The 72,089-nt window shown below is 41.1% G+C and overlaps 1 protein-coding gene across 1 annotated transcript; it reads right to left on the reverse strand.

Annotated features, from left to right (window-relative positions):
* Positions 1-19,070: 19,070 nt before the first annotated feature.
* Positions 19,071-55,568, reverse strand: zbtb33 (zinc finger and BTB domain containing 33). The gene is given in 4 exon segments (XM_072595500.1): positions 19,071-23,176; positions 25,469-25,478; positions 25,480-25,511; positions 55,336-55,568. Coding segments are annotated over 4 exon segments (1,902 nt in total). The 5' UTR covers positions 55,343-55,568; the 3' UTR covers positions 19,071-21,323.
* Between the last annotated feature and the right edge of the window lie 16,521 nt (positions 55,569-72,089).

The raw sequence follows: 72,089 nt of genomic DNA on the forward strand, positions 1-72,089 counted from the left end.
AATGGTTTTAAAGGCAGAGGAATTGCAAGTGGTTCTTTAACACTGCATAACATGGGCTAGTTCCCAGCATGCTACAGCAAGACACAGACGCAATGGGAAGAAATTTGGTTCCGTTCTGTTGATAATTATTTATTTTGCATTGGGCTAATTGGATATAACCAATTAGAAAGAGTTAGAGGTCAGGAATTCCAGGTGTTAAGTGAAATGGGAGGGAAGACCAAAATCTTTTTGAGGGGGAAGTAAGAATACCCCTTATTTCTCCATTCCCACCCATGATTCCATCTATGGAGCAGTACCTTAGTACCAATTAAGAGTGATGAGCCAATTATACCCAAGTGGGACGAACAGAATTGGTTATTTAGTACCGGCGACTGCTGTTTTCCTTCTGATTCTCTTTTCTAGTTAATTCTCATGATGGAATCATGTTCAGACAATGGGTGCCTGGCACTTGGCATATTGGTTAAGATTAATATTGGCACAGCAGCCTCAACTGGTTGCATTACCTACCTGTATCTCTAGTTCTTATGTTCTTTAAACCCAAGAACCTTTCTGCATTTAGCCAAATGATTAAAATGACAGAATTGGCTTCATCTATGTTCCAGCATCTATCATCAAATAGCTTGTCAGCACAAATTATCATGGCTAACGATAAGACTAATGATTCCATTGGAGAGATACTAGTGTACTCTGTACATGAGTACAATAAAAAGTATCCAATGCCACCATTCCAGGTGCCAGCTTAGGCACAAAGGTATCTAGATATAAAATCTTTGCCACAAAGTAGAAAAATAAAGAGAGTTAAACATTACAATCCTTCTTAATATTAGGTAGAAAAATAAAGAAATAAAAGTGCAATGTTCTTTCTTAAATGCTTAGCCATGGTGGGCTTGCACACCCCTAGGATAGAAACCATTGGGACTGGAAGCATTCTTTTCTGCTGCAAGTTAGAATTAACAGACTTTTTTTAAAAAGGAAAAGACCATTGATAAGATGGTGAACAACTATTGAAGTCCATAGTGAACTATAGCAGAGAACATTCAGGAGGTTCAAATGAGGTTCATTCCTATCACGATTATTACATGCAGAGAAGAACCTCCAAACATTCTATAGGAGAATAGGTGAGAGCGAGAGAGGAAGGTATGAATGAACAGTATTAACAAGGCTTTTGAAAGCAGAGAGGGATTTGACAAGTTGTCAGTAGTTGGGTAACAGGAATCAAAAGTACAGAGCTGAACTTTACCAGGGGAACAGATGGGCTTTTGTCGCAACACATTCCCAAAATTCACAAAAATTTCTTGCCCATGCTGGGGTTTGAAAGCAATGGTGAGAGGTGTAAAAGCGACTCACTACAGCATGAACAGCAAGAGGAAATGGTCAGGATGCACTACGAGGCGTAGCTGAAATTTTGACAGAGGTGGTTTGTCACCTCCAGAGTTTTGGGATTGTTGTACTTTGAGGAGGTCAGAAGCTTCACTGGAATAATGATCTCAGTGAGGATTTCAAGGATGGGGTGGGGGCATGCATAGGTCAGAGAGGCAGGTGATGTTAAAGGGACGAAAACATGTTGGCATGGGCACATTTAATCTGACTTGGAAATACTTTTTGTGCCTGACTCCAGATTGGTGAACTCAAGTGGTATGCTGGGTTACTGAAAGAAGAATAAAGTCCTTATTTGAGCTATTTTCAGCTCTTTACAAAGCTTTGAATTAATGTCAGTGGAACTACAGTTAAAATTGTTAAAAGAAATCCCAAAATGGGAATGATATAGATGTATCTCTAAAATAACATTTATTTATTGCAAAATTGTCTGAAATAACTAATCATTTTGTTGATCAAGGTTTAAAAAAACTGAATTATGCTATGTTCTACTTGTGTACAAAACCACATTTCTAGAAAACTAAAAAATAATAAATAAACAATTTTTAAAAAGTATTGTTCTATTTGTCAAGATTCAAGTTTCACATTTTGCTGACCAAGAGAAAGATGGTTTACAAATGTTTGAAGTCATCTGCCTTATTACTTTTCAGTGAAAATGCAACATGTTTCAATTATCATATAACGTTATGGGGTAGGCTTGCCAACTGTCCAGGATTATCCTGGAGCCTTCAGGAATTAAACATGAATCTCTGGACACCGCTGCAATCAATCAATCGATCAATCCAGAAGAAAAACACAGACGTCATTAAAAGTGTTGTTACTTGACATTGTCTTTGAGCATAACCTCCCTCTACTTGTAAATTGTGGATGTGGGAGGAAGAAACAGGCAGAATATTAAAAACATGATGATCATTTGATGAAACTGCTGGAATACATTCATCCAAAGTTCACAATTAGAGGGCCAGCATTTTTGATGTAGCAATGGACAGGCTTAATACTGGTACCATGGGCCTATCAGGACAGAAACAATCCATCAGGGTTAGGAAGAGTCATCTTATCAAACTTGCAAAGTGAACTTTGTCTTCCCACAGATTAAGTAGAATTAAAATGTGGCTGAAGGTAAGGTTATTAGGTTATTCTGACTCAAGGAGCATTGAGACCTGTTATGGACAGGAACGAGCTTTATTGATGAGACAGTCCACCTTTAAAGAGAACTGGGACTAAAATACTCGACACAGGTGGCTGCGGAGGGACACCACCCCCTCCGATTGTCAAGGAAGAGTTTAAGCTAATTTAGAAAGGGAAAGCATAAAATAAAACAGAAGAGCAGAAAAAAATAATTTGAAATTAATCTGGAGAAGTTAGTAAAAAGACAGAAGCAAGGGAGTTAAAATAAAAGGGAACACTGTAATACAAGAGCAGGAGTATGCGAATTAACTCGTTGAGGCTTCTGTTTAATCATGGCTGATCCACCCCTCAATTCCAATGACCCACATTAGCTCTTGATATTCTTACCCAACAAAAATCTATTAATCTCAATTTCAAACATTCTAATTGATGTTACATTGACTATTACCTGCAATAACCAACATTAAAACAAATGACATGCAAATTGATGTCAGAGAAGTGATTATAAACGTAAAGAGTTGAAGCTCCAGGACAAAAATATTTTACAAAGTGAAAAAACAAAAGATAATAGAACAAACAACATGATTACATATAGTAATATATTAAAGATTTATAAGTTTTTCTTGACGGGTCGTGTAAAAGTGTGCAAGTATTATGAGATAACAATAACAAAGCACAGCATTAAGATGCATTAACAAAGGAACCGACTGCTTGTTGGTGACACCGCACTTAGAATATTGCATCCAGTTGTGATGAATGTACCTTACAATGAACTCTACAGAGGACAGGAACAAGGATGACAGCTATGTCTGAATCAACATTCTCTGAAAACACAGTTGGAAACTTGGATGGAGTACATTATAGAAAAAAAACTGACTGAGAAAGCAACATGATTCCAGTCTTTAAAAACAATGAATAATTTTCATAAAATGAAAATCTCAAACTATTTGCAGTTAAACCCAGAAATCAGCATTTGAAGTTACAAAAATGTACAAAATAAATCACAATTGCAAAGGAACAGAATTATACACTGCCAGGCAGCACAATTATATTGGGATGAAATGCATTCTTCAGGTGCAATGCAATAGATTATAAGACCATAAGACCATAAGACATAGGAGTGGAAGTAAGGCCATTCGGCCCATCGAGTCCACTCCGCCATTCAATCATGGCTGATGCGCATTTCAGCTCCACTTGCCAGCGTTCTCCCCGTAGCCCTTAATTCCTCTAGACAACAAGAACCTATCAATCTCGGCCTTGAAGACATTTAGCGTCCCGGCTTCCACTGCACTCCGTGGCAATGAATTCCACAGGCCCACCACTCTCTGGCTGAAGAAATGTCTCCGCATTTCCGTTCTGAAATGACCCCCTCTAATTCTAAGGCTGTGTCCACGGGTCCTAGTCTCCTCGCCTAACAGAAACAATTTTCTAGCATCCACCTTTTCAAAGCCATGTATTATTTTGTACGTCTCTATTAGATCTCCCCTTAATCTTCTAAACTCCAACGAATACAATCCCAGTATCCTCAGCCGTTCCTCATATGCTAGACCTGTCATTCCAGGGATCATCCGTGTGAATCTCCGCTGGACACGTTCCAGTGCCAGTATGTCCTTCCTGAGGTGTGGGGACCAAAACTGGACACAGTACTCCAAATGGGGCCTAACCAGAGCTTTATAAAGTCTTAGTAGTACATCTCTGCTTTTATATTCCAACCCTCTTGAGATAAGAGACAACATTGCATTCGCTTTCTTAATCACAGACTCAACCTGCATGTTTACCTTTAGAGAATCCTCGACTAGCACTCCCAGATCCCTTTGTGCTTTGGCTTTATTAAGTTTCTCACCATTTAGAAAGTAGTCCATTCCTATATTCTTTTTGCCAAAGTGCAAGACCTCGCACTTGCTCACGTTAAATTCCATCAGCCATTTCCTGGACCACTCTCCCAACCTGTCTAGATCCTTCTGTAGCCTCCCCACTTCCTCAGTACTACCTGCCTGTCTACCTAACTTTGTATCATCGGCAAACTTCGCTAGAATGCCCCCGGTTCCCTCATCCAAATCATTAATATATAATGCGAACAGCTGTGGCCCCAGCACCGAACCCTGCGGGACACCGCTCGTCACCGGCTGCCATTCTGAAAAAGAACCTTTTATCCCAACTCTCTGCCTTCTGTTAGATAGCCAATCCTCAATCCATCCCAGCAGCTCACCTCGAACACCATGGGCCCTCACCTTGCTCAGCAGTCTCCCGTGTGGCACCTTATCAAAGGCCTTTTGAAAGTCCAGATAGACCACATCCACTGGGTTCCCCTGGTCTAACCTACTTGTTACCTCTTCAAAAAATTCCAACAGGTTTGTCAGGCATGACCTCCCTTTACTAAATCCATGTTGACTTGTTCTAATCAGACTCTGCTCTTCCAAGAATTTAGAAACCTCATCCTTAATGATGGATTCTAGAATTTTACCAACAACCGAGGTTAAGCTGATTGGCCTATAATTTTCCATCTTTTGCCTTGATCCTTTCTTGAACAAGGGGGTTACTACAGCCATCTTCCAATCGTCCGGGACTGTATGGGATAATAAAGTGATGGAACTTTAAGATATAAAAGTTTCAGAAAGAATTAATTTTTGATGAATGAAAGCTAGTATTCTCTGTGATGTAACCTGTATAAGCCAAATGATCTTGCGCATTGATAAACAATAGCCAAGGATCCCCCTGCTCTCCAAACCAAGTTGAATTGTTCATTTAATTTGGAAGCACATAATTTCTTCAAATTATCTTTCTTCAGATGCCAAATAATTGCTATGTAGTTTTTTTAAAATACTCAATAGCCTCAGTTTAGAAAATGTTATTTGTTATCTCTTGGACTGTATTTTAATTAGTTATGTACCACAGCTGGTGATCCAAAATTCTCTTTCAAAACATCACACTGTCCATTAAAGTGAATGAATAATTATATTCAGTTCGGATGGTTCGAGGATTACATAGTTCACACATGATTTTTGAACAATTTTGATACATTAAAAAATTGTGTTTTTAAATATAGGATCAAAGTTTAGTAATTTGGCCCCCTGCATAGTGGGGCTGGGAAGCGGGTAATAATGTTAGCTATTACATCTGGTCGTGGTACACTAATTCAGAGTTGGGTTGACTGTCATAACTTGACAAATCTTAAACAAGAGTAGGACTGATGATAATGATACAATTGTCAGATAATATGACTCAGTGCTTAAATCTATTACAGTAAGCAAGTAGTAAAGTTACAACGGTTCACCATTTTATGAGGACCAAATGGTAATGGAAACACTTGTTAAATACAGCATACTTAGCAGTTTTCTCTCTTTTCCCAAAGATGCCAACTCCACTGGGCAATGATTCATGGGCAGCAACAATCTCAGGAACTTAACCCCAGAGACCATATTTCATCAGTGAGCTTGAACAGTAAGGGATGACGGATTACTTGATTGCAACAGAAATCATACCTAATCTCAGGCCTATTCTTGACTGACAACCATTTCTGCATACCGTGCTCCACGAAATCACTATAGTGTTAATGCAACCTAAAATCGGTACATTGACAGGATAATTTGGGAGGGTTGTGAACCTAAAGCACCTTGACTAGAAATGACAGCTGCACCACACATAGCAATGTTGCAATGTAAATGGGTGAACTGATTGGATTCACAATGCACTGGCTGTAGCAAATATCCATGATATAACAGTGAGTAAATGATTGAGTGACCCCTACCTTACTTATTAAGTAAAAAATATATAAAAGTAACACCCACTGCAAGTAGACTGCTATAATCCCTGTAAAGTAATGGTTAATCAATAGGTTTGATTGATGGATCATTATAACATGACAGGAACATTGGTAATTTTATTAATGGCCACTATCAGTGATAAGGTAGGAGAACAGTGTAACTGACCTTCATTGATGGCAATTAAAAAGAAATGACGATGATATATTGTGACTGACGTAGTGAGGTTTAATGAGAATACCAAAACAGAAATTAGGTGGATTGTGGCACAATGTAAAACTAACTACAGAGATTGCAGAACACAGAACAAGCCATTTGGTCCAACCAGTTTACGGTCAGTACAAGCCAACTCTCACCCACTCTTCATCTAATCCTATCAGCATGTTCTTTTATTCCTTTCTTCCTCAAGGTACTTATCTAGTTTCTCCTGAAATGCATTTATGCTACTTACCTCAATTACTCCTTGAGGTAGTGAGTGCCGCACTCTAACCAGCGTCTGGATGCAAAATTTTAATCTGAATTAGATGTATTAGTTCACATATCTATGGACCCTAGTTTTGGTCTCTGCCATAGGTATCTTCTACATCTATTGTAATCAAAAAAAATAAAAATAGTGACTGACTTGTAGAATATTGATGGGGAAAGAGAGAGACTTTCTGTGATCAATTAAGTACCATGAAGAGGGCACCTGAATTGCAAGGCTTACCAGGGAGTGCAGCTTATTGTACCAAGCTTCCATAATAAACTGCATGCACCCTTGGTTGGTGAATTAAATATAAAATTAATGCTAAATACTGATTTAAGTTATTTGTTTAAAAATTCAGAAGTTACAGTGATAATTTTCTCTTGAAAATACCAACGCCTCTGTGTTGATAGCAGTGCCAACATATGGTAACTCACCACATAGAATATCTTTTGCCATTGATCTCAGACAGTGAGCAATCATAGGCTATTTGACCATGATGAGTACCATAAACAAGCCCACTTATGTTCTCTTCTGACATTCACACCTTACATTTATCAGCCGAGGAATTAGTGGATAATGTACGAGTGATGAATATGGGTCAGTTAATAAAGTGAGCATAACATGGTGGGTGGTTAAGATGCTAATGAAAACAACTGCCATAATATAGCAAGATAGCTATACAAAGAAAGGTCACTGGACCTAAAATGCTGTCTCTCAACAGATGCAGCCAGACCATTTAGGTTCTCCAGCAATTTCTGTTTTTGTTTCAGATTTCAAATATCCACAGTTTTTTGTTTAGCAATACAAGTCAGATGTGTGAACAGTGACTGATTCCTATTACCTAGTAAAGGCACTGCCTACAACAAACACAATTTGATTGGGTAAGTAATGAAACATTAAGAAATGACCTCGTTAGGTCAGTCAAAGTCTTTTATCAGATGCAAATATTGCTAGCAAGGCCAATGTTAGTTGCCCATCTCCAGTTGTCCTTGAGAAAGTGGTAGTGAGCCAACTTTTAACTAAAGTCCATTAGACATCAGTATATCCACGGTGCTGTCAGGAAAGGAATTCCAAGTTTGTGACTAAACAACGGTGAAGGAATGATTTTAAAATGTGCTGGGAACGGACATGCAGATTGTGGTATTCCCATGTTTCTGCTGCTCTGACCAGACCAAACCTCCTCAAAATATATCATGGAGATAGCCTAGACCCTAACTTTTTCTTATTTAAAGGCAAATCTAAGGTGTTCCATTCCAGATGCTATTTGATCGATCAAACTACTAGGCTTTAAGCAAAACATACTTTATTCTTGCACTACAGTTAAAATACAGACAACATAAAACTAAAAAAAAATTGGCTTAACTGTAACACATTCAAAATACTTTATATATATTATACTGATTAGCTGTTCCAATAGAGCAGCCTTCCATAAGCACTCTTGACAAAGGCCATTAGGAAAGCTCAAGCACAAACCCAGCAGTACAGAGAGAGCACAAGCTTTTGCAGTGAGAGAGCGCTGTGACTTCTTCCCAAATCCCAGCCTCACCACCTGAAAGCAAAACCTGCAAGCCCTTGTGAGGGCTTGACTCCACCCACTCATGCTTCGTTTGTCTACTTTAAAAAAAGACTAAAGCTAGTTACACTGCTGTACTCAGAGCAGAAAGCTCAGCTCCAGGTTTACAACATTTGCTTTCAAGAGATGCAGAACAGAACATATCCCTCTTAAAGGCACATCCAATGAATAAATCTCTGGGACCTGAGAAAGTGTATCCTAAGACATTGTGGGAAGTTAAGAGAATAAATTGTTGGACTCCTAGCAGAAGTAATTGTATCATCTATAAACACAGGTAAGGTGCTGCAAGACTGGAGAGTGGTTAATGTTGTGCCTTTATTTAAGAAAGACTGTAAGGAGAAGCCTGGCAACTGTAGGCCTGACATTGGTGGTGGTCATGTGTTGGAGGTGATTCTGAAAGATAGGATTTACATGCTTTTGGAGAGGCGAAAAATGATTAGGGTCGAGAGGGTGGTGATGGAAAAGCACAGCCAGTCAGGCAGTATCTGAGGAGCAGAAGAGTCGACATTTCGAGCATAAGCTTTTCATCAGGAAACCTTATGCTCGAAACATTGATTCTCCTGCTCCTTGGATGCTGCCTGACTGGCTGTGCTTTTCCAGAACCACACTCTTGACTCTGATCTCCAGCATCTGTAGTCCTTAGTTTAGGGATTAGGGACAGTCAACATGGTTTTGTGTGAGGGAAATTGTGTAACCCAAACTTGATTGAGCTTTTTGAGGAATTAATCAAAAAGATTGATGAGGGCAGAGTGATAGACATTGTTTACATGGATCTTATTAAAGCTTTTGACAAGGTTATACATGATAGACTAATTAATAAAGTCAGATCACATGCGATTCAGGATGATCTTGCCAATTTGTTACAAAATTGGCCTGATGGTAGGAGACAGAGGGTGGTAGTGGAGGGCTTTTTTTTTGTACTGGAGGCCTGTGCCCAGTGCAGTCCACAGGGATCATACTGGGTCCTGTTTTGTTTGTCATTTACATAAACAATATTTTAGATTAGATTAGACTCCCTACAGTGTGGAAACAGGGCCTTCAGCCCAACAAGTCCACACTGACCCTCTGAACAGAAACCCACCCAGACTCAGAGTCATAGAGATGTACAGTATGGAAACAGACCCTTCAGTCCAACCCGTCCATGCCAACCAGATATCCCAACCTAATCTAGTCCCACCTGCCAGCACCCAGCCCATATCCCTCCAAACCCTTCCTATTCATATACCCATCCAAATGCCTCTTAAATGTTGCAATTGTACCAGCCTCCACCACTTCCTCTGGCAGCTCATTCCATACACGTATCACTCACTGCATGAAAAAGTTGCCCCTTAGGTCTCTTTTATATCTTTCCCCTCTCAGCCTAAACCTATACCCTCTAGTTCTGGACTCCCTGACCCCAGGGAAAAGACTTTGCCTATTTAGCCTATCCATGCCCCTCATAATTTTGTAAACCTCTACAAGGTCACCCCTCAGCCTCCGACACTCCAGGGAAAACAGCCCCAGCCTGTACAGCCTCTCCCTGTAGCTCAGATCCTCCAACCCTGGCAACATCCTTGTAAATCTTTTCTGAACCCTTTCAAGTTTCACAACATCTTTTCGATAGGAAGGAGACCAGAATTGCACGCAATATTCCAACAGTTCATTGGGTGCTCATTGTTGTGGTTCTGTTCGCCGAGCTGGAAATTTGTGTTGCAGACGTTTCGTCCCCTGTCTAGGTGACATCCTCAGTGCATGGGAGCCTCCTGTGAAGCGCTTCTGTGATGTTTCCTCCAGCATTTATAGTGATTATAAATACCATATATACCGACCACTGCAACAGACAGCTGGAACTGACAACTAGAAGCAGCAGATTCAAACCACTATAAATGCCGGAGGAAACATCACAGAAGCGTTTCACAGGAGGCTCCCAACCACTGAGGGTGTCACCTAGACAGGAGACGAAGCGTCTGCAACACAAATTCCCAGCTCGGCGAATAGAACCACAACATTCGAACAGTTGCCTAACCAATGTCCTGTACAGCCGCAACATGACCTCCCAACTCCTGTACTCAATACTCTGACCAATAAGGGAAAGCATACCAAACGCCTTCTTCACTATCCTATCTACCTGAAATTCCACTTTCAAGGAGCTATGAACCTGCACTCCAAGGTCTCTTTGTTCAGCAACACTCCCTAGGACCTTACCATTAAGTGTATAAGTCCTGCTAAGATTGGCTTTCCCAAAATGCAGCACCTTGCATTTATCTGAATTAAACTCCATCTGCCACTTCTCACCCATTGGTCCATCTGGTCCAGATCCTGTTGTAATCTGAGGTAACCCTCTTCGCTGTCCACTACACCTCCAGTTTTGGTGTCATCTGCAAACTTACTAACTGTACCTCTTATTCTCGCATCCAAATCATTTATGTAAATGACAAAACGTAGAGGGTCCAGCACCGATCCTTGTGGCATTCCACTGGTCACAGGCCTCAAATCTGAAAAACAACCCTCCACCACCACCCTCTGTCTTCTACCTTTGAGCCAGTTCTGTATCCAAATGGCTAGTTCTCCCTGTATTCCAGGAGATCTAACCTTATTAATCAGTCTCCCATGGGGAACCTTGTCACCCTGATTAAAGCACCTAACACAATGGTCAATTCACCTAACCCGCACACCTTTGGAATGTGGGAGGAAACCAGAGCACCCGGAGGAAACCCATACAGACACAGGTGGACAAAGACGGTCACCCAAGGTAAGAATCGAACCTGGGTCCCTAGTGCTGTCAGGCAGCAGTGCTAGCCACTGTGCCACCCTTAATTTGGATAAGAATATAGGAATCATGTTTAATAATTTTGTAGATAACACCAGAATTGGTGGTACAGTGTACAGTGAATAAAATTATCTAAGATTATAAAGAGTTCCTGATCAATTGAATCAATAGGCTAAGGAATAGCAGATGGAGTTTAATTTGGTTAAATGCATTTTAATAAAACAAAGGACAGGACTTGTACAGTTAATGGTAAGGGCCCTGGGTTATGTTATAGTATACAAAAACCTAGGGGTTGAGGTACATAATTCTTTGAAATTTGCATCACAGGTAAATAGGATGGTTAAGAAGGTGTTTAGCATGCTTGCCTTCATTGCTCAGAAGTTAAGTATAAGAGTTGGGACATCACCTTGAGGGTTGTGCAGGACATTGGTGAGGCCTCTTCTGGAGTATTGTGACCAGTTCTGGTCACTCTGCTATAGGAAGGAAATTCTAAAATTGGAGAGGGTTCTGTAAAGAGTTACCATGATGTTGCCAAAAATGGCAGGTTTGAGTTATAAAAATATGCTGTACAGGCTGGGACCTTTACACTGCAGTGCAGGATTTTTCAGGGATAAGCTGAACAGCAAGGGTCTTTTCCCTAAGGTGGAGAGGTCAAAACTAGGGTGCGAGGAGAAAGTTTTAACAAAGACATGGGGTACATGTTTTTAACACAAACTGTAGTTCAAGTGTGGAATGAACTGCCAGAGAAAGTGGTGGATATAGGTACAGTTATGACATTTAAGGGACATTTTGGAGAAATAAGTGAAAAGGAAAAGTTTGGAGGTATATGGAGTAAACACAGGCAAATGGGACCAGTTAGGTTTGGAAACGTGATCAGCATGGATTAATTGGCCCAAAGAGTGTGTTTCCATACAGTATTAATATATGCTTCTGCTGTTCTGGTCCTTCTAGGTGGCAGCAGTTGTGGGTTTAAAATGTGCTATCAAAGGTTCCTTGGTGAACTGTTGCAGTGTATCTTGTGGATAGTATAGAATGCGCTGATTGCTTGATGGAGCAAAATTTTTAAGGAGCGGGGTGTCGGGGAATGGGGATACAATTAAACGGTTTTGTCCTAGATTGTCAAGCTACTTGAGCATTGTTGGAGATGCACTCATCCAGGCCAGTGGAGAACATTCCATCAGACTCCAAACTTGTGGCATGTCGATGGTGGACCAATTTGGGGATGACTCAGGACATGAGTTATGTGCTGCAGAATTTCCAGTGTCTAATGTGCCTTTCTAGACACAGTGTTTATAGTACGGGTTCAGTTGAGTTTCTAGTTAATGACAATCATTCCTCCCACATTTCACATTTATGATGAGGGGTTCAGCTTTGTTATTGCTATTGAAGGGGAGATGGTCCGGAGATTGTTACCATGAGACATTTGTGCAAGGTGAATGTTACATAATCTACTAACGCTATGGTCAGCTAACTCAACACAGACAACAAATCCAGGGATCATTTAAGTGGGGTACAATTGTACATAAGTTATCCCTAATTATTCAGTAGATAAATTTAACCGTTTATCAATGACACTGCTACAAAAAGAAATTTAAGTACCAGTACGAACACTGCTTCCTGGTAGCAAAATTAACTCTATAGACTTGCAGTCTGACCGACAAGATTCATGATCCCAGTAATGGGGAACAGGAGAATGACTGCAACCTTGAGACCACAACTTGAAACTGACTCCAAATTTTCAATCTTCATTAATTATGTTCCCAGACTGAAACGCACTCCGGTGACAAAAGTAAAACATTTTTATCTTATGTTTTCATACTGTCTCCTTTAACTCAATCACAGCCCTTAAGGGGTTAATAACAGCAGTGTAAAGTCCTGTCCATGTCAATTCAATACTATGTCAGGAAAATTCTTTATTGCTTCAGCTGCTTGATACAAACCTGCATTAACAATTATTTGCATCCAGGATGCCCCAAAACCAAAGCAAAACACACAAAGGTTTCATTTCTGAGATTAATGAGAGACTCAGAACCAAAAGCACATCCAGAGTAAAAACAACCAAAGACAAACTACGTATGGATGTCAAGCTAGTACTGTATAAGTTTAACACGTCTTGTACAGGCTAAGAACAGTTGGATAGAAAATGAAAAATCCATATTGAGGATATAAGTCCCAAAGTATATATTTCAGTAATTAAGGCACATTTCAGGTTAGTCTAAACTTGTACTTAGGAAACTGACTTATATACCCATTTAACAGAGTCATTGGGGACATTTAAGCGACTGCTGGGCATGCACATGGATAGCAGTGCGTAGATTAAGTTACTATATTTTATATTAGGATTAAATCTCAGCACAACATTGTGGGCCAAAGTGCCTGTTCTGTGCTGTACTTTTCTACGTTCTATCACTGCTACAGCACCAATTGCAATTCCTGCACTAAATAACTACGAAGGCTATGCCACAGATAGGCTTGTCTTTATGTTTCAGCATGCAAACTGGAAGATAAACTATGTTAATAAACAAATTCAAGGCACAAAAAACTGTGCTTTTGAGGTAGCCAAAATAATATCACAAAAAGGAATCACAGGATTACTAGAAATTATAAAATGGTAAACATATGTTCTGTGACACTGATCGGTACTGGGGCAGCTGGCCTGGGGTGTGGGGACTGGCAATATAATTGCCCTCAGTATCTCCAGGCTGTTGTGGGAGTAGGGAAATCATCCAGGATTCCTGTTCCAGTTCATCCCTGCAGAAAGCATGCGCATGTGCATTGGATGAGGGTAGAATGAATCCTCAGTCATGACGTGACCCACAAATGGCTTGTTGGCGCTGCCTAGACTCACACATAAAGAATGTAGACTTGGCGAGGCTGCTAGTCTGTCATTATCTTCAGGGAGGGAGAGGAGACAACCAGCGGAGAAAAAAAAATTAATTATTTTCTAATCAATACATCACATTATTAATTGTAATGCATTGCTTATACAGATCAGAAAATAGATCAGTCTAAATTTCACACCAAGCTAGGTTTTAGAGTGTAAAAAACGCAATTAATCCACAAACAACTGCATTTAGCTTTGTTATGTTTAAAATTACCACACTACAATCTATAGCTGTTAAATAGTTTTCCATTAAAAATAAAGAAAAGAGCTTATGATGGAACATCTTTTAGACATCTTCATTTTTGTTTTAAATCGGAGGTGTGGGGAAGAAAGGAAACAAATGTTTGGCAGTCGGCAGGAGCTAGCAACCCAAGTGTGCTGTCATACACCCTCCAGCAGCCACAGTGATATGTCTCTCAATTGCTCGCTTCAGTCATGTAGAAGTGCACTTTACATGAGGACATCAGAAGGGGATAAAGTCTAGTCAGTTTAAAGATGAGGCTGAATAATGAAATATACTCAACTGCTTGGAAACCTTTGGCAGTATGTCTTTCTACAATACAACCAAATGTCTATATCTATTTGAAGACCATCTAAACAAATTGGTTCCAGAATGCACAACTGCTGTAATTAACTTAGTTTTTACTCCGGAGACGGGAAAAAAATATTTGCACAGTCTGCACTGCAAAACTGAGGGTTTCTCTTTGCCAAAAATGCAGTTTGGGAAATCAGTTTTCTGTTATTCTATCCTTCTGGACTATCCATATGCTCTCTTGCCATTCCCAATCGTCTCTTCCTGTTCAAAGGCCAATTTTCTTTCCTGCTAGCCATCTTTTTCACACTTCCAACCCCATTCTCTCTCCTCCCTTCTGGTCAATTGCTTACTCCTTTCACTGGCTAGTTGCAAGGAGGAGAGAAAAGTACAAGTCAGAAGTGGTAAGCAAAATTAAATGAAGGGGAACAAGAAAAACAGTTGATTTTTTAAAAAAATATAAAACCTAACTAAAATACAAGTCCTTCCCACCTGGCCCTAACAAACAATTAGAAATCCAAAAAGGCAAGATGATTTCAATCCTCATCCTGGAACACATTTCCAATGATTAACTTATTGGAACTTAACTAATCCCTTCAGAAGAATGAGAAAAGATTTCAGCTAAATGCACAAAACATGTTTTCAAAAGAAGTGCAATGTTTGATGAGAAATATCACTTAGTTAAAAGTTCAGTAAAGTATTCTTTTCGGCACCAATGCATCTGTTTTTAAATCTTTTGGCATGACTTCAGTCCTTTGTGAGCAATGTGGCCTACATCAAATTCTCCTACATTCTTGGGTGAGGAGCATCTCAGAAAAAATAATTTCAAGACAAATAGACTGAACCAAAGAAAGGCCTTTTATGACATAACTAATGAAGTATTTTTGAAGTGATGCCACTACGTTGCAATGCAATTTGGCAGTTATTATGTACAATAACATGGTCCCACAATCTGTAATTAGATGACTGATCAAACAATAAGCTTTACTTGGTCCATGAACTAAATTTTAGTTAGAACACTGGGAGAACTCTCCTTTGAAAAGTGCCTTTGAATCTTCTATCTCCATCTGAGACAGAACAGAGATGTGGAATAACATCTCATTAGAAAAAAAAAGACCCCTCCAACAATGCATTTACCCTGTATTGTATGTTAGTTTCAATCTAGACTTTATGCTCAACATCTTTTTTATGCAAAGAGTAGCTTGCTTCCAGCATCTGGTGGAGACAGAATCATTGGAGCTTTTAAAAGAGAATTGGAAGAGAAAACATTTATAGGTCTATAGGGAAAGGCAATGGAGTGGGACAAGCTGAGTTGATTTTGCGGAGAGCTGGTATGGACTTGAAGGGCTAAATGGTCTCCTTCTCCACTGTAACCATTGATAACAGTTTCTGCAATTGGCTTGAGATCTAAATCACTCAGAGACAAGGTGGATGGCACAGTTAGCACTGCTGCCTCAGCACCAGAGACCCAGGTTCAATTCCTGCCTCAGGTGACTGACTGTGTGGAGTTTGCACATTCTCCCCGTGTCTGCGTGGGTTTGCTCCAGTTTCCTCCCACAGTCTAAAAATGTGCAGGTTAGGTGAATTGGCCATGCTAAATTGCCCATAGTGTTAGGTGAAGGGGTAAATGTAGGGGAATGGGTCTGGGTGGGTTGCGCTTCGGCGGGTCGGTGTGGACTTGTTGGGCTGAAGGGCCTGTTTTGACACTGTAAGTAATCTAATCTAATCTAAGTGTTCTACCATGTTTTACAAATAACTTTGAGAACTTCAAGAAGATGCAAACATCAGTTTAACAATAGGATTCACATGTGCACCAAACAGCATTTGCATGTTTTGACTGACATGGTTCAATAATTTGCATTTTAATTCCTATGATATTTCAGCATGTAAAGAACGTGCTGTAAAAATTTACAGTTTGTGGGACAAATGCTGCAAAAATTTTTTGAGGTTTCAACTTTTTTTAGTAGGTTTTATACAGTGGGGAACAACGAGGATTATGTCTAAGTAAGCGAAGAGGCATTTTAGAGGCCCTAGGATAGTGTTCATCATCCATTCAAGGACTCCCAGACCCAATGACCAGTGACACAGAATTTCCTAGTTTGACAATCATGCTCGTTATCGAGTGATTGCCAACAACAACATATACAGCTGTAATTGTCAGAGGGAAATGAGTCTAGGTGGGTTGCTCTTCGGAGGGTCGGCGTGAACTTATTGGGCCGGAGGGCCTGTTTCCACACTGTAGGGAATCTAATCTAATCTAAAATTGTTTGATGGAAAGTACTTGTGAAATTTAATCTTTAACTATAAATGAACATTAGTAGAGAGCTAATTTTTAAAAAGTTCACTTGCACCTATCCTAGATATTTCCACCTCACGTGATTTTGAAATTAATGAAACCCTAAGCACTCCAGTACTGATGGTCTGACTTGAAATATTGGGACATCTCTCCCTTATTTCATGTGAGTAGTTATTCAGTTCTACACAATATTCAACATCATAATAGGATAGAAAACACAAGAACTGACAAAGTAAGGTTTGAAAACTGTCAATGATCTTCAATGGTATGCTGTGGTTGTAATGCAAGATCACCAATTACCTTCAACATGAGTTAAAGTGGGTGCATTCTGTTTAGACATACAGCCATAGCCTCTAAAATGGGAGTGGAGGTACTGCAGGTGAGAAAGTACAATCAATTTATTTTGAAGCACTTCTTTGCCCTCACCTTGAATATAATAATTCAATTCTCAAGAATGAAAAGCTGCAAGGATTCATGATCAAATGTAAAATTGCCATTTTTGAAAGGAATACATAACTAATGAAACTCATTTTATGAATCCCAGAAAAACCTAATTAAGTACATTCAAATCTGTGTACACAACAAGCAATCATTTGCAGACAGATGAACAAAAAACTGTTTGACAAGAAATCCCTCTGTACACAATTAATACTTTTGTAGGCTCCACTGCGGAGTCAGTGGGTAAATTAGTATGTAGTGCACAAGTGAGCCATGCAAAACAGAAAGGTCTGTTTGTTTGATCCTTGTTCTGCACTCAAGTTGGCCAATCTTATCCAGGGAATTAGGCAATGTGTTCCTTTGGCCGGGAGTCAGGGAGGTCCTATTTATTAGCACTTTCCAGTAACCTTTGCTGAAACATTACACAGAATCAATTCTTCCTGATGTGCTTATTCATGTATGCTGTTTGCCTGAACTGCATTTTGCGATAGCAAATTCTACATTATAACCACTCTGAATAGAGACATTTTTCTCAAATTTCTTGTTGGAACCATTAAAATAAGATAGTCAAATTAATCCAAGTTTTGGACTCCATTAAGGAGTTAAATATTTTTCGACATCTACCAATGAATCCTTTTCATAATTCATCGAACCCCTAGTGTGGAAGCAGGCCAGTTAGCTCATCGAGTCCACACCAACCCTCCAAAGATCATCCCACCCAGACATAACCCTCTACCCTATCCCTGTAACCCTGCATTTGCTACAGATAATCCACCCCTAGTCTGCACATCCCTAGACACTATGGGCAACTTACTATGTACTGTGAGAGGAAACCGGAGCACCCGGAGGAAACTCATGCAGACACGGGAAGAGTGTGCAAACTCCACACAGACAGTCACTTGAAGGTGAAATCAAACCAGGTATCTGGTGCTGTGAAGCAGCAGTGCCAACTACTGAGCCACTGTGCCACCCCCCCAAATAATAATCTTAAATAACTCAGCATTAGTCTCATCTTTTCTTAAATGCCTCAAGATGTTCATCTTTCTGATAAGTATATTCTTTCAGTTCTGGTTGAGCTTTGTGAATCCTTTTTCTGCTTTGAAAGTATGTGGTTTTGATTAAGTTTGAAATGCATGAACAAACAGCCTGTTGACATTCATTGGGCTTGCTGAATCTTCTGACTCCCTAAAGTCTTTGCATTATCTGAAAGGAACAAGTAGAAAGTGTGATGGAATATTCTCCATTTTCCTGGCATCCCATTCACCACATTGAACATTTACCCTTCCATCAATGGGGTAGCAGGCTTGAATTGTGTACCATCTACAAGGTGTCAAGGGTTCTTCCACAGCACCTTTCAAGCCCTTACAGCTACTGCCTAGAGGAACAAGTGGCTGCAAAAGAACATTACTAATTGCAAGTTTCCTTCCAAATTGCACAGCATTTTGACTTGGAACTATATCTATACCACATAGATTACAGAGGATAAAGAAGATGCTCACCATCACCTTCTCAAGGACAATTAGGGATGAGAAATGAATTCTGACCTTGCCAGAAACTCTCACAATCCATTAATGATTTTTTTAAAAAAGGCATGCTAACTCTTGGCAATACCATTTAACTAAGAGGCAGAGTTTTAGCAAATATCCATGGAATCTTGTCCCAACAGTTGCATAGCCCTTCAGAAAAGGGGAGAACATTTTAGACACAAAGCCTGTAAACTAACTTTTTTTAAGCAAAAGAACATTTTACCGCATTTTCAGAGAAATTTCAAGTCCATTTTGGAGAATGCCAAGGGATTCCATATTTTGTTGGTAATTAGTAACCTGATCAAACAAAACATATACAGTATGGACAGATACAATTGAACACATTCTGTAAGTTTTATTTTTATCATTAAAAGAGAGCAAATACAATAAATAAACTTACATTCTAAGGCTCAAACTTAAAGAAACTAGAAAAGTGACAATAATAACCTATACTAAGGAAGAAGCTTTGTTACAACTCTATGTACATTTTAGTAGTTTTATTATTTTCACTGGTACAAAAGCATTAATCTTGCTTGCACAATAGGACGTAACAGTATTAAACTGACCAACATAATTTTTCCAATCTGCAGATAATTAGAAAAAATTACTGTAATGCAATTGTAAAAAGATTTGCTATTCTGCAGTTTTGTTCTAATCTATGCATGCAAAACTGTTACAAACAAAATGATAGGCTATTCCTTTTTTATTACTTTTCTACAATTTTGAAGACTTACTTGAAGGACCAATTTTCTTCCCCAAAGTGAAGCATATGTACAATGTTGATCCATACAGTGGTGCATTTACAAAAAAATCATTTTGCTAAGAGTTTACACCTGCATAGGTACTAAACAGGAGTTTGCTACGAAACACATTTCCAATATTGTAAGCATACGGTACTTGACATGATAGCATAATCATTTTGTTTTTAACAATGTATACCACGGTAATGATAGACCGGGTTAATGATGTAAACCACAGCTGTGGTACTTAAGCAAACAAAACATTTTCCGTTTTTTCTCAGTTGGGAAGATTTCAATTTAAAAATCTTAAAATCATTTTGGGTGAAAAGGCATCTTAAACTGCATCAACCACCTGATTAATAAAGCCTTCTGAATGGCTATGAGCCCAAAAATGACTTTAGCAGTACAATCATTGGAGCTATAAAATGATAAATTAAGTCCCTAAGCATTTATTAAAAATACAATTATGGAGCTATTCCACTATGAAGATGGAAAGCTAGATATTGCTCTTTAAAATCATACCGGCTACCAATTTCACAGTAGAAAAACAAATGAGAAAAATATTTGAGAAATTGAAAACTGGCAAGAAAATATTACTTAACATGCATATCTCAGGTAAGCCAGGCATTGTAAATATTGTAAATAACCGTTCATTTTTCGAACTGCTAGATTTAAAAGCTTTCATCCCAAAGTACTGCATTAGCATCTAGCTTGATAGATATAATCAATATAACAAATAACAAGACAATGGCCAGTGAGGAGTCAGCTTGGTATTGGGTCATCCAAAATAAGTCACCTTGCATTATGGACTAAGCACCACTCTCGCACATTAGATTAGTTTTTTTCCTAACACATCTCGTCCCATCATTGATTCTATATTTATTTAATCTAGTTTAGTTAGGCACATTTTTTAAAAATCAAATGTATACATTATTACGATAAAGTTGTAAAAGAGTGATTAAAACTGCAAGATGAATGATTATGGAATCAAATGAAAATAGTCTTTCGGGGTTGAACTATGGTTGTTTAATGAGGATGTGAACCTCCTATCGTTACTCTTCCATTTTGTGGTGTTCGTGACAGAGCTACTTACAGCAGCATTTACACCTGTCCATCACTATATCGATAAAGGCTAGAACTAAGCTTTCTACCATTGTGAAGCTTTGTTTAATGGCATTGCTACCAAAATTAAGCATGACACTCTCCAGTACTTTTGATTGGTCTTCAGTGACCCTCTAGGTTTCATGTCTTAAAGACAGTGAGGTGTCACTTTAGGAAGGAGGACATAGTGATTAATTAAAGATTGATAAATATTGGAGGGTAAAGTGATTTGCTACTTTAGGAAGATGATTTTTTGTGGATTCACCAGAAAAAGAAATCAACAGCAGCCTTTTATTCCAGCCCTATAATGTAAAATGAAAAGTGCTAATACACAAAATTTCACAAATTCAGTTTCTGACCAGAAGTATGTAAAACATAAACATCTGGGTAAAGGCTGTTTGATCAGCAAAAGAAATTGAAAATTCTTTCAATACTATACATCAGATATAAATGTCCACTGGCTTCTGGCCACTTCCAATGAAGCTCCTTTAGAAACTGGATTTTAGTTCAAAACCATGACTAGATTCTGTTTAATAATCATGATGTATACTACACTGACATCATTACATTTAACAGTAAAAAAAGACTGCAAGTTACCTATACAATGGTCCAGCCACTGAATCTTTTGTTTGCCTGAAACACAACCTGGTCTGTTAGTACATTAATATCACCAATGGCTGTCTGTCAACTGTTTAGCAGGTATCACAGTCCACTTTCTTACTATGTTCAGTTCCATCATAGTTTGAATTAATTTATGCCAGTTCTCTGAAGGACTCTGGTATGACAAACTCTAATTCGGAATTGCCATCTAAGGAATTGTACCTATAAACAGGAGTGCCTTCCTGAGGAAAAATATCATCCCAACTTGTTGACTTGTTGCTTCCTATGGTCTGGGGAGTCTGCTGTGGAGTTACTGTAACATCATCATCATCATCAACATGATATACAATTCCATCTTCATTAATCTCAGCCATGGGACCTGATTCACTTGCAGTCAAGAATCCATACTGCCTAATCTGTAAGGTTTTGCACGGCAGTAAGCGGTAAAGTTTGGAATCGGAGACAGTCTCATCCTCAGCTGCACTCTTGCCGGTCTTTTTGCTATGGACTGACCTTATGTGTGATGCCATCACCTGGTAGTTGATGAAGGTTTCGCCACAGGTTAAGCACTGGTATCGCCGTTCACCAGTGTGGAGAATTTCATGCTTAGTACGATATTCTGCCAGAGGGAACACTTTCTCACAGTAATGGCAAGGGTATTTCTTCTCCCAGGAATGAACATTGAAGTGCCTTCTCAGGCTAGTCAGGCAGGCATACGATCGCTTACAAACAATACAAACATAAAAGACTCGTCCATCCACAATTAACTCGTAATGATCTTGTTCCCTTTTCATTCGTTTTGCATCTGGAAAGTGCTGATCATTAATGAATACAGGTCTTGAGTTATTTATATGATTAGCAGAATTTTCAGGCATGATTTGAATACTTGACTGGCCTTCATCGCCAGATACCTTGTCTCCAATTAGCAGTAACTTTTTTTCAGGGGATCTAGGTTCCTTGTTTTGTTTGGGTTCACGGCTGGTTAAGTCATCTTTGTTTGGTACCACAATGTGATAAGTGTTGGGGTTTGTGTCAATATTTGCATAGACTCTGCAACCTTTGGACAAAGTATCAATGGCAGCTGTTTTAACTATGGTTACAGGCTGTTTACCATCTTGAATATACTTTGTATCTAGAATCTTCGTGCTTTGCTGGCTAATTACAGTGTTCGGCCCATTTCCTGTGCCAGTGTCTGAGCTTTTGACCTTAAAATCACCAACTTTCAAGGATGCCTCTGGCAACAGAGTAACTTGTTTTGTTTGAACTAATTTGTCAGAACTCACTGATATATTGGGAATAATATTTGTTTGCAATAAATTGTTAGTAGCTACTTTGGAAGATTGTTTAGGTGGTGCAATTTCACTGCAGAAAATGACATCATCGTTATCTTCTGAGTCTTCACCGCTGGCCAAGTCTTTACCGTTACCTTTAGAATCCCTAAACTCTTCACTAGACAAAGAGAAAGCATCAGTTATTCGTGGTCCCATTCCTCCTTCTTCTACATGCACAATCAAGCATTCAGGTTCTGCTGCGGGATCAGCAGCACTTTTCTGTGAAGTGTCACTCTTGGAATCTGTCATAGAAGCTGCACTGTCTGTAGCAGGTGCTACTGGTTTTAACTTTGAAAGAGATTCCCCTAAGTCAGCAAGGAACTTTAGCCCCAGGGCCTGCCCAGACTGAATTAACTCACTCACAAGTTCAGCATTTACACGCACCAATTTGGAGCTGTAGATAAAATTCAGGACTTCTGCAAATACTTCTGCTCTGACAAAGTTCAATTCAAGGACTTGTCCATATCTGTTGCTAGTCACATCGAGAGTGAAAAGTTGACGGAAGTAGCTACTGGCAGATGACAAGACATTCTTATGTGCACGAAATTTGCGATCTTCCACGATTATAGTAATATCACAGAATAGTCCTTGGGCACGCTGCTCATTTAGAGACTGCAACAATGTTCCTGAATGATGAATGTCCGTTGCACTAATAAGTTTTTTGCTCTCCATAACTAGATCAAAAATAAAAGATAACATTTCCAATGAGAGAAAGTCAGCTGGCTAGATGATCAAATTTTAAGTAAAAAGAAAAATTACTCCAAACATCTTACAATTACACCAACAGCAATGACTTATCAGATTCCCTAAGAACACTGATCATTGCTACAGTTTTAGATAAAAACAGTAGTATTTATTTTATTTTATTCTATGAAACAGTAAAGACTTGATGCACCTCTCTACTATACTGAATGTGACTGAATCCAATTTATAACACATCACATATAATTTTGAGTACAGTGTATAATCCCACAGAAACACTGCAGAATAAAGATTTACAACAAGTCCATGCAGTAATATTTTTCCACAATTAAATCTAAATGATTTTGAAGTTAAGAAATTAATTTAAAATAATTCACCTGAAGAGAGCTCTTACAGCATACATTTTGTTTTGTTAAAACTTGGGCAATGAAATTTGACAAGGACTCTTCCAATCTCCCACTTTAACTTGAGCTAAAACAGCTTTTAAGTTGTTTCTCCGGTGATATTCTCAATGCTTGGTGGCCACCTCAGTATTTGAAATGGATAGGTAGACCAAGTTGTACTTTCAAAGTAACATTAATATAGGACACAGGAAATTCTTGGTTTGAGGGTTACGCAGTTCATGCTTTAGAGAAGGTAATAGGAAAAGACAAGAAATGCTAACCCAGACACTGACTCCCAAATCCCATGTGCAAACAAAATAAAAGTAGGCCAGGCCTGTTTCAGTTCATTTATATAGCAGCTAGACCCCTTCTTCTGGTCCCTGAGCTCCATCAAGTAGCTTTTGCCAACTTGTTGTTCATCTTCTCTTCAGCACTGAATCAGTCACTAAAGGAAAAGTTGTTTGGTTCAAGGGTACACAGGAATCTACATAAGCAGTGGAGCCAAAAAGAAGATTGGATGGATCCTAACTGTCGCAAGTTAACAGAAACAAAACACCAGCCACAGAGCCAAGTTCAATAATTCCAATTCTAGATAACTGCTGAGAGCTCTGAATTAAAGAGTAACCTTGTACCAGAAAATATTTTCTAGTGATGTACAAGAAGAACAAGATTCTTTTTCACATTTAGTTTAATTGTTCATGGGCTTCTTGTGTTACTTATATTAACATATTTCAATTAAATGAAAAATCAAGGGAACAGCTCAAACTAAGGTGATAGGACCACAAGACACAGGAGCAGAAAGAAGTAGGTTGGTCTACCCATCCAGTCTGCTCTGCCATTCAACAAGATCATGGCTGATCTGATAACTCTCAAATCCACTTTCCTGCTTTCTCCTCGGAACCCTCAATTCTCTTACTGATTAAAAGTCTGTATATCTCAGCCCTGAATATACTTAAAGATCCAGCCTCAACAGCCTTCGCAGTAAAGAATTCCACAGATTTGTTACCCAGAGAGAAGAACGTCCTCCTCATTTCAGTTTTGAATGTCTGACCCCTAGGTCATAAATTTATTTTGTTAGATTCTGCCTCTTGGTAGTTCGGGAGAACTGGGTTTGGGAAAATATTGAGCATTTGATTGCTCAGTTTTCTGCTGCTGAGTGCTCTTCATTCATACTTAACAACTGAATTTAACTATTTTTAATTCATTCATGTTTAATAAATTAGATAATAACTTTACTAGGTCTTTATTTTAGCTAATCATTATTCACATGGGGAGGCAATGGCCTAGTGGTATTATTGCTAGACTATTAAAACAGAGACCCAGATTATGTTCTGGGGCCCTGGGGAAATGTGACTCCAGACCAACAGCAATGTGGTTGACTCTTAACTGCCCTCTGGGCAATTAGGGATGCTGGCTTGACCAGTGATGACCACATCTCACGAATCAATTTTTTAAAATGCACAAATGCCACTTTTGAGGACTGATTTTATGTATGATTTCAAGGTGAGGCACACTGGAAGCAAGACTTCAAATCAAATATGGATCACTTAAATCATCACTTAAACTGGAGATCTGAAATCAAAAAACAGGAAGTGCTGGAGAAACTCAGCAAGTCTGGCAACATCTATGGAGAGAGCAACTGAGTTCAATGAAAAAGTCAAAAGTTTTGACTGAGTTATTGGGCTTGAAACATTAACTCCCCTTTCACTCTCCACAGATGCCGCCAAACCTGCTGTGTTGCACCAGCACTTTCAGTTTTTATTATATAATTAAAGGTATTATCGAGAAAACTAGCTAAAATTTTGTGCTGTGTATAATTTCTATTCATGTAAATGAATGATAATATTACTTTAGCAAATATTTCTTAAGTTCTACGTTTACCTTTATTAATTATTTTCAAAGGTCACGATTTCTTTGCAATGATCTGCAAAACCAAAAACATATAATTTTAGTTTTAAATGAAAGCTTCTAGAAAATAATAAAAATCCAGACAGCATTTAAAACAAAAAACATGCTATCACTGACTAGCTGTCTGAAGATCGGTGCAGTCAAGTTTATTCGCCTTCAACTTGTTTTCAATGTGAAACACATTACAAAAATACACTATTTTTATTATGCCAAAAATATTTTCACATTTCAGTTCCAATTTTTGCAAGCCTTTCACATCTTACTAACCATATTAATATTGATTTCTGCCCTAGGTTTATGTATATTTTGTACTTCTATGACCTTCATGGTTCCAAGCAATATCTGAACAACTAAATATCATAGTTATTTCACTGTCCCTCTGCTTCAGAACTTAAGTTCAAAGGCTGAGAGCACATATAGAGCTTAAAGAGTAATATAAACTGCTTTGATTTTCCTCTCCACTCCTTATATTTGAAGGGCTCAACTGTTTACTGAGGTATGTTTTCATAGGCAGCAAATAACATTGTACAAATGTTCATTATTTACGGAAGCCTCAGTATGGCAGAACACATACACAGCCACTCTCCAACATCAAGTGGCCAATTTCTCTGTGAACCTCAATTGTCACTGCTTACTATAAGACATGAAAAGACAGTATCACACCAACCCCAGTTACACCCTCATTCAAAATTTACATTTTCCACTTTCAGTTCTAATGGCAGGAGCACTGCATGAATGAGAATGGTGAAGGGGTAAGTGTAGGGGAATGGGGCTGGGTGGGTTGCGCTTTGGCAGGTCGGCATGGACTTGTTGGGCCGAAGGGCCTGTTTTCACACTGTAAGTAATCTAATCTAATCTAATCTAATCTGAACATTTTCCCCTCATTGTCAACAACAGCATTGCTCTGGTTGAAACCACCTAACCCAATAGGATCAGGATCAAATCCAACTTTTCTGTCTCTGTAGAATACCAGGCAATACATCTTGCTATGTGCCATCAATGTATTCCTATATAAAATCAAATTCTATACACTACATAATTAGTAACATTCGGAATTTTGAATCAAAATTCCCTTTTCAGTTTAGGCTACAATGTACCAAATTAAAAATATAAAGCATGTAACTAAATTCACAAAACAAATAAAAAATGCCTGGAACTAGTAAGTATCAGTAGCCATTTCAGTACAAATTCAAAATCGTTATATCACACAGTTAAAAGCAAAACATGAAGATTTGGCAATGCAAGGTATAGGACTTGAAAACACTGAATTAAAATAAATCTGTTGCACATTGACTTTCATCAACAAAATAACCAGAAGCTGCGGTTTTTTTGGTTTTTGTAATTCACTTATGGGACATGGGCATCACTAGCTAAATTAGCACTTACTGCCCATCTCTAGTTGCCCTTGAGAAGGTGGTGGTGAGTTGTAGTCCAGTTACCTTAACAAAGAGAATAACTAGCAGTTAAGAATTGAAGAAATGAAACAACAGCTTTGAAATTCCTCCACATAGTATTTTTACTGCAGCGGTTAATGTAATTATGTCCAATTCCTGTGTGCAGTATTGTACTTAAATCATTCAGTACTTTCTAAATGTTTTCTCTGAACATCGCACAGAAGAATTTGACATGCAAGTGTTAACTACTGCGCTAACAATAGCAAAAGGAAGGAATTTTAACATTTTTTCCTCAATGCATGGATTAATGAATTTGTGAAAATAATGTACTTGACATAAAAGCTGAACCAAAACTAATGAGTGAGGAATTTCTAACCTTGGCCTTATAGGCAATTTTCTGTACTCCACCAACAACACAACCTCTATGTGATACCCTCAGAAATTGTGGGGTAAATCCATCTTTTTTAATCAATGGTTTAAACCCTACCTTAAAACAACTGGGTTGTACCATTTATGCCTCTCAGACAGCCTCTATTGTGCCTCTCACTCCTCATACAAATTTCCAGTTAGTTTTAACAGGTGAAAATGATATAAAATAATGTTCTTTCCATCAAAGCTGTTGTCTACGCTATGTCACTTTGACCAGTTTCGACATAAATTTGTTTTACTCATATTGTCCGTGCTTTGGACAGTTCAACTAGTTTATGTATTAAAAACCTTTATCCAAGCTCTCTTGACGCAGAGGTGGTCAAAGCAAAACAGAATTCAGTTTGTGGTTCAACTTGATTTTATTAACTAAATACTCCTTATGAAAAACACCATGTGAGAATGTCTCAAATTGCTACAATATTTCCTGTCTTCTTGCTCTATCTGCCTGAGAAAGAATATTACTCACAATAATCTTCTCTCTGATGTAGGGCTGGCTCTCTTCTACAAAGGTGGGTCTCACAGGTCAGGATAGATTTTCTCTTGGATGTTTTTGGGTTGCTGCATGGTCTTCTGCCATGAGCCTTGCTCCTAGCCTTTACTGGAAGGATGACTTCTAACGTATGTTTGTATTGCCCTTACACCAGACTTTCCCATATATTTTGTGTCCTTTGGCCAAATAGAGGCATGAACAGAGCTTCAAAGCGTCCAATTGGTCATGCCAACACCCTCCACTGTTGCCATGCCGGGATGGTGTAAAGTGCACATCCACAGGTGCTGGCTGGAAGTCAAGGTGCCAGAAGTCTGATTGATACTTCTCCAATACATAATCTTCGGGCTGGTTGTAACTGGATCCCCTGAACTTCTGACCTTGGTTTCTGCTGTTCTCTGTAGCCAATATCTGGTAGCTGCTGTTTAGTTGGCCAAATTTCTGTCATGCCTGATTTTTCCAGCTGTGGATTGATTTAGAATGCCCAATTTTGGGCCCCTGGTCACTTGACCATACCTGGGTGCTAAACTTGTGAGACGAACAGGAAGGTCAGAATTGTAATTAACTTACAATTCAACACAATTTTATTCACGACATGCACTGAAGTTACAACAGGGGTTGTATGACTGATTACTATTTAAATATATATATTATCGAAATATAATTCAATTCCCGCCTCAAGCGACTGACTGTGTGGAGTTTGCATGTTCTCCCCGTGTCTGCGTGGGTTTCCTCCGGGTGCTCCGGTTTCCTCCCACAGTCCAAAAATGTGCAGGTCAGGTGAATTGGCCATGCTAAATTGCCCGTAGTGTTAGGTAAGGGGTAGATGTAGATGTAGATGTAGGGGTATGGGTGGGTTACGCTTCGGCGGGGCGGTGTGGACTTGTTGGACCGAGGGGCCTGTTTCCACACTGTAAGTAATCTAATCTAATCCCTGTTCTTCAGCAACAAAATTCCGAATTCTTAAATTAATTACTCTACCAATTGCAAAGTTAAGTCTTTGTCACTATTCATTGATGGAATAGCTGCCAGTTGTTCCTTCTTAGCCTTCCCGGCTACATCCTTCCGGAAAATTCTCTGGCCCTCAGCCAATCATCTTCCAGGTCAAAGTCAAGGCAGCCAATGGGATCCCAATATGTCAAGGGTACTTTCCCCTTCTCCATATGTGGTCATGACAGGAACCCAGGGCACCAGTGAATTTGCTTACCTTACTCCAATACACAAACCAGTCTCATTTTCCAGGGCAAGTACAGCTTATCCTAGTTTGCCTTTATCTTGTGCGAATACTTTGTGCTCGGCCTATCATGAAAGTCCATTGGGCCTGACTGCTTAAAGATTGCCCATTTTGATTTCAGAGAGGTAAAAACAATGACTGCAGATGCTGGAAAGCAAATACTGGATTAGTGGTGCTGGAAGAGCACAGCAGTTCAGGCAGTATCCAACGAGCAGCGAAATCAACGTTTCGGGTAAAAGCCCTTTTATTCCTGATGAAGGGCTTTTGCCCGAAACGTCGATTTCGCTGCTCGTTGGATACTGCCTGAACTGCTGTGCTCTTCCAGTACCACTAATCCATTTTGATTTCAGACCTGGCCTTCAGGCCTTGGGCTACCTGTCCACAATGCCAACACTCAAACCAGTTCGGCTCATGTAATCTGATTCATCATTGCCACTACTTGCAAAAATGGATCCGGAGAAGCAAAAATTTTTTGTTTTACAATTTTTATAACCTGACAAAAATATTTTAGGCTGTTCATTTCTGCACTGAGGCTGCTGTGTTATAAGATACCTTCACTTACTTATAAAACATTATTGAGCCGATTAATCAAATAATACCAAGAATGCTGTTTGGGTTGGAGAGTTTTAGCTATGAAGAGAGATTGGATAGAATGGTTTTGTTTTCCTTGGAGCAGAGGAGCCTGAGGGGGGACATGATTGAGATGTATAAAATTATGAGGAGCAAAGGGTAGACAGGAAGAAACTTTTCCCTTTGGTGGATGGGTCAATGACCTGGGGACATAGTTTTAAGGTAAGGGGCAGGTGTATTAGAGGGATAGGAGGAACTTTTTCTCATCCAGAGGGTGATAAGCATCTGGAACTCTGCTTGTAAGAGTGGTAGAAGCATAAATTCTCATAACATTTAAGAACTATTCAGTTGGGCTCTAATGATGCCAAGGCATTCAAGGCTATGGGCCAAGTGCTGGAAAATGGAATTAGAATAGTTAGGTGGTTGTACATGATCAGTGCAGACTTGGTGAGCTGAAGAGTTTTTCTCTGTGCTGTAGACCTCCATGACTGGAAACAAATTTCTGGTCAGCAGTGAAATAATAATGTTCATCATGGATCTCAAGGCAAAAGCCCAAAAATCTCATGATCCCTCTGGTGTGATTTTCTTCTTTCCCGATAAGAGTCTAAAACTGGTGCCAAATCAAAGGATCTCTATGCATGCATCAGCAAGCAAAATATGCAGCCAATTACATTAAAATATTATTGCAGACAGCATTCAATCTCTTTGCTAATCACAAAATAAATGATTGAGTGTGTAAAAGATTAAATTAAATATCAATATAAACAAAGCTTTTTTTGAAAAGTAGAAGTTGGAGATTTATTTTTACATTGCAGAAATGTGACAGTTGCAAGTTTAAAATTAGCTTTAAGATTGCCAGTGAAGGTGCTTAGCAGTACTTATGACATTATTTCCCCATTAAAAACTTGCTTTCAGCTTATTTAACAAGATGCAACTTTATCAAGAGGTTTTTTAAATTGCAAAACTAACAGTAACCAAATCGATGTTTGCTTAGGGGTTGTACTCCAAGGAGATCTCAACTTCTGGAGTTTTTGGGTCATTCTGTGTTTGTGTGGTAACATGAAGTTGCTGTTAGTTTCAATGCAAGAATGAAGGTGAACAATGAGAGTTTTGTCATCATTACCATCTCAAAATACTGACCATTTTCAAATGATTTAGCACTCTGTGGTGCCTTCCTTACAGCACTTAAGGAAATGAATAAAGTGCCTTCATTGATCTGTTAAGTACAAATCCCCTCCTGCAACTAGCCACTGAAAGTTGCCAGTTAACATGTTTTTTATTGAGTAAAAGCTAGTAATAATGGAATCACTTAAGACAGACTAATCAGAGCAACAGAGTTAGTTGTGGTTGATCTAATAAACAACAAAACTTGAATTTACATAGCATTCTCCATCCAGTAAAGTATCCCATAATAGTGTTATCAGAAACAAATTATTGAGTCACATAATGAGCTAATTGGACGTGATCAACAGCTTGGTCATAGGTAAGTTTAAAAGGAGTCTTCAAGAAAGATGGAGAAAGGGCACAACCTTTTTAAATAATGAAGCAAAGAAAACCAAGACAGTCCAAAAGTATTAGAGGAACGCAGTTCTTGTAGGGCTTTGGGGCCAAGGTAGGTTACAAAATAGGGTGTAGCAAACCCATGAAGGAATTTGAACACAAGTATGAGGATAAATTTAAGGTGTTGCTGATCTAAGTGCAAATGTAGGCCTGTGAGCACAAAGATGTTGGTGAGTGGAACATGAAGTTGGCAGACAGCTTACGGAGTCATACAGCACAGAAACAGGCCCTTCAGTCCAACTCATCAACACTGTCCAGACATCCCAATCTGACTTCATCCCATTTGCCAGCATTTGGCCCATATCCTTCTAAATCCTTCCTATTCATATACCCATCCAGATGCCTTTTAAAGTGCTATAATTGTACTGGCCTCCATCACTTCCTCTGGCAGTTGATTCCATATGCAGACCATCCTCTGCCTGAAAAAGTTACCCCTCAGGTCCTTTTTAAACCTTTCCTCTCTCACCTTAAACCTATGTCCTTCTGGTTTTGGACTCCTTCATCCAAGGAAAAAGACCATGCTATTCATCCTATCCATGCCCCTCATGATTTTATGCACCTCTTTAATGTTGCCCCTCAGCCTCCGCTGCTCCAGGGATAAAAGCCCTAGCCTATTCAGTCTCTCCCGATAATTCAAACCCTCCAGCCCCAGCATCTTTGTAAATCTTTCCTGCAGCCCCTCAAAAATTTAATACGAGCTAAAGTTTATACAGGGTGAAAGATGGGAGACCAGTCAGGAGTGCTTTGAAATGCCAGCAATAAAGGTGTGACGTATTACATATTTCACATCAGAGATAGAAATCTGAAAAAACACTCAATATTTAAATCCACCACCTCATATGGTATTGAGCCTTGGGAATATAATGCTACGTTGATTCCAGCCAAAGCTGGAAAGGGCCTACGGATGGCATTAGCATTTCAGGTTTGAGAGCCATTCCTAACCACAAACACACGAGCTCCACTGTGAAGAAGAAACTTGATTAGGTTCAGTGTGATATTTTGCTGTGACTCATCGAGATGGGCATTGGTCATCAGGCAGACGGCAGAAAGTATACTTACACTCTATTTTTGGCAATGCAGAGGAGTAAATGAAAGAGTTAAAGAATATACCAAAACCCACTTTTTCTTCATTTTAACAAAGAGCTGCTCACCATTTTGAAGATGCTGCCAAATCTTAATGAAATAGGACCTCAGTCATTAGTAACGAGCAAGACTGAGTCACGTTAAAAAGTCTGCAAAGTGACTATAAATGATATCTGACATGAAAATAGTCAATACAAAACATCATGACTATTAATTTTAGTTTTTCAATACAAAAGAATGAGATCTGTTTTGTCCTCATTGTAATAGACTCCTTCATGGCCTGTTGCCTGGATACTTGTGGACTGGCAAGGGGTTTGGCTGAAACACATCGTTTCTGTGGTTCTGACTCATGTTCTTTATTACTATATGTTAATAATTTGATTCAACTGGCCAGAAAATAGTCAAGAATTTTCAGCCATGACTGCCAACAATGAAGAAGTAGGTCGTTCTGACTGAAAGCTGAACACAAGATTTATGCTTTTGTTTAAGAGAACTATATTTGCTATACTACAGTGATTTTTAAAAAATTAAACGCAGTTGTGGAGCGGTTGGGGGGGTGGGGAATGTGGTTGAGGGCAGGGAGTTTGTAGTATTATTATAAGCATCAAGATCAAACCTTCACTGAAAAATTAACTGAGAAAACAATGACAATCCAATTTATTTTGTAAATTATTCAATCATAAAGACAAATGGTGGGGTAAGAGATGGGCAAACATCCTGGATTAACTCCATCGCTGTTTTTGATTTCTCTCAATGCCTCACCTTGGCAACCCAACTGCGAGTGATTAGGGATTACCATTTTATGGCACAACTTTTGTAACATATTACCTCATCACAAATGAATCTTTTCAAAGATTCAGACATAAAATATCGGAGTCCTAAAGCACAATGTTCTAAGTGGCAGAAGATGGAGTCAAGACTGCAAACCTTCACATCAGTCTAATTACAATCACAGAGACATGTAATCTAATGCACAGTTTCACTTGTTGGCAGTTTCACCTTCGCCACTTTTCAGATCCTAGGTATGCACATGTTTCTCCTTGACCCTACCCATCTCCTCTACTAAAATAAAGCAGTGAAATTTGCCCAATGGAGTTTATAGCTGAAAATGTGTTGCTGGAAAAGCGCAGCAGGTCAGGCAGCAGCCAAGGAACAGGAGAATCGACGTTTCGGGCATAAGCCCTTCTTCAGCCCATTCCTGAAGAAGGGCTTATGCCCAAAACGTCGATTCTCCTGTTCCTTGGATGCTGCCAGACCTGCTGCGCTTTTCCAGCAACACATTTTCAGCTCTGATCTCCAGCATCTGCAGTCCTCACTTTCTCCACAATGGAGTTTATAGCAGATTTCTAATACCCAAGAATGCCCTCTGTTTATTTGTCTAATTTCCCATGGTCGCAACTGCAACACACCAAAAATTAAAAAGGCATTCTGGATAGTGGTGCTGGAAGAGCGTTGGAGGGCATCTTTAACCACGTGGGAAGGGAAATTGTGGTCTCTCAAGAAGGCGGCCATCTGGTGTGCTCTGTGGTGGAACTGGTCCTCTTGGGAGCAGATACGGCGGAGGCAGAGGAATTGGGAATATGCGATGGCATGTTTGCAAGTGGTAGGGTGGGAAGAGGTGTAATCCAGGTCGCTGTGGGAGTCGGTGGGTTTGCAAAAATTGTCAGTGTCAAGTCGGTCATCATTGATGGAGATGGAGAGGTCCAGGTAGGGGAGGGAGGTGTCAGAAATGGTCCAGGTAAATTTAAGGTCAGGGTGGAATGTGTTGGTGAAGTTGATGAATTGCTCAACCTCCTTGCAGGAGCACGAGGTGGCGCCAATGCAGTCATCAATGTAGCGGAGGAAGAGGTGGGGAGTGGTGCCAGTGTAATTACGGAAGATCAACTGTTCTACGTAGCCAACAAAGAGACAGGCATAGCTGGGGCCCATACGTGTGCCTATGGCTACCCCTTTGGACTGGAGGAAGTGGGTTGATTCGAAGGAGAAATTGTTAAGGGTGAGGGCCAGTTTGGCCAAAGGGTACTGTTGGGGACATCTGGAGAGGAAAAAACGAAGGGCTTGGTGGCCCTGGTCATGCAGATGGAGGTGTAGAGGGATTGGATATCCATGGTGAAGATGAGGCGTTGGGGCCGGAGAAACGGAAGTCTTGTAGAAGGTGGAGGGCATGGGTGGTGTCTTGGAGGAGGTGGCCCTCCAACGCATCTCGTCCACATCCCGCACCTCCGCCCTCAGACCCCACCCCTCCAACCGTAACAAGGACTGAACGCCCCTGGTGCTCACCTTCCACCCTATCAACCTTCGCATAAACCAAATCGTCCACCGACATTTCCGCCACTTCCAAAAAGACCCCACCACCAGGAATATATTTCCCTCCCCACCCCTTTCCACCTTCCACAAAGACCGTTCCCTCCGTGACTACCTGGTCAGGTCCACGCCCCCCTACAACCCACCCTCCAATCCTGGCACTTTCCCATGCCACCACAGGAACTGTAAAACCTGTGCCCACACCTCCTCCCTCACCTCTATCGAAGGCCCTAAACGAGCCTTCCACATCCATCAAAGTTTTACCTGCACATCTACTAATATCATTTATTGTATCCTTTGCTCCCGATGCGGTCTCCTCTACATCGGGGAGACTGGGCGCCTCCTAGCAGAGCGCTTTAGGGAACATCTCCGGGACACCCGCACCAATCAACCACACCGCCCCGTGGCCCAACATTTCAACTCCCCCTCCCACTCTGCCGAGGACATGGAGGTCCTGGGCCTCCTTCACCGCCGCTCCCTCACCACCAGACGCCTGGAGGAAGAATGCCTCATCTTCCGCCTCGGAACACTTCAACCCCAGGGCATCAATGTGGACTTCAACAGTTTCCTCATTTCCCCTTCCCCCACCTCACCCTAATTCCAAACGTCCAGCTCAGCACTGTCCCCATGACTTGTCCGGACTTGTCCTACCTGCCTATCTCCTTTTCCACCTATCCACTCCACCCTCTCCTCCCTGACCTATCACCTTCATCCCCTCCCCACTCACCTATTGTACTCTATGCTACTTTCTCCCCACCCCACCCCCCTCTAGCTTATCTCTCCACACTTCAGGCTCTCTGCCTTTATTCCTGATGAAGGGCTTTTGCCCGAAACGTCGATTTCGCTGCTCCTTGGATGCTGCCTGAACTGCTGTGCTCTTCCAGCACCACTAATCCAGAATCTGGTTTCCAGCATCTGCAGTCATTGTTTTTACCTAGTGAAAAGGCAGCCTACTTGCAGACCTCCATGGAAGAGCATTTGAATAGTATCCAAATATTGCCCAAGACAACTTCAGTGCATCACCTTTGGGGGAAGATGTTTTGAAATAACTCAGCAATCCCTACCACTCCATTCAAGTCAGGAATTTCACTATGATAATGATACAAAATCACGCACCTCACTAATTGGACCATCCCACTGCAATGAAGAGATATTTACATCAAATAATATTAACCATTTGTCATATTAAATGTTATTCTAGGAGCTCTTTGTTGTTGAGTATATGACACAGTATCAAGCCTCCAAAATGGAATAATCCAAGTTCAAGCTGAGCATGCAACACACAAGTATACAAATTATGAGCAGGAGTAGGCCACTCATCCCCTCCATCTGCTGCGCCACTCTATAAGATCATGGCTGATATGAATATGATTCAACTCCACTTTCCTGCCAATCCCCTTTTACCTCAATTGTCAGTCACAAATCAACTTACCACTGCCTTAAAAATATTCAAAGACTGGTTACCACTGCTCTCGAGAGAACCTCTCAAGTCTCTGGGAGAGAAAAATATCTCCTCAGCTATGTCTTTATAAAAGACACGCTATTTTTAAATTGTATCTGTGTTTTCTCATTTCACCTACAAGGTGAATCATCAATTCAGAATCCACTCTGCCAAGACCCCTCATTCTTAATTGTTTCAATAACATCATCTCTCACTCTTCTAGATTCCAAGAGATTCAGAACCACAGCCTGTCTAACCTTTCCTCATAGGATAACACCCTTATCTCAGTAATTAGTTGACTGATCTTTCTCAAAACTGCTTCTGATGAACTCTTGAAATAATGAGTGTTCTACAAAATGGCCTGTACAATTGCAACCCTGACTTTATTTGATTCCTCTTGAAATAAATGAAAGCATTCAATTTGCGTTTCTAATCACTTGTGTTTGTGCTTACCAACTTTATCTAATTCATGCATCTGTACACCCATCACACACAATGACTCAAGAGTTAGACAATCATTCTTAACAGTCATTTTCAATTGATTATAAGTATCTTTTTCAATTACATTTGTGGTATCCCACTTCTTTTTATCCTGAAGGTAATGATTCTTTGAGGAGTGAATTGCAAGACTCATTCAATGAGGAATATCACAGAAAAGCCCAATTCTGTACTCAACAATATTGTGCATAGTCACTTTTAGCAGGTGGGAATCACCATAAGGTAACTGGGTCTGACAACCATAATCAATCTTATCCTCCAAGGTCAATGGGCTGTACTGTCCAGTACTGTCCAGGCTGAGATCAGCCAACTTTGCATTGTGCTGAGGTGCTTATGCTTTACATGATTCATCTACGCACTACCTTTGTTAGTTAAAATTTGGAACTAGAGTGCAAAGGTACAAGTTTTTACTGCAGCCTTTAGTAAGCCAATGAGTTTATCATAAAGAGGATTTGTACATTGGGTATAATCTTCCAGGCCAGTGGTGGTATACCTGGAGACAGGAAGTGAATTAAATTTGATGCGAAGATAGCAGGTCAGGATCTTGCCTGAGTTCAGTTCTGGGCGGGAAGCTTAATATTCTCACCTTACAACAAACTGAGGTTCTTAAGTGGACAATTAAACTCCACTTAAGGGCCTACGCCTGTTTGGGTTGCAATTACTTCAGTTAGAGAGATGAGAAAGATTCAAGTGACTCAACTCTTTAACAAATACTATCAGATTGTCAGATTTCTTTTTAAATTAATTCATGGGATGTGGACACAGTGGCCAGGTTAGCATTTACTGCCAACCTGTAATTGTCCTCGAAGTGATGATTGAGAGCAACCATTTTTAATTACTGTCATTCACGGGATGTAGTACACCCACAATGCTGTTAGGAAGGGCATTCCAGGACATGTGATCTAATGATAGCGAAGGTAAAGCAACATATTTCAAAGTTAAGATGGTATGTTGCTTAGAGGGGAAGTTGCAGATAGCAGTGTTCCCATGCATCTACTTCCAGATTGTAGTTTGTAGCTTTGAAATGTCCTGTCAAAGCAGCCGTGGCAAGAAGATAAAGTATAGCTTGTAGATGTTGCATACAGCTGCAACTGTGCTTCAGTGATGGACGGAGTGAATGTTCAACTGGTAGCTGGAGTGCCAAACAAGCGGACTCTTGTACTGAATAGTGTTAAGTGTGATCAGAGTTGTACTCATTCAAGACACCCCTGACACATGCCTTGTTGATGATGATTAGGCTCACAGAAATAATCATGAAAGTTACTTGCTGCTGGATGCCTATCTTCTAACCTGCACTTGCAGTCAGTATTTATATAATTGGTTCAGTTCAGTTTCTCATCAAAGGTAACCTCCATGATGTCAACAGAGGGAGAGTTCACTACTGGTAATGCCAGTGAATGCTTTTGGTTGAAATGTGTGTGCGCACTTGTGCCCTCTCAATCTGCACTGAATTCTACTTACAGCAGAGACTGACAACTGAGAACCAATCCCCAACCTCACTTCTAATTCAACTGTACCCCCTACCCCCGTGAGCCCAGCAGTTTCTTTTCCCCTTGGTGAGCCTTTGTCCTGAGAGTTCAGAAAACATTGTCCCACAATAGCCACAGCCTCTGCCTTCAATCTTCCAAATTCTGGAGCTGTTGGCCTCTGATTGGCATGGAGCTGCCGCCCAATCAGCTGCCTGACTGCCGGAAGAACTAACGGGCTTTCTCATTTCATTAGGCTGTTGGTTTCCTACTCAAAGTCTCTCCCACTTTCAGACTTAGTCCAATCATCATTATGCAACTAGCAGAGACAGTCAAATTAAACTTAAGCAACTTCATCATCTCATCCATCCCTTGCATGTAATTCTATCTCATATTTCCCATGCCATCCCATTTTTCGAATGATAAATCACTAAATGACTTAGAAGCCAAGATGACTCACATTTGCCCAGCCTGAATCCAGCCATAAAGTTTCCAAATGGTTACATTTGAATTCATATCATTTGCCTCTTAATGGAGGTTCACACAAGACAGATTGCCCCAATAATCATTATTGTGTGTAAACAGTATTTTGAATCTTCCAAAGCATAATCAACAAAGCTTAGATTACATGCAAATGATTTGAGTCTGAACAGCAGTTACACATGTGGATACATATACACTCAAAAGATGATTTGGATTTATTTAATATATTACTATATCCAATGATATTACCATATCAGTTACCATATGTTGTCAAAACATTTCACATTCAATGAATTATGACCAAACATGTAAGTAAATATAATCCACAACCAATTTTTTTTGCAATCAACAATTAATTGAATTACTATCTTCAGAGGGAGAAACCATTGATCAGGACACTAAGAAGTCTACCTACTTTTCTTCCAATTCCATAGAATCTTTAATATTTAACTGAACAGGCAGACCCTGACTCAGTTTAATGCCGCATTCAAAGAGCAACAACTTGGCGAATACTGAAATATCAGCTCAGATTTGTGAACCAAGAAATAATGGCTAGAATCAAACATGATCAAAAATCATAAGACAATAATGTTCGGCGTGGAATCTTCGGGTCCCAGAACCAGAGGACATGGCATCAGGAAGGAATTTTAATTTGCCAGGATGGTTGCAAACCAGAAGACTGCTACGCAACCATCTCCACCAGAATTTAGTTCTGGGTAAGTACATCCAAGCTCAACTGCAAACTGAGACCCTTAGTTAGGAGAAAGTGAAGACTGCAGATGCTGGAGATTAGCATCAAAACGTGTGGCACTGGAAAAGCACAGTAGGTCAGGCAGCACCAGAGGAGCAGGAGAGTCGACATTTCAGGCATAAGCCCTTCATCCTTATGCCTGTTAGTCAATTAATGACCATTTCAGGGCCGATTCCGACCTGGGCTGCAATGATCTCAACTTGAAGCAAGACATAAAAAGAAGTCAGCCGACATGACTGGTTTACTAGGGCAGGCAGGCTGTCAGTGGTTGTTGATGTAGGGATCTGTGAAACCTCAGATTTTTGACACAGGGAAGAGAGATGCCTACTGAGTGCTACCCACCTTGCCCTCTTTTCAGCACGAATCTCACCTCACAAGATCTCTACTCCCAACAAACTCAACTATTCTGTAGTCACCCTCTAACTTGGCAATCCTGGGACTGTTGCACTGGCAGAAGCTATGGTGTGTACCATGACGATGGGAAATACTTTTGGCAGACAGGGTCCTAATACCAGTAGAAAGCCACCAGGTGGCTGAAGATCCAGAGGGATTCCACAGCCAACCAAAGCGCATAGTTCTCTGTTCTACCTTTGAACTTAGTATGTAAATGGAAAGATACTTCCTATATTCTTTAATAGATGCTTAAGAAAGTATGTAATTATTGGAATAACTGCCTTACAGTTAGTTCTTCTATAACATGATGGTTGCATTCTTGTGCAACCTGTGTTATACAAAAATCACACTTTAGAAACAGTGCCTCCATTCGTCAATCGCATTATAGTGAATTTGTGTTAACAAAACACCCGTTAGAGGAGAATGACCTGTATTTACATGAGATTTCTTAATTAACAACTTTGGGATGGCAGACTTTTATCTATCAATTATGTCTTGCAATTTGAAGTGTCTTTCAATTTATTCTTCTCACCATCAGTCCTTTGTATCAATGCTCAAGAATACACTATTGTCCCACAATAATAATAATTTCCTCATCTATATCAGTAAATCCTCAACATCACCAATAAAAAACTCCTCTACCAAAATCCACAAAAGCAGAATAACTTAATCAGTGAACAGTCCTGTTTCAAATATGCTAATTCCAAAGCTTTTTTTTCTGGCCTTTAAACAAACCAATATATTTCAAAATTCTTCGCTTCAAACTTCAGACTAAAAACACTCCAGAGACAGTCCTTTAACCATGTGAAAGTCAACAGAGATGTGACAGTAACAATGACATAAACAATTTTGCAGTCAGCAGCAATCCAATGGCAACGAATCCAATCCATTCATTATTAATCCACTTGCCCACAGACCACTATCTTTTGCATAGTGTGATTAAAAACAAATCATACTGATAATCACAAAAAGTTTAACTGTATTAATTTTAAATTAATGACTTCTGGGTGTTGTTTATTCCTATGAAAAGGGGTGTAAAAATAAACGATGCTCGAAACATGATTTTATACTGTATCCACTTCATGAGGTGTTAATGAATGTTTGCTCATACTATGAGGGTTTATGACCAAATTAACATTAAACCATTAGCTTAGTGGAAGTTGGGACAAGTTTATCTTTTAATTTCGTTCAAAAGTTTTTGAACAGGAAAAGACCTGACTGAGGTCAGAAGCAAGTACAGTATCTCCCACAAAAGGGGATGTTCAGAGCAGTTAAAGAAATGGACTACCTCAGTGAAAGAGGGTAGTTTGTGAAACTTCTAGACCTGGAGTGTTTGGTTGGAGCTCTGCAGATTATTGAAACACTAAGATGGTCTAGGATCTCAGTTATAGGAGTGGTCAGGGAAAAGGCCTCATAGTTCACAGGACCAGAACTGAGAATTAATTAAGTCAAATATAAAGATTTGTAAGGAAAGGAATTTCTCTGGACATGTGTGTAAATTATGTCATTGGGCAGCAGATAGAATTTTATCTTACCACGTATTTTAAAACCTTTCAAACTGCTTTACATTCATATAGCTTTGTTTGGTTACTCTTATTTTCATTTCTTTTAAGTGTAGTAAACTTCTATTTTATTGTTAAAACCAAATCTGCAGCCTTATGTGCTTATTTTCAGAGGAAGACTGTAACCTAAGAAAAAGATCAATCAAGTCAGATTTAATTCTGAAATCTGACTTGTCCAATGGTAACATCAGCGTGGCATCATAACAATAGGAACTTGCAATAACGAGAAACCCATTTTTCTGCAAGGTTCTTACAAGTGATATGGAACATTAATGAATTGGGCAAGCAACTGTGCACCCCCTAAATAATCAGATTAAATAGCTTTTAATGAGCTGTACAATATCAACACGATGGCGTTCATGTTCAAATATTTAATTCAATACCAAGTATGTTCATAAAATGAAATAAGGGGAAGGAAGTAAAACTGGATTGAGAGAGAGATAAAAATAAGTAAAACTGAAACTTAATATTATATACAATCATCTAAACTGAACTAAGTTCTATAGAAATAAGATAACCTGTACACAATTGTAAAAAGTTAAAAATCAAATTTATTTGGACGCACATCAGCTGATGAAGAACAGCACTCTGAAAGTTAGTGCTTCCAAATAAACCTGGTGGACTATAACCTGGTGTTGTGTGATTTTTTAACTTTCTCCACCCTAATCCAACACCAGCTCCTCCACATCAATACTTGTACAAGTTAACTTGCTGTGCAAGAGTGGGTGTTCAACAGTAATTAAGACTTAAAAGGGTGTTTCAAATTCATTTATATTTGAATGGTCAAAACATCTTTTTTTCTGGCAAGTTTATTGGGTATGTAGTGGCAACTTCATACTCTGTCATATGCATCAACAGCAAACCTCTCAGTAAGTTACTATTATAGTAAAACTTCAAGAGGAGCATAGAATCATAAAGTCATAGAGATGTACAGCATGGAAACAGACCCTTCGGTCCAACCTATCCATGACGACCAGACATCCCAACCCAATCTAGTCCCACCTGCCAGCACCCGGCCCATATCCCTCCAAACCCTTCCTATTCATATACCCATCCAAATGCCTCTTAAATGTTGCAACTGCACCAGCCTCCATCACATCCTCTGGCAGCTCATTCCATACACGTACCACCCTCTGCGTGAAACAGTTGCACCTCAGGTCTGTTTTATATCTTTCCCCTCTCACCCTAAACCTATGTCTTCTAGTTCTGGACTCCCTGATTCCAGGGAAAAGACTTTGCCTATTTATCCTACCCATGCCCCTCATAATTTTATAAACCTCTATAAGGTCACCCCTCAGCCTCCGACGCTCCAGGGAAAACAGCCCCAGCCTGCTCAGCCTCTCCCCGTAGCTCAAATCCTCCAACCCTGGCACATTCTTGTAAATCTTTTCTGAACCCTTTCAAGTTTCACAACATCTTTCCGATAGGAAGGAGACCAGAATTGCACGCAATATTCCAACTGTGGCCTAACCAATGTCCTGTACAGTTGCAACATGACTTCCCACTACTCAATACTCTGACCAATAAAAAAAAGAATACCAAACACCTTCTTCACTCTCCTATCTACCTGCAACTCCACTTTCAAGGAGCAATAAACCTGCACTCCAAGGTCTCTTTGTTCAGCAACACTCCCTAGGACCTTACCATTAAGTGTATACGTCCTGCTAAGATTTGCTTTCCCAAAATGCAGCACCTCGCATTTATCTGAATTAAATTCCATCTGCCACTTCTCAGTCCATTGGTCCATCTGGTCAAGATCCTGTTGTAATCTGAGGTAACCCTCTTCACTGTCCACTCCACCTCCAATGTTGGGGTCATCTGCAAACCAACGAACTGTACCTCTTATGCTCACATCCAAATCATTTATGCAAATGACAAAAAGTAGAGGACCCAGCACCAATCCTTGTGGCACCCCACTGGTCACAGGCCTCCAGTCTGAAAAACAACCCTCCACCACCACCCTCTGTCTTCTACCTTTGAGCCAGTTCTGTATCCAAATGGCTAGTTCTCCCTGTATTCCACGAAATCTAACCTTGCTAATCAGTCTCCCATGGGGAACCTTGTCGAACGCATTACTGAAGTCCATATAGATCACATCTACTGCTCTGCCCTCATCAATCTTCTTTGTTACTTCTTCAAAAAACTCAATCAAGTTTGTGAGACATGATTTCCCATGCACAAAGCCATGCTGACAATCCCAAATCTGTCCTTTCTTTTCCAAAAAAATGTACATCCTGTCCCCCAGGATTCCCTCCAACAACTTGCCCACCACTGAGGTCAGGCTCACCGATCTATAGTTCCCTAGTTTGTCTTTACCGCCCTTCTTAAACAGCGGCACCACGTTTGCCAATCTCCAGTCTTCCAGCACCTTACCTGTGACTATCGATGATACAAATATCCCAGCAATCACTTCTCTAGCTTCCCACAGAGTTCTCGGGTACACCTGATCAGGTCCTGGGGATGTATCCACCTTAACCATTTCAAGACATCCAGCACTTCCTCCTCTGTAATCTGGACATTTTACAAGATGTCACCATCTATTTCCCTACAGTTTTTATCTTCCATATCCTTTTCCACAGTAAAAACATGATGCAAAATATTCATTTAGTACCTCCCCAATTTTCTGTGGCTCCACACAAAGGCTACCTTGCTGATCTTTGAGGGGAAAGGGAGGACTGCAGATGCTGGAGATCAGAACTGAAAATGTGTTGCTGGAAAAGCGCAGCAGGTCAGGCCCTATTCTCTCCCTAGTTACCCTTTTGTCCTTAATATATTTGTAAAAACCCTTTGGATTCTCCTTAATTCTATTTGCCAATGCTATCTCATGTCCCCGTTTTGCCCTGATTTCCCTCTTAAGTGTACTCCTACTGCCTTCATACTCTTCCAAGGATTCATTCGATCTATCCTGTCTATACCTGACATATGCGTCCTTCTTTTTCTTAACCAAACCCTCAATTTCTTTAGTCATCCAGCATTCCCTATACCTACCAGCCTTTCCTTTCACCCTGACAGGAATATACTTTCTCTGGATTCTCGTTATCTCATTTCTGAAGGTTTCCCATTTTCCAGCCGCCCCTTTACCTGCAAACATCTGCCTCCAATCAGCTTTTGAAAGTTCTTGCCTAATACTGTCAAAATTGGTCTTTCTCCAATTTAGAACTTCAACTTTTAGATCTGGTCTATCCTTTTCCATCACGATTTTAAAACTAATAGAATTATGGTCGCTGGCCCCAAAGTGCTCCCCCACTGACAACTCAGTCACCTGCTCTGCCTTATTTCCTAAGCGTAGGTCAAGTTTTGCACCTTCTCTAGTAGGTACATACATCCACATACTGAATCAGAAAATTGTCTTGGATGCACTTAAGAAATTCCTCTCCTTCTAAACCCTTAACACTATGGCAGTCCCAGTCGATGTTTGGAAAGTTAAAATCCCCAACCATAACTACCCTATTATTCTTACAGATAGCTGAGATCTCCTTACAAGTTTGTTTCTCAATTTCCCTCTGACTATTAGAGGGTCTATAATACAATCCCAATAAGGTGATCATCCCTTTCTTATTTCTCAGTTCCACCCAAATAACTTCCCTGGATGCATTTCCGGGAATATCCTCCCTTAGCACAGCTGTAATGCTATCCCTAATGCCACTCACCCTCCACTCTTGCCTCCCTTTCTATCCTTCCTGTAGAATTTGTATCCTGGAGCATTAAGCTGCCAGTCCTGCCTATTCCTGAGCCATGTTTGTGTAATTGCTATGATATCCCAGTTCCATGTTCCTAACCGTGCCCGGAGTTAATCTGCCTTCCCTGTTAGTCCCCTTGCATTGAAATAAATGCAGTTTAATTTATTACTCCTACCTTGTCCCTGCCTGCCCTGACTGTTTGATTCATTTCTGTTCTCAACTGTACCAGTCTCAGGTTGATCTCTTTCCTCACTATCTCCCTGGGTCCCACCACCCCACCTTAGTTTAAATCCTCCCAAGCAGTTCTAGCAAATCTCCCTCCCAGTATATTAGTTCCCTTCCAATTTAGGTGCAATCCGTCCTTCTTGTACAGGTTACTTCTACCCCAAAAGAGATTCCAATGATCCAAAAATGTGAATCCTTCTCCCATACACCAGCTCCTCAGCCATGCATTCATCTGCTCTATCCACCGATTCCTGCCCTCACTAGCTCGTAGCACTAGGTGTAATCCAGATATTACTACCCTTGAGGACCTCCTTTTTAAATTTCTGCCTAACTCTCAGTAACCTCCCTTCAGAATCTCAACCTTTTCCCTTCCTATATCGTTGGTTCCAATGTGGACAATGACCTCTTGCTGGCCCCTCTCCCCCATGAGAACATTCTGTACCCTCTCTGAGACATCCTTGATCCTGGCACCAGGGAAACAACACACCATTCTGCTTTTTCGCTGCTGACCTCAGACTACAGAATCCCCTAAAACAATTGATCTCTTGGAACCCAACATACCCCTCGTTGCATTAGAGCCAGTCTCCATACCAGAAACTTGGCTGTTTGTGCTACGTTCTCCTGAGAATCCATCACATTTTCCAAAACAGCATACCTGTTTGAAATGGGTATATCCACAAAAGACTCCTGCCCTAAGTGCCGACCTCCCTTACCCTTCCTGGAGTTAACCCATCTATGCGACTGTATCTGAGACTCCCCCCCCCCCCACTTCCTATAACTGCCATCCATCACATACTGTCGCTGTTGCAAATTCCTCATCGCTTCTATCTGTCTCTCCAACTGATCCACTCGATCTGATAAGATTCGCATCCAACAGCATTTATGGCAGATATAATCCGCAGGAACCCTTAAACTCTCTTTAAACTCCCACATCTGACAGAGCAAAGCATTTAGAATTGCTACTTCCTAATTAACATGTGTACAGCTGCTGGAATTTCCTGTCTGATTTACTCTTTAATAATGGTGTACACTATTAGCAACATTTATTCAGCCTACTTTTCTTTTTCTGTTATTCATATTGCAGTGCCTGAACCTCACCTTCCTAACAAGCAGTCTGTTCAGGTGAATTTAGGTACTTATCATCTATGTGTTCCACAATGACATAATCAGCCCCCAAACTTACTGCCCTCGTCCACCTTTTTCTCTGACGCATCTGCTGCATCTTCTGTTGCTTTGACGTGAAGGTGTGAATATTTTCATCAGGTCAACACTGAACACAATCAAACCAATCTTACATCTCTGGGGGCATCCATGTTACTTTGTATGTTACTTGCATCCACCTTCCATACTAGGTTCTCTTGTTCACTAGTGGTGCATATATTTGAAATCATGCTTTGTCTACTTGAACCTTTCATCCCACATCCCTATCATTACATCCACTGTCTTCCAGCTCCTGAACACTGCCTGCCTGCCTGCCAAATTTCCTACCACTCCCCACTGCTGATTTAACTCTTTTTTTCAATCTTTCATAGAATATGGGCTTGCTGAGTAGGTCAGGATTTATTCCCTCTCCCTACTTGCCCTTGAGAGGTACACTAAACTCACTTCTTTAACAGCTGCAGTCCAGATGATGTCGGCACACTCACATGCTGTTAAGGATAAAATTCCAGGTTTTGACCCACAACAGGAAACAAACAGTTTCCAGACAAGATAGTGTGCAGCATGGAGGGGATCTTGTTGTTCACAATGTTCCCACAGGCCTGCTGCTACTATCCTTCTAGGTGGTACAGGTTGTGGGTTTAGATGGTGCTGCTAAAGAATGTTTTATGAATTATCATATTGCATCTTGTAGATGATACACACTACTGCTACTATGTGCCAGTTACAGACAGCATTAGCAATATAAAATGGTAGGTAGGATGCAATCAAGCAAGCTGCTTCATCCAGGATGGTGTCAAGCTTGTTGAATTTTGGTCGAGCCACACAAATTTAGACAAATGAAAAGTGTTCCGTCACACTCTTTGCTTATGCTTTGTAACAGGTGGCTAGGTTTTAGGGAGTTAAGGGAGGAGTTATTCAAGACAGATTTCCCAGACTCTGTCCTACTCCAACAGCCACAGTACTTGACTGGTCTAGTTCAGTTTCTAGTGAATGGCAATTTCAGGATGTTGATGGTGGAAAATTCAGCAACGTTAATGCCATTTAAAATTTTGGGGAGATTGTTAGCTTCTCTCTTGTTGAACACAGTCATTCCCTGGCATTTGTGTGATGTGAATGTTATTTGCCATTATTCATCTTAAACCTGAAAGTTGTCCAAGTCTTACTACATAAGAGGATAATATTTTCCAACATTGTCCTCATATGCCTTCTTCCAAAACTGCAGCAAAACTAAAACATAATTTTCATATTCTCTTCAGCATAAGATCTAGAACCTTCCCTTCTCCACATCCAATTATCAATCCCTTAATAATAATACCTACTAGTTCCCTATGCCACAGGGAATCTGCTTTAAGATCACTGCATCTTTTTAAAAATTCTTCAAAACATTGCTCAATCTGAATTACCAAGCTGTATTTCCTTGTTCACCCTTTTCATTTGTTCCCTACCCCTAAAATCTGTGATTAGATGTTAATTATTCAATCACTTATCCTTTTTGGAACATTTCCCTAAATCACTTTGCCCTGTTAATTTGCTTCTTGCTGCGAAAAGCCCTAAAAAAAACTTACCTCCTTAACTCTGCCATGTCTTTGATCTCCTCATCCACCCCAATGTTATAAATTTCGTACTTTTCCTTCTTGCTGTGTGCCTCACTTCTCCTCCATGTTATGTGCTCCAAATCTTTACTGGCATGTGTGGAGCTCATTACTAATGAATGCTGCTGTATTCCAAATTGGTGCTGGCATAAACAGAATTCATTGCAGGGTTTGGCTTCCCACCAGCACAAATTTGGACACATACCACTATAATCCTGCAGACTTGAAGCTGAATCACCTCGAATCTGGACTCTCACTATTGGCCCATGCCCTCTGAGTGATCTGACGATCAGCCTTTGTTCTTGCTTCAATTAATCTTTCTTTTACATTTGCAAACTAACACCTACTGTTGGTATCCTATTGAGAATGTAGTATCATCATTGCATCTCCATAGAGATTCAATATGATTTTCAAGCCGGTCTTTCAAATTCAACATTAAACATGGATTCAATCAGCGTGGAAGTACAAGTCAAAACTGATCTCAGTGCTTTTGGTTCACCCCAAAAAAAAAGACTCTGTTGCTATCTAACTTTCATTCAGTTCAATACACAAGGTCCAGTAATCACCCATACAAACATTTAATGGAACTGCCCTGTTGTGTTAGCAGAGACAAAGTAGTACATTAGCCACGCATATTACAAAAATAATTAATTGAAAAATTAATTGACACAGGCTATCTTTTTTTAAACCAGAAATAAACAAGTGTTGGTGTGAATAGAGACAAAGCAATTGATCTGGAGGCATACATTGATTTGGATCACCACACTGTGGCCAATTTACATGTCAGTTTGCTCCAGTTGAACCGACGTGGGCTTTCTTTGAGAAAGATTTGAAATCCAACACCATTTTCTGGTCAGGCTTCAGTGTAAATTTACTACTCAGTGTAAAAATGGTTGATTTGAGTTAAAAATAAACAATAACAGATCTATGCTAACTAGCCCATCCTCACAGGTGTTAACATGTCAGAGTAATACAGTCACATGCAAGTATCAATTCTCATCAGCTGCTTCTAACAGTAAACAATATGTGATAGCCGTCGTGTTTAAACACAACTGCAGCTCAAACCTGCTTGAAAATGTACTATTACTAATTAAATGAAAGGATGAATTTCAAGATTTGGTGTGATGTGTCACTGCAAGACTACCAAACAAAATATTTAAAAGGGATTCATAAAACTCTGAGAAACATTGAAAGTTCAAAGGCTGTGGTCCTACTTTAGTACCTCCTGTATATTACTGGGCAAGGATTGTACAACAAAATTCAGAAGATATAAGCACTTAATGACATTCCAGTGGTTTTTTTTTTAAATTCTTATATGAGATTAAAGACGGTCAGCATGGTTTTGTGAGGGGCAGGCCATGCCTCACTAATCTTATTGAGTTCTTTGAGGAGGTGACAAGACAGTTTAATGAAGGTCGAGCAGTGGATGTGGTGTATGTGGACTTCAGCAAGGCATTTGAAAAGGTTCCCCATGGTAGGCTCATTCATAAAGTCAGGAGGTATGGGATACAGGGAGATTCGGTTATCTGGATTCAGAATTGGTTGGCTGACAGAAGGCAGAGAGTGATTACGGATGGAAAGCATTCTCCCTGGAGGTCAGTGTTGAGTGGGGTCCTGCAGGGCTCTGTTTTTGGGACTCTGCTCTTTGCAGTTTTTATAAATGACTTGGATGAGGAGGTTGAGGGGTGAGTTAGTAAATTTGCAGATGACACAAAGGTTGGAAGTGCCGTCGATAGTATCGAGGGCTATTGTAGGCTGCAACACGATACAGACAGGATGCAGAGCTGGGCTGAGAAATGGCAGATGGAGTTCAATCTGGATAAATGCGAAGTGATGCATTTAGAAGGTTAAACTCGAATGCTGAATATAGGATTAAAGACAGGATTCTTGGAAGTGTGGAGGAACAGAGGGATCTTAGTGTGCAAATACATAGACCCCTCAAAGTTGCCACCCAAGTGGATAGAATTGTTAAGAAAGCATATGGTGTTATGGCTTTCATTAACAGGGGGATCGAGTTTAACAGCCGCGAGGTTTTGCTACAGCTCTACAAGTCCCTGGTGAGACAACACTTGGAATATTGTGTCCAGGTCTAGCTGCCCTACTGTAGGAAAGGTACAGAGGCTTTGGAGAGGGTGCAAAGGTTTACCAGGATGCTGCCTGGACTGGAGGCCTTCCCTTATGAAGAGAGGTTGACTAATCTCAGACTTTTCTCTCTTGAGAGGAGGAAGGGAGGTGACCTGATCGAGGTATACAAGGTAATGACAGGAATGAATAGAGTCAAAAGCCAGAGACTTTTCCCCAGGGCAGGAGTGACTGGCACAAGGGGTCATAGTTTTAAGATATTAGGAGAAAGGTATAGAGGGGACGTCTATTCTTTATGCAGAGAGTTGTGAATGCATGGAATGCGTTGCTAGTGGTGGTGGTGGAAGCAAAGTCATTAGGGGCATTTAAGCGACTGCTAAACATGCACATGGACAACAGTGAACTGAGGGCTGCGTAGGTTAGGTTATTTTATTTTATATTAGGATTAATCCTTGACACAACAGCGTGGGTGCTGTACTTTTCTATGTTCTATGTGGGTGTTGCTGATGGGGTGAGCATTTATTGCCCATCTCTAATTGCCCTGGTGAAAGTGGTGGTGAACTGCCTTCTTGAATTGCTGAACTCTTTGGGGTGTAGAAACACCCACAGTGCTATTTGGAAGGGAGTGTCAAGATTTTGATTCATAACAGTGAAGAAATGGTGATACAGTTTCAATTTCAAATTGCATTGGGACATGGATTGCTTCAGTATCTGACTCAGTCACAAATGACAATCATCAGTGAAAATACCCACTTTTGACCCTAAGGAGCAAAGATCATTGACAATGCAGCTGAAGATGCATTAAGGCACTACTCTGAGTGACTCCTTGAGACTGAGATGATTGATCTCCAACAACTACAACCATCTTTCTTTGTGTTGATATGACTTCAAACAACAGGGGTTTTTTTCTTGATTTCCACTGATGCCAATTTTGCTAAGGCTGGTTGGTGCCACACTCAGTCAACTGCTGAATCAAGTTGAGGTCAAGGACAGTCACCTTCACTTCCTCTTCAGTAAAGTTTTGTCCATACTTGGACAAAAGTTGTAACAAGGTCAAGAGATGAGTAGGTCTCACATAACCCAAACTGAGCATTGGTCACAAGATTATTATTGACTAAATGTCACTGGATAGATTGTCAATTAAAGTTTCCATTGCTTTGCTATGATCAAAATAGATGAAGGGGGTGGTATTTGCCAAATCAGATTTGTCCTGCTTTTTGTGGACAGAACATACTTGGTCATTTTTTTACATTGCTGGGTAGAGGACAGTGTTCAAACTGTACTGGAACAGCTTGGCTAGTGGTGCGACTGGTTCTGACCTAAAGTCTTCAGTACAGTTGTCAGAATATTATCAGGGCCCATTGACTTTCCATATTCAGTACTTTCAGACATTTCTTGATATCAAGTGTACTGAATCAAATTGACTCAAGACTGGCATCTATGATGGTGAGGACCTCAGGAGGCAACCAAGATTCAGCATTTCTAACTGAAGCAGCATGTAAATGCTTCAGCCTTCACATTTGCACTGATATCCTGGGCTTGCCCCATCATTTAGTATGAGGATGTTTGTGAAGCTTCCTCTTCCAGCGAGTTGTTTAATTGTTCAACATCACTCACAACCAGACGTGGTAGGACTATAGAACCTAGATCTGATCCATTGATTGTGGGATCGCATGTTGCTTACATTGTTTGATTTACTTGGCTTAGAGATTTTAGAGTCTATTATTAAGGATGAGATTGCGACATATAGGAAGTTTATGATAAAACAGGGCATAGTCTGCACAGAAAGACTTCAGAAATCTAAAACATGAAGTGATTTAGGAGTCTTCACTCAGGATTTTCTGAAAATGAAGGTTCATTTGGCAGTTAGGAAGGCAAATACAATGTTAGCATTCATTTTGACAGGGCTAGAACATAAGATGTACTGCAGGAACTGTATGAGGCTCTGGTCAGATCGCTTTTGGAATATTGTGAGCAGCTGTAACCTCGTATCTTAGGAAGGGGGTCCAGAGGAAGTTTACAAGAATGAATGAATGGCTTGTCATCCGGGGAGTGATTGAGGACTCAATGGAATTTAAAAGGATGCAGGGTGATCACATTGAAACTTATAGAATACTGAAAGGCCTGGATAGAGTGGAAGTGGAGAAGATGTTTTCACTAGCAGGAGAGACTAGAGCCCTAGGGCACAGTCTCAGAGTGAAGAGATTTTCCTTTGGAATTGAGAGGAGGAGGAATTTCTTCAGTCAGAGGCTGATGATTCTGTGGAACTCATTGCCACAAAGGCTATGGAGGCCAGTCACTAAGCATATTTAAGACAGAGATTGCTCTCTCATTAGTCAAGAATCTAAGGTTACAGGGAGAAAGCAGGAGACTGAGGTTGAGAAACATATCAGCCATGATCAAAAAGTGGAGTGGACTCGATGGGCCAAATGGTCTAACTTCGGTCTTATATCTTTTGGCCTTATGAAACCAATTTATCAGCTGAGGGCAGAGGTTGGGGTTGGTGACAATCAGCAAGCGTCCCTGTTTCATCTGACACCATGTCTGGAGTCACTGTTTAGTACTATGATGGCAACTCCCATGTGACTGTTTCCCACTGCTTCATCACCTCTGTTGGATCTATCCTGCTGGTGAAAGAGGACACACCTAGGAATGTTGACGTCTGATGTATTATCTGTAATAAGTGATCTCCTAATTTTGACACAAACTCCTAAAAGTTTATAAGGAAGACTACAGGGTTAACTGGGCTATGTGTTATTGTCATATCCGATGCCTTGGTCAATACCAAGTGAAGGTGGTAATTGTTCCAATTTCAAAACTACTATCAAACTTTGTTGCAATTAGAAACAACTTAGTGGGTTGCTAGCCTATTTTACAGGGCAGCTAATTATGGGCCTGAAGTCGCATATAGGCTAGGCCACATGAGAATGGTAGATTTTCCTTCCAAAAGGACATTAGTGAAGCTGGTGGTGGTCAATGGTTAATTGTTACCATTAGTTTTTAATTCAAGATTTTATTAAACTCAAATTTCACCACCATTCATATCCAAGTAGTCACAAAAGTTTTTTTTTAGATTACTTACATTGTGGAAATAGGCCCTTTGTCCCAACAAGTCCACACCGACCCTCTGAAGAGAACCCACCCAGACACATTCCCCTACATTTACCTAACACTACGGACAATTTAGCATGGCCAATTCACCTAGCCTGCACATTTTTTTTGGACTGTAGGAGGAAACCGGATCTCTCGGAGGAAATCCATGCAGACATGGGAAAAATGTGCAAACTCCACACAGACAGTTGCCTGAGGTGGGAATTGAACCCAGGTCTCTGGCGCTGTGAGGCAGTAGTGCTAACCACTGTGCCACCCCATAGTTCAACCACCATACAAAAGATAATGCTCCTCACTTCCCATTTCTGCACGCTCCTTCTCACCTTCCCTCTCTCCTCTCCTTATCACTGTGCATAAGTGGCCAGGTTACTTCAAAGTACTATTTCTCTCAGAATGCTGTGTGGACTCAACACCCTGGATCTACAAAATGCAAGAGACACACTGGCTCCTTTGCAGTTTGAACCTGCTTGTCCATCCAGGGAAAATAAATGTGGCAAAGTGCTGATTAGTTATTCAGCTCTTCATAGTAAAGATAGCCAGGCCCATTCCAGGTCTCCCTTTCTTGCAACAATCCAGTAAGAGACCACTTGACATTTCTTACAGTCTCTTACAGTAAGAGACTGTAATAAGTGAAGGCTCTATAGGAAACCTATATTTAACCTCCATACTATAGTAGCATTAATGTTACATATTTTTATCTTATTTAAATTAATAAACTTATATCATTTACTACTGTCTCTGTCACTCAACTTGACCAAATGACCATGGATAACTGAGGAAACATAAAAACTACTTTTTCTCTCTCCAGCTCTCAATTTATTCCAACCCAAATTCCAATCTTAAGTGAAATTTGAGCTAACGCAGGTTTTACTGATACCCAAGCCATTGGGAGGAACACAAACTAACAGGCTTGTGCCACAGAAATGGAAAATGGTCAAGGTAGTTGTGAAGGACTCCATGCCTTAAGATAGTTCACTTTCTGGGAAGAAGGTGTTTGGTATGCTTTCCTTTACTGGTCAGAGCATTGGGAAGTCATGTTGCAGCTGTACAGGACATTGGTTAGGCCACTTTTGGAAAATTGCATGCAATTCTGGTCTCCTTCATATCAGAAGGATGCTGTGAAACTTGAAAGGGTTCAGAAAAGATTGACAAGGATGTTGCCAGGGTTGGAGGATTTGAGCTATAGGGTGGGCTGGGCTGTCTTCCCTGGAATGTCGGAGGCTGAGGGGTGACCTTGTAGAGGTTTATAAAATCATGAGGAGCATGGATAGGATAAATAGATAAGGTCTTTTCCCTGGGGTGGGGGAAGTACAGAATTAGAGGACATAGGTTTAGGGTGAGAGGGGAAAGGTTTAAAAGGGATCTAAGGAGCAACTTTTCCACATAGAGGGTGGTGTATGTATGGAATGAGCTGTCAAAGGAAGTGGTGGAGGCTGGTACAATTACAGCATTTAAAAGGCATCTGGCTGGGTTCAAAGGGATATGAGATAAGTGCTGGCAAATGGGACTAGATTAGGTTAGGATATCTGGTCGTCATGGACTAGTTGGACCGAAGGGTCTGTTTCCATGCTGTACATCTATGATTATGGCTGTAAGATGTGAAAGATATATACAGAAAGAATGACATGAAAGGCATCCTCAAAGTTACAGCAATCAGCATATGTAAAACAATACTTTAGCAAAGTATAGATCAGAAACTGCAATTTTTGTGAATGCTTAAATTCAGATTACATTTTGTTCCACTGTAAAGGTTTTGACACTAATATAATTTTATGGTATGGTTTGGCAGCTATCTATTTGAAAATAAAATTTATACCAATTAAATAAACATGATAAAAATCAAGTAGGAGTTTGTGTGTTTTTCAAAACAGACATTTTAGGACACTTTCCTCAAAAGTTTTGCAACAAACAAAAACAAAATGTACAAATCTAAACAGCGGACAATACACAGTTGGTATTCCACAAGCACATCAAGGATACTTCTGGCACGCTTCAGGGGTCATGCATCTGAAGATAACATTCATCCTGCTATAACTAAGGTTCCTTTTTTCCCTACACTAATCATGAAGGAACAGGGTAATGAAGAAAGAAAATCAAAACTGTGCAATAAACGAACACTAAAACTGCATGCCTGCATTCAGACCAAGTATTTTAAACGCCCACAGGACAGTTGTGCCTTTCAGAGTAAAGGCCTAGAGAGGCCTGCATGGAAACATCCCACCAACATTTATCATCACAATGTAAACATATAAACAAATAGAAGACTCTAGTGCTGTATTTTTTTAAAACTCTTGCCTTTTTTTTACTTCTTGTGCTGTCTACCTCCTGACTCACCAGTCATTTTCTTTAAAGGGGGAAACAACCATTCATCTGAAGATACAGCTCTCCAGCCAGGGAGGAAGGGAAAGGGAGGGAGATGGGGAATTATCCCGTCCACAAATACATCACCTCAGAAAACAAATATTTAGATGTGTTTATAAAATGCCAAGAAGCAAATAATGACAAGAGTGACAGGCTTTCCTCTTCCTGGTTCATTAAAGGTGGCGTCGTCGCGCCGATTTCCGACTCAAAGCCACTTTATTTTCCCTCCCCGCCTCAGGTCGAGTGTTGTAAGAACCCGTTTACAATCTCACAAAAGAAGACAGGAAGTTCCTGGTAATTTAATTTGTTATTTTTCTCTCTGACTGTACTCACGGTTCCTCCTGGGCCTTGACAAGCGAGCAGAAGAAAAGAAGAAAGAGCCCGTGCTGCCCGCAACGCCGCCCGGGGTCTGCAGAGGGCGCAGATGAGGCGGCTCTGGCATGCCCCTCCCCCCCGCAGGAACCCCACAGCAGATACAGTACACACTGAGGGCAGATATACAGAGAGGGAGATATGCACAGAGAGGGAAAGAGAGACTTAGAGGTGGATACAGGCATAGTTAAAAATCACACAATACCAGGTTACAGTTCTACAGGTTTATTTGGGAGCACTAGTTTTCAAAAGCTAGTGTTTCCAAATAAACCTGTTGGGTTATAGCCTGATGTTGTGTGGTTTTTAACTTTGTCCATCCCAGTCCAACACCAGCTCCTCCACTGGTGAAGTCCACATTGATGCCCTGGGTTAGCACTGCTGCCTCACAGCGCCAGGGTCCCAGGTTTGATTCCAACCTCGGGTGACTGTCTGTGTGGAGTTTGCATATTCTCCACATGTCTGCGTGGGTTTCCTCTGGGTGTTCCGGTTTCCTCCCACAGTCCAAAGATGTGCAGGTCAGGTGAATTGGCTGTGCTAAAATGCCCATAGTTGTTAGGAACATTTGTCAGAGGGGGGTGGGTTACTCTTTGGAGGGTCAGTGTGGACGTGTTGGGCTGAAGGGCCTGATTCCACACTGTAGGGAATCTAATCTAATCATGGATACAGGCACAGAGGGTGATATATATAGCAAACTGGAGAGAAATACAGATATACACTAGAGGGGGTTGCAGACATATATAGAGGGGGATATAGGTTAAAAACAATGACTGCAGATGCTGGACACCAGATTCTGGAGTAGAGTGGTGCGGAAAAGCACAGCAGTTCAGGCAGCATCCGAGGAGCAGGAAAATCGATGTTTCGGGCAAAAGCCCTTTATCAGGAATACAGGCAGAGTGCCTGAAGGGTGGAGAGATAAATGAGAGGAGGGTGGGGGTGGGGAGAAAGTAGCATAGAGTACAATAGGTGAGTGGGGGTGGGGGTGGGGATGAAGGTGATAGGTCAGACAGGAGGGTGGAGTGGATAGATGGAAAAGAAGATAAGCTGGTAGAACAGGTCATGGGGACAGTGCTGAGCTGGAAGTTTGGAACTGGCGTGAGGTGGGGGAAGGGGAAATAAAGAAACTGGTGAAGTCCACATTGGTGCCCTGGGGTTGAAGTGTTCCAAGGCAGAAGCTGAGGCGTTCTTCCTCCAGGTGTCGGGTGGTGAGGGAGCGGCGGTGAAGATGGCCCAGGACCTCCATGTCCTCGGCTGAGTGGGAGGGGGAGTTGAAATGTTGGGCTACAGGGCGGTATGGTTGATTGGTGCGGGTGTCCCAGAGATGTTCCCTAAAGCGCTCTGCTAGGAGGCGTCCAGTCTCCCCAGTGTAGAGGAGACTGCATCGGGAGCAACGGATACAATAAATGATATTGGTTAATGTGCAGGTAAAACTTTGATGGATGTGGAAGGCTCCTTTGGGGCCTTGGGAGGAGGTGTGGGCGCAGGTTTTGCAATTCCTGCGGTGGCAGGGGAAGGTGCGAGGGTGGGAGGATGGGTTGTTGGGGGGCGTGGACCTGACCAGGTAGTCACGGAAGTAACGGTCTTTGTGGAAGGCGGAAAGGGATGGGGAGGGAAATATATTCCTGCTGGTGGGGTCTGTTTGGAGGTAGTGGAAATGTCAGCAGATGATTTGGTTTATGCGAAGGTTGGCAGGGTGAAAGGTGAGCACCAGTGAGAGTTCTGTCCTTGTTATGGTTGGAGAGGTGGGGTCTGAGGGCAGAGTGGGGGAGTGGATGAGATGCGTTGGAGGGCATCTTTAACCACGTGGGAAGGGAAATTGCGGTCTCGAAAGAAAGAGGCCATCTGATGTGTTCTGTGGTGGAACTGGTCCTCTGGGAGCATATATGGTGGAGGCGGACGAATTGGGAATATGGGATGGCATTTTTGAAGGAGGTAGGGTGGGAAGAGGTGTAATCCAGGTAGCTGTGGGAGTAGGTGGGTTTGTAAAAAATGTCGGTGTCATGTTGGTCATCACTAATGGAGATGGAGAGATCCAGGAAGGGGAGGGAGGTGTTAGAGATGGTCCAGGTAAATTTAAGGTCAGGGTGGAGTGTGTTGGTGAAGTTGATGAATTGCTCAACCTCCTCGCAGGAGCACAAGGTGGTGCCAATGCAGTCATCAGTGTAGCGGAGGAAGAGGTGGGGAGTGGTGCTGGTGTAACTACGGAGGATGGACTGTTCTACGTAGCCAACAAAGAGACAGGCATAGCTGGGGCCCATACGGGTGCCCACGGCTACCCCTTTGGTCTGGAGGAAGTGGAGGATTCGAAGGAGAAATTGTTAAGGGTGAGGACCAGTTCGGCCAAACAAATGAGAGTGTGGGTTGAAGGGTATTGTTGGGGACGTTGGGAAAGGAAGAAACGGAGGGCTTGGAGGCCCTGGTCATGGTGGATGGAGGTGTAGAGGGATTGGATATCCATGGTGAAGATGAGGCGTTGAGGACCGGGGAAATGGAAGTTTTGGAGGAGGTGGAGGGCATGGGTGGTGTCTTGAATATATGTGGGGAGTTCCTGGACTAGGGGGGATAGGACAGTGTCGAGGTAGGTAGAGATGAGTTCAGTGGGACAGGAGCATGCTGAGACAATGGGTCGGCCAGGGTGGTCAGACTTGTGGATCTTGGGAAGGAGGTAGAATTGGGCAGTGCGGGGTTCCCGGACTATGAAGGAGAAACAGAACTGCAAATAGATACAAACATACACAGCGAGGAAGATACAGACATATACAGAAGGAGGTATGCAAAGAGAACGAGAATGGGAGATAGATACAGATACACACTGAGGAGATATGGACATATGCAGCAGGGAATGAATATATATATATATAGACAGATGTAGAAACATGCAGATGCACACAGACAGGAAGATGTATACAGAGAGGGAGGTTCAGACATATACAGAATGAGCGGTCTAGAGACAGGTACTTACTGATATACACACAGAGGGAGATACAGTCATATAGAGAAGAACATATGTACAAAGGAAGGGAGAGATCTGGAGACAGATGTACACAGAGAGGGAGATATATAAAGAGAAGGCGATACACACATACACAAAAGGAGATGTCTACAAAAAGAGGGAGCAATCTAGAGACAGACAGATACAGGTATATATAGACACACAGAGAGAAGGAAATACAGATATATGGATTGGAAGATATACACAAAGAGAGAGAGATCCAGAGCCTGATACAGATATATAAAGATATACACAGAAAGGGAGATATGGACATGTAGAGTGGGAGATATATACAAAGTGAGGATCTAGAGACAGGGAGATATATACAGGGGGAGATATATACAGAGACAAAGATAGATATATACTGAAGGGCCATATATCAAGAAAAGGAGCAATCTTGAGACGGACAGATACAAATATATACAAAGGGAGGAGATATAGAGAGATGGAAAGAGAAATATACACAGGGGAGTGGGAGATATACAAAAGGAGCGAAATCCAGAGATAATATAGAAAGAGAGGGTAAGAGAAACACAGAGAGAGAGATCCAGACACAGAGAGGTGCAAATATACAGAAAGGGAGAAATACAGAAATATATACACAAAGAGTCAGAGACAGAGAGATACCATACAAGTGGAGATATACACAGAGAAAGTGAGACAGAGAGATGCAGACATAGAGAATATGGACATATACAGAAGTGCAGGTATATACAGACAGATATAAAAAAGGATAGAGAAATAGAGATACATCCTAAGGGGAGATATATAGAATACTATACAGAGAGACAGAGACATACAAAGAATGAACGATCCAGAGACAGAGAAATTCTGACATACACAAAGGGGAGATATACAGAGACATATAAGGATATATATGTGGAGAGACAGAATTACAGATCCATATCATGAAAGGGATTTACAGAGAGACACACAGAGTGATATATACAAAGAGAGACACAGATATGTGCAGCGGTAGAGTTATACAGACAGACAGAGCAAGAGATCCAAAGACTAAAAGCTACAGAGTGAACCAGAGATATAAACTGAGATATGCAGACACATACAGATATACAAAGACACAGATTCAGAAGTAGAGATGCAGATAAATACAGCAAGATACGCATATATTCAAAGAGGTTCAGAATCATAGAAATTACACTTGCACACATATAATATACAAAGAGAGGGAGATATAAGGTGATATACAGAGAGAGAGATAGAGAGAGATCCAGATACCTGTATAAACAGTTAAAAATCACATAACACCAAGTTATAGTCCAACAGGTTTATTTGGAAGTACTATCCTTCAAAGATAGCTAATACAGGTACTTCCAAACAATCCTTTAGGACTATAACCTGTGGTGTTGTGTTATTTTTAACTTTGTCCACCCCAGTCCAACACTGGAATCTCCACATCATATATAAATAGTATCAGAGATAGAGGTATACAGAGATCCAAGGACAGAGAGATAGATATGTATATAGAGAGAGCTCAAAATAGAATTATAGAGAAATACAAAAGTACACAGATTGAAATATAGTGAAAGAGAGGGGTACCTTAGATTACAACCGGATCTTGATCAGATGGGCCAATGGGCTGAGAAGTGGCACATGGAGTTTAATTTAGATAAATGAGAGGTGCTGCATTTTGAGAAAGCAAATCTTAGCAGGACTTATACACTTAATGGTAAGGTCCTAGGGAGTGTTGCTGAACAAAGAGACCTTGGAGTGCAGGTTCATTGCTCCTTGAAAGTGGAGTCGCAGGTAGATAGGATAGTGAAGAAGATGTTTGGTATGCTTTCCTTTATTGGTCAGAGTACTGAGTACAGTAGTTGGAAGGCCATGTTGCTCTGTACAGGACATTGGTTAAGCCACTTATGGAATCTTCCGTACAATTCTGGTCTCCTTCCTATCGGAAATATGTTGTGAAACTTGAAAGGGTTCAGAAAAGATTTACAAGGATGTTGCCAGGGTTGGGGGATTTGAGCTATAGGGAGAGGTTGAATAGACTGGCGCTGTTTTCCCTGGAGCATCGTAGGCTGAGGGGTGACCTTATAGACGTTTATAAAATCATGAGGGGCATGGATAGGATAAGTTGACAATGTCCAGAACTAGCAAGCATAGGTTTAGGGTGAGAAGGGAAAGATATAAAAGAGACCTAAGAGGCAACTTTTTCACGTGGAGGGTGGTATGTGTATGGAATGAGCTGCCAGAGGAAGTGGTGAAGGCTAGTACAATTGCAACATTTAAAAGGTATCTGAATGGGTATATGAATAGGAAGGGTTTGGAGGGATATGGGCCAGCTGCTGGCAGATGGGATTAGATTGGGTTAGGATAGCTGGTTGGCATGGACAGGTTGGACCGACGGGTCTGCTTCCATGCTTTACATCTCTATGACTCTATGACTCTGAAGATGTACAAATAGGGAAGTACAGATATATACAGTGCATATGCCCAGGGAGGCAGAGTTACAAAGAGATAGTTACAGAAAAAAAAAACAAAAATATCTGGATAGAGAGCTACAACAATACTTATATATATTTAGAGATATGCTGTGGAAGTGCTGGCGTTTGACTGGGGTGGACAAAGTAAAAAATCACATGTCACTGGATTATAGTCCAACAGGTTTATTTGAAACCGCAATCTTTCAGAGCCCTGCTCCTTCCTCAGTCAGTGGGGGCTCCAAAAGCTTGCGGTTTCAAATAAACCAGTTGGTCTACAACCCAGTGTCATGTGATTTCTAGCATAGTTAGAGATATACAGAGAGATACAAAGATATATATATATGTAGAGACAGATAGAGATGTACACAGAAAGATATATAAATAGAGATTCAGACAAAACAAATACAAATATACATAAAGGGATATAGAGATAGAGACATATATACAAAGATAAACAGATAGAGAAGAGAACACAGACATAAGGACAGAGATAAAAAGGTATATATAGAGAAAGAAATATATACAGAGACATACTTGATCTAAAGTTAATGGATAATTGCAATGTTGTTGCTTACTCTGCACCAGATTTTCAACTCACTCTTCAGTTCATCATACAAGAAATTTGGACAATTCTTGAAAGTTGACAAAGCTAAATCCACATTCTGAAGCTGTCCTTAAGGTGTACATTGACATTAATGATGAGGAAGAATTTGCTACGAGATGCTGAAACTGGCAAGAAGTTGTCGATCAGGCTACACCACACTTCAAGTCACAATGGCTCAATGAGGAAGCACAGAAGCGCCAGGGAAGGAAAGAAGAGGAAGTAAAGCCTTTACTCTGGACCTCACTATTTCATGGGTTACCCTGCCCCACGTGCCCAATAACCTGCAGTTTGTGAATCAGCATGTTTAGTCACAATGAAGAAACTTGTAACCTCGAGAAGACATCATCTTGAGTCAAAGTACAGTTAATGATGATTATGTATCTCTCTCTGTACATCACTGAATTTTTTTGAATACATTGTTGAGATGCATTGTTAGCCAAGCCAGTAATTATCCATCTCTAATTTCCCTGGAGAAGGTGGTGATGAATGTACATAGATGCTGTCACTGTGTATCAGTGATGGAGAGAGTTAATGCTGAGGGTGGTGGACAATGAAGCAAGCTGCTGGGTTCTTGATTTTGAGCTTGTTGAGCTATACACATTCAGTCAAGTGGAGTGTATTTCATCATACTCCTGACACGTCTTGCAAATGGTGGACAAGCTTTTGTGAGTCAAAAGGTGAGTTATGTTGTTGCCACAATATTAACTTGGTTGGTCCAGTTCACTTTTGATTCATGATAGCACCCATGCCTTTCATAATGGAGGATTTAGCATGGTTGATACCATTTAATGTCAATGGGAGATGATTGAATATTCCCCTCAAAGATAACCATTGCCTGCCACTTGTGGTGTGCAACCTGGAACTCTCTTTCTAACAGAACTGGGGGCATACCTATGTCATATGGATGGCAATGGTCCAAGAAGAAGCTCACCACCAAGCTCTGTAGGGCAATTAGAAATGGGTAATAAATGTAGACCTGGCCAATGACATCCACATTCTGTGAATTAATCAGAGAAAAAGAGCAAGAAATGGTCAAGGTCAACAAAGTCTGTCAGATTTGTCTTTAAGTGAAATTACTGACTCCTTAACACTGTGCAATAGATTAGTTTGTGCAATATCACCCAATTGGGAAATATTTCTGAGGGTTTGATGTGTTTGTCCATCTTGTTTTAAACAACAGGGCAATAATTGTTTAAAAGTGGGTTTTGAAAAATGTGCAGAAATAACAAACACAGTAATCTTGAGGGCCATCACTGGTGATTGACTAGTGTGCTTTGTACCACATTTCAAACGTTTGTTAATTGTTCATGAGGACACTTTGTCCAAACTACGCTTTTGTTCCAATGATGTGTATGGGACTGGATCTGTGCCAAAAGGCATTCTGTATCACCCCTGACCTGTTGGAATAGATTTGTGCCTTAGCTCCTTGTAAGGCAGTGCTTAAATTTATTTTTCCTGACATATGTAACCTCCTACTGGGATCTATCCAGGGAGCCTAAGACTGACTGGTTAATGGTGTTTACCTGATGAGCAGATTTTCCTTCATGATATTTTGTAGCGTTTAATTGTGTGGCACTGATAATTAAACCTCTTGAACAACATATAAAGTATCAAAAGCCAAAGATCATTTTTAACTACAGGCAAATGATCTGCTCTAATGGTGCAAATCATGCAGTGTTATGATAGTAAGAATATGGCACCACCTATCTGCAGCATAATGTTGACATTTTCATGTGTATTCTGAGCATCTGATTTCCCCCGTGTACTCTGAGTGTATTACCATCAGAGCTTGATCATGACCAAATCAGGCGGAGTGTAGAGGCTTGCAGGGCAAGGTCAAATATCTATCTTTTCCTTCGATTCCTTCTTCTCATTTGACCACAACAGGTATGCTTGCTTTTTCAATAAACAATTAACTATTTACGTGCTGTGATCATAAAAAACACAACCAGATAGGATTTCTTGAACGTTTCAAAAAGGAGATAGTCGTCATTGTACTTAAGTAGGCAAAAGTGAGGACTGCAGACGCTGGAGATTAGAGTCTAAATTAGAAGAGTGGTGCTGGAAAAGCACAGCAGGTCAGGCAGCATCCAAGGAGCAGGAAAATCAACGTTTCGGGCAAAAGCCCTTCATTAGGAATCCCTCCATTGTACTTAATCCAAGTAAAATAATAATTTCAAAACCACATCAGCTTTCATATACATACTCAAAGTTCACACACACATGCACACATAGATTATTCAGTGGGTAGGATAGAGACCAGTAAAATTAAAAGGATTAGGATCTTATTTTTCATCAACTCAGTCACTTTTTATGTTCTGGAGAGAAATATGTTGGCTTATAACACACAAAGAGCTGATTTTTCATGTGATCTCTCTAACTGATCCAAATCATGGCTAGTCTATTCCGATGGTAACATAATTCAATTCTGACTGGGAATTCCTCTATCAGCCAAAGTCTCATTGTCCAAGTGGTTATGTTTTAACAGTTTGTCTCCATCCAGTTGAGTACTCAAGTGACAAGCTTTTGCAATAACAGACAACCTACATTCTCTAGCTTTCAAGATTATTGTTCCAGGTGTGGCTCTGCAGGTAGGTTGTCTCCATTTCAATAGCTTTTGGAAAGTACAAAGTACTGTGATGCAAAATTGCAGCAATCTTTGACAGCCATCCCAAATCAATGCAATATCACTTTCGATTTTTTTAAAGTCAGTTGGGTTTCCACTCAGTGCATTCAAAGAATCAATTTCTGATCTAGAGCATGATTTTGCAGAAATATGAGAATAATTGTCAGTGGCAATACAAAATTTTCTACATATCAATTGTTTTGATACCACTGTAAGATATGTATTGTGTTATATGTATCTTTTCTAACTCGCCGTTTTCATGGATACCACATTCCCATTCATTCATTCATAACTCTTTACTAACCTGTTATTTACTATAAGGCATTTTCATTCGTTCATTCATTCATTCATTAAACTGCATTTCTGTAGTGCAATTTACTGTTGCAAGATAGAGTCATAGAGATGTACAACATGGAAACAGACCCTTCGACCCATCTGGTCAAGATCCTGTTGTAATCTGAGGTAACCCTCTTCGCTGTCCACTACATCTCCAATTTTGGTGTCATCTGCAAACTTACAAACTGTACTTCTTATGCTCGCATCCAAATCATTTATGTAAATGACAAAAAGTAGAGGACCCAGCACCGATCCTTGTGGCACTCCATTGGTCACAGGCCTCCAGTCTGAAAAACAACCCTCCACCACCATCCTCTTGTCTTCTTTGAGTCAGTTCTGTATCCAAATGGCTAGTTCTCCATGTATTCCATGAGATCCATCCTTGCTAACCAGTCTCCCATGGGGAATCTTGTCGAATGCCTTACTGAAGTCCATACAGATCACATCTACTGCCCTGCCCTCATCAATCCTCTTCGTTACTTCTTCAAAAAACTCAATCAAGTTTGTGAGACATGATTTCCCACTCACAAAGCTATGTTGACTATCCCTAATCAACCCTAATCAGCCCTTGCCTTTCCAAATACATGTACAGCCTGTCCCTCAGGATTCTCTCCAACAACTTGCCCACCACTGAGGTCAGGCTCACTGGTCTATAGTTCCCTGCTTGTCTTTATCGCCCTTCTTCAACAGTGGCACATTTGCCAACGTCTAGTCTTCTGGCACCTCACCTGTGACTATCGATGATACAAATATCTCAGCAAGAGGCCCAGCAATCACTTCTCTAGCTTCCCACAGAGTTCTCGGGTACGCCTGATCAAGCCCTGGGGCTTTATCTACCTTTAACCGTTTCAAGACATCCAGCACTTCCTCCTCTATAATCTAGACATTTTGCAAGATGTCACCATCTATTTCCCTACAGTGTATATCTTCTATATCATTTTCCACAGTAAATACTGATGCAAAATACTCACTTAGTATCTCCCCCATTTTCTGCAGCTCCACAGAAAGGCTACCTTGCTGATCTTCGAGGGGCCCTATTCTCTCCCTAGTTACCCTTTTGTCCTTAATATATTTGTAAAAACCCTTTGGATTCTCTTTAATTCTATTTGCCAAAGCTATCTCATGTCCCCGTTTTGCCCTCCTGATTTCCCCTCTTAAGTATACTCCAACTTCCTTTATACTCTAAGGATTCACTCGATCTATCCTGTCTATACCTTACACATGCGTCCTTCTTTTTCTTAACCAAACCCTCAATTTCTTTAGTCATCCAGCATTCCCTATACCTACCAGCCTTTCCTTTCACCCTGACAGGAATATACTTTTTCTGGATTCTCGTTATCTCATTTCTGAAAGCTTCCCATTTACCAGCCATCTCTTTACCTGTGAACATCTGCCTCCAATCAGCTTTCAAAAGTTCTTGCCTAATACCGTCAAATTAAAACATTCTTTCTAAACCCATTACTATTCCTTCACACTTTCAACTGGGTTACACCCAAAATGTTGATTTCTCCATCTCCTGATGCTGTCTGGCTTGCTGTGTTCTTCCAGCCTCCTGGTTGTCCACCTAGGATTCCAGCATCTGCAGCATTTTTGTCTGCATTTACATCAAAAGCTACCTCTGAATAACTATCAAAGACTACTAACCTATTCAGAAACAATACCCTGACCATCACAGTGTCTCCACAACCCACATGAAACTATGGAAAGATTATAATATTATCTTTTGTCCTTAAGCCCTTACCAACCATCTCTCAGGACTTGAATACATTGCAGATCAAACAGTTTCCCCAACTAATATGTACTTGTTAAATACATAAACAGGGCCGCTATCCCCTTTACTGTTAAAACAGCACTTCTGTGAAACTGCATGAATGAATTAAACACACACCAGCAAATAGTAAATAAATCTAATGACCCAGTAATCAGTTTAATATCCTTTATTCTTTTATTAAGTACATGTATAATGTCTAATTTATTTAGAACATATGAGACCATAACACATAGGAGCAGAAATTAGGCCATTCAGCCCATCGAGTCTGCTCTGCCATTCAATCACGGTTGATAGGTTTCTCAGTTTTTAGATCAGAGTCGTGCTGGAAAGGCACAGGTCAGGCAGCATCCAAGGAGCAGGAAAATCGACGTTTCGGGCAAAAGCTCTTCATCAGGAATAGAGGCAGGGAGCCTCCAAGGTGGAGAGATAAATTGGCGGCGGGGGGGGGGGGGGGGGTACCTGGGGAGAAGGTAGCAAAGAGTACAGTAGGTGAATGGGGGTGGGGATGGAGGTGATAGGTCAGAGGGGAGGGTGGAGTGGATAGGTGAGAATGGAGATTGGCAGGTAGGACAGTGCTGAACTGGAAGGTTGGAACTGGGGTGAGGTGGGGGGAGGAGAAATGAGGAAACTAATGAAGTCCACATTGATGCCCTGGGATTAAAGTGTTCTGAGGCGGAAGATGAGGCGTTCTTCCTCCAGGTGTCAGGTGGTGAGGGTGCAGCAATGGAGGAAGTCCAGGACCTACATGTCCTTGGCAGAGTGGGAGGGGAAAGTTGAAATGTTGGGCCATGGGGTGGTGGGGCTGATTGGTCCGTGTGTCCCGGAGATGTTCCCTGAATCGCTCTGTGAGAAGGCGTCCAGTCTCCCCATTGTACAGGAGACCGCATTGGGAGCAACGGATACAATAAATGATATTGGTGGATGTGGTGAAGGTATCCTTCCCAACTATCTGCTCCACCCTCCCCTCTGTCCTCTATTCCTGCCTCTATTCCCAATGAAGGGCTTTTGCCCAAAACGTCGATTTTCCTGCTCCTCAGATGGTGCCTGACCTGCTGTGCTTTTCCAGCATCACTCTGATCTAAACTCTGGTTTCCAGCATCTGCAGTCCTCACTTTTGCCTGATAGGTTTCTCAACCTCATTCTCCCCGTAACCCTCGATTCCCTAAATACTCATTAACCTATCTATCTCAGTCTTAAATATACTCAATGACCTGGCCTATAGATTCACCACTTTCTAGCCGAAGAAGAATCTCCTTATCTCCATTCTAAAAGGTCTTCCCTTTACTCTACGGCTGTGTCCTTGGGTCCTAGTCTCTCCTACCAAAGGAAACATCTTCCCAAATTTTACTCTGTCCAGGCCATTCAGTATGTGTTTCAATTAGATTCCCCCTAATCTTTCTAAACGCCATCAAGTATAGACACAGAGTCCTCAAATGTTCTTCATGTTACATTCCTGGGACCATTCTCATGAACCTCCTCTCAACATGCTCAAGGGCCAGAAAGTCCTTTGTGAGAATATGGTGCCTAAAACTGCACACAATACTCCAAATATGGTCAGACCAGAGCCATATATAGCCTCAGAAGTATATCCCTCCTTATATGTTAAAGTCCTCAAAATAAACACCATCATTGCATTTGCATTCCTAACTACTGACTCAACCTGCAAGTTTACCTTGAAAAAATCCTGGACTAGAACTCCTAAGTTTCTCTGCACTTCAGACTTCTGAATTTTCTCCCCATTTAGAAAATAATCCATGCCAAAGTGCATGACCTCTCACTTTCCCATGTTGTACTCCATCTGTCACTTCTTTGCCCACTTTCTTCACCTGTCCAAATCCTTCTGCAGCCTCTTCGCCTCCTCAATGCTATCAGTCCCTTCACCTATCTTTGTTTTGCCTGCAAACTTAGCCAGAATGCCCTCAGTTCCTTCATCTAAATCGTTAATGTATAAAGTACAAAGTTGTGGTCCCAACACTTGTTGAACACCAGTTGTATTCGGCTGCTATCCTAAGAAAGACCCTTTTTATGTCCACTCTCTGCTTTCTGCCAGACAGCCAAGCTTCTATCCATGCTAGCACCTTGCTTGCCTCTAACACCATGGGCCCTTATCTTACTCAGTACTAGGCCTAGCACTTTTACTAATACTTACTAACTTAAAAGATAAAAAGACTATACCTCTTAATTATGCAAACTCAGACCAGACAGAAATTCTAATCCCATCAGAAGTAACAGCTACCATTTAACAAATGTTTAAATCATCTCCAGTTTCCCCAGGACAGAAGTCACCCAAAACTTTGTGTATAATAGATAAAACAATTTAACACCACAGTGAGAGCATTTTAATATATGTAAGAGCTGTGTATAAAGAAGCTATTGTAAGAACTGTATTTTGGGATTCCATCACCATCTCAAACTGTGATACTGCAGTTGTTGAGTAAAGTGGTCAGTTTCGCCACTTACCAATTTCGGTTGTTACACCACTGATCATGTAGAACTCAATGAAAGGGTTTTGTAATGATTTTTAATAACTTTTCCTCCTCTCTTTTGTGTTTGAATAGCCAATTTAAGTGGTATCATCGAGTAAACAGATTTGAAAGAATTAGTGCCTAAGTGTGTGGAAACCATGATTCACATTGTGAAAGATGCAATTCTTAAGCGGAGACTTTAGTGTTCCATTCATTTTCACCATGCGTACTAATTGAGGTTTACCACAACACCAACCTTCTGCAAGCTACTTCCTTGATTCTGTCTTAATTGCCTGAAATGGATGGTGTGAAACATGACACCAAGATGAGAAACTGATATAAATTAACTCCTGCAACATGCTGAAGCTGTGGAGTCAATTCAAGCTTCTTGACTAAGATCTTTAAGGCTTTCTTAGTAAGAGTATCAAGCATCACAGACTAAAGTTGGTGAATGAAGTTGGTACTTAGGTGTGGGTTAACTCAGTTGGCTAGATGGTTAGAGTACAAGAAAGCACAAATTGATAGGTTCAATCCTTTTAAAAACTGTAATAGGTCACAGGTCTGCTTGTCTCCCCATATATTCATTCTTCTCTATCTAACTGAGAGAGAGATGCCTATTATCCCTCGTGGACTATGACTAATTACTTACATCACTGAGTGAGTGATTGGGTACAGCCAGCATCTAATATAATGTTGGAACAGTCTTGACACTTGGAATGGCCTCTTCCTACTTCTTTGTTACAAAGGAAATGAAATTTACTTCATGGGAGCATTATCAAACAAAATGTGACAGGGTTCCAAAAGGAGATATCAGTAGAAAGGTTTCGACAGAAAGGTGGGCTTGGGGAACGTCATAAAGGAGGAGAGATTTAGAGATGAATTAAAGTACTTGGGATCTGGTGACTGAAGACACAGTTGCCAATGGTGGAGCATTGGAAACTCAAGATGTGAAAGAGGGCATAATTGATATTTTTCAGAAACTGGCTGTAAGGAGTTGCAGAAATTAGATTCCTTACAGTATGGAAACAGGCCCTTTGGCCCAACAAATCCACACCAACCCTCCGAAAAGTAACCCATCCAGACCCATTACCCTACCCTAGATTTACCCCTGACTAACACATCAACACTATGAGGAGAAAGTGAGGACTGCAGATGCTGGAGATCAGAGCTGAAAATGTGTTGCTGGAAAAGCGCAGCACGTCAGGCAGTATCCAAAGGAGTAGAAGAATCGACGTTTCGGGCATAAGCCCTTCTTCAGGAATGAGGAAAGTGTGTCCAGCAGGCTAAGATAAAAGGTAGGGAGGAGGGACTTGGGGGAGGGGCGTTGGAAATGCGATAGGTGGAAGGAGGTCAAGGTGAGGATGATAGGCCAGAGTGGGGGTGGGGGCAGAGAGGTCAGGAAGAAGATTGCAGGTTAGGAAGGCAGTGCTGAGTTCGAGGGATTTGACTGAGACAAGGTAGGGTGAGGGAAAGTGAGGAAACTGGAGAAATAGGAGTTCATCCCTTGTGGTTGGAGGGTTCCTAGGCGGAAGATGAGGCGCTCTTCCTCCAGCCGTCATGTTGCTATGGTCTGGCAATGGAGGAGTCCAAGGACCTGCATGTCCTTGGTGGAGTGGGAGGGGGAGTTGAAGTGTTGAGCTACGGGATGGTTGAGTTGGTTGGTCTGGGTGCCCCAGAGGTGTTTTCTGAAACGTTCCGCAAGTAGGCGGCCTGCCTCCCCAAGATAGAGGAGGCCACATCGGGTGCAGTGGACGCAGTAAATGATGTGTGTGGAGGTGCAGGTGAATTTGTGGCGGATATGGAAGGATCCCTTGGGGCCTTGGAGGGAAGTAAGGGGGGAGGCGTGAGCGCAAGTTTTGCATTTCTTGTGGTTGCAGGGGAAGGTGCCGGGAGTGGAGGTTGAGTTGGTTGGGAGCTTGGGTTGACCTGACGAGGGAATCACTGAGGGAGTGGTCTTTTCGGAACGCTGATAGGGGAGGGGAGGGAAATATATCCCTGGTGGTGGGGTCCATTTGGAGGTGGAGGAAATGACGACGGATGATACGATGTATATGGAGGTTGGTGGGGTGGTACGTGAGGACCAGTGGGGTTCTGTCCTGGTGGCGATTGGAAGGGCGGGGCTCAAGGGCGGAGGAGCGGGAAGTGGAAGAGATGCGGTGGAGGGCATCGTCGATCACGTCTAGGGGGAAATTGCGGTCTTTGAAGAAGGAGGCCATATGGGTTGTACGGTATTGGAACTGGTCCTCCTGGGAGCAGATGTGGCGGGGACGAAGGAATTGGGAATATGGGATGGCGTTTTTACAGGGGGCAGGGTGGGAGGAGGTGTAGTCTAGGTAGCTGTGTTAGTCGGTCGGTTTATAGTAAATGTCCGTGTTGATTCGGTCGCCCGAGATAGAAATTGAAAGGTCTAGGAAGGGGAGGGAGGAGTCTGAGACGGTCCAGGTAAATTTGAGGTCGGGGTGGAAGGTGTTGGTTAAGTGGATGAACTGTTCAACCTCCTCGTGGGAGCACGAGGCAGTGCCGATACAGTCATCGATGTAGCGGAGGAAAAGGTGGGGGGTGGTGCCAGTGTAGCTTCGGAAGAAGGACTGTTCCACATATCCTACGAAGAGGCAGGCATAGCTGTGGCCCATGCGGGTGCCCATGGCTAATCCTTTGGTTTGGAGGAAGTGGGAGGATTGGAAAGAGAAGTTGTTCAGGGTGAGGACCAGTTCAGTCAGTCGAAGGAGGGTGTTGGTGGAAGGGTACTGGTTGGTACGGCGGGAAAGGAAGAAGCGGAGGGCTTTGAGTCCTTCGTTATGGGGGATGGAGGTGTACAGGTTCTGGATGTCCTTGGTTGGGGACCGGGGAAGCGAAACTCCATCTCCATGGAGATGGCTATGAGGATCGTTCTTAGTGCGGTGGTCCTTCTCTTGACAGTATGGCGGGGGGGGCGGTGGAAAGACCCTTTCTTCCTCTCTTTCGACCCCTTCTGACTTCCATTTCATCTGGGATCAGGGCCTCCAATTACACAAAATTGTAGGCCTCTTACCTCCCCACCAAATCTGGATGTCTACAATAGTCTCTGTTGTTTCTTTCAAGATGAATTGGTCTTTCTGATTATTGGAGTAGGTGCAA

The sequence above is a fragment of the Chiloscyllium punctatum genome, chromosome 25 (genome assembly GCF_047496795.1).
Source record: "Chiloscyllium punctatum isolate Juve2018m chromosome 25, sChiPun1.3, whole genome shotgun sequence".
Lineage (NCBI taxonomy): Eukaryota > Metazoa > Chordata > Chondrichthyes > Orectolobiformes > Hemiscylliidae > Chiloscyllium > Chiloscyllium punctatum.